Source organism: Athene noctua, chromosome 1 (assembly GCF_965140245.1).
Source record: "Athene noctua chromosome 1, bAthNoc1.hap1.1, whole genome shotgun sequence".
In the NCBI taxonomy this organism is placed as follows: domain Eukaryota; kingdom Metazoa; phylum Chordata; class Aves; order Strigiformes; family Strigidae; genus Athene; species Athene noctua.
The window spans coordinates 137,950,141-138,022,229 of record NC_134037.1 but is presented as its reverse complement, the minus strand read 5'-3'; the positions used below and the strand labels follow the sequence as shown (position 1 = coordinate 138,022,229).

The following is a 72,089-nucleotide window of genomic DNA, read 5'->3' as shown; positions in this document are numbered from 1 at the left end:
AATTCACTGTTCTTCCTGGTAGAGCATCCTGAAAGTGCTTATGCAGATCATAGGCAGCTCTTTGTATCTTATGCCTGTAATAATGACAAAATATCCTCAGTGCATGATAGCTCATTTACCCCCTGAAGTCAGCCAAAAAGGCTCCAATTTACCTTAGTGAACTTTGGCTCAGACTCTGAGCCAAAGTTGATGCACTAATGCCACACTAACAAACATAGCTTGAGTTTTGTGAAAAACAGCTGAAGGCTGTATATTTATGCTCCTTTACTTACTTTTCTCTTAAGACACACACATCCTCAGGTCAAGCCCAGTCCAAATTTACTGCTGTCCAAGAAAACCTGACAACAGTAATGTTGTGTTGAAGCAGCTACATTAAGGGAAGAATTTTTTAGCTATCGCATTGTTCTGAAACTCAGACCTGCTATTTTAATAGGTTCTTGTACATACTATTTTAACTGAAGCATATTAAATAGCTCTGTCAATTAGTACTATCCCCTCTGGACTGGCACAGCTCACCGCTTCCATGCTCTTCTTCATTAGAAGAAATATGTCTGACCTATAGTTGTACTTCTAAATATGTTTTCAGGTAGCTCCTCTGCACATTACCAGACTTAAGATACAGCCACCCATAATTCATTAGAGGACCTTTAATGATGGCAACTCAGAGCAGACAGCAATTTTAAAGAATACTTAGTCTAAGACTTAATGGGAGGGTGAAAATGTCCATATTGGTGTCAAGGGCTTTGAACTGTCTCTTTGGCAGAAAACAACAGGGGTATGTCAGAGTTTGTCTGCAGGAGCTCCCTCTAGCAATTTTGATGCTGCTGCCTGTTGTGGAAATGGTCTGTTTTACTGCCTCTGCAGGGGCACATTTCGTGACAGGTTTCAGCAGTGACATAGGGATGAGCTCTTTTCCATCCTAACTTAAAAGTGGGATTTTGTGTGCTGATCTACTTAATGAAAATGCTGTGGGTTTGTCCATGCACAGATGTAAGCGAATGAAAAGCAATTGAAAAATGTTCAAAAGCCATTCAGTTTCACTTTTATAATGTAACTCCTACAATGGTCTCTTCTAAAACATGAGGAAATACTTACTAAGCGAGACCTAATTCCAATTCAGAAGTGCACTTGACACTTGCGATCAAATGTAAGGACATTAAAAAATACTTCTAAACTAGGATGCAAACATAAGTTTCTTTTTGCAAATCAGGCTCACAGTTCTGTGATAAGATTTCCTGTTATGACTTTGTCACTTTTATGAAGAATGTTTACTGTGAATTTATGATATCATCCTAACTTAACAAAGACTGCCAAAGTTCTTTTTATAAGGAGTGAACTTGGTTTATATTCTTCTGCATATGTAGTGAATTATTTTTTTTTAAATCCCTCTTGACGTTTATCTTCCTGTCAATGTGTATTCATGAAACTCTGCTATATCAATGAGATTGTCACGGAGTTTCTGTTACAGGTATAAATCGAAGAATTTACCTCTGTCTCTAGGTGGTACCAGCACAGGGTTTTACTTATGTTATTTATATTCCTTCCTCAAGAAGAACTTTTACTGGTAGTTGGTGGCTTTAACAGAACGTGTCAGGTGCAGATGAAATACAGGGCTGTCACTCCCAATGAGACTGTGTTCTACAGCAGCATCAGGCATTTGGGTTTTGTTCACTTTGTTAAGCAGTTTCTGTAGAGGGTCTACATCCTGAATCTGACAAAATACTAAAGGGAGAAGCATAAATGTTTGTGAAGGGTTGGAATGGTGTTTCAGCTGTCTTGAGCTGAACGAAGTCCCTAACAGACGAAAAACATTTTTGTTCACTTGAGATAACTGCAAGGCAGCCAAATTATTACATTCAAACTTTCCAAAGCTTGCAAAGATTTGCTTCTGAGTCAAAGCCAAACATCAGTAACTGCTGCCCAGAAGGGATATTGTTGTTTGGAAAGAGAGAGACAGCTATAACTGATGGCAATGCTGAGCCTGGAAATTCCATCTCAACCTTATCTTCAGCATCATGCTTTTGCAGCGCTCTCACGAGCTCCACCACTGCTGAAGCAGCAAGCCAGGAGCAGCAGACCTGCCTTTATGATGCAACGAACTGCCCCAACAAAAAAATGTGTTTCATCCCTACATGAAGAAGGAGGTAGCCTGGAGAACAGAAAGCAGTCATCAGTGTTCCTTCTAAAAAACATACACATACTGCATAAAACTCAGCAACTTGTCTTACTTTTGGTTTGAAACCCTGTGTGGCCAAACGAGATGTTACGTCAAAATTAAATACAGGTTAGCCTTTAGCAAATGACTGTCAATAGTTGGGTATTAAACGAGAATTTAGGCCTTCAATTCTTGGCCTGCAGAAATTTATTTTTGTGTGTCACGTTGCTAATGAGATTTCATCTGTTCTTTTAGAAACAGTTGCTCTTGGAGTCAGAACTAAACGTTCCAGGCTGTCATAAATTAAAAAGAAACAGGTAGAATCTCTGCAGAAGCAAGTCAGCATAGGAAATGCCCTCAGAGTAGTTTAGTATTGGACTGAGAGGAGATACTGATTCCAGGATACTTGCGGAGGATCAAAAATGACAGACATGAAATATTCAGTTCTTAACCTTACTTAAGGGCAGCAACATGTCTCTACCTAATCTTCCCCAAGAAGGCTTTCCTGAGGACCAGAACATAATCTTCCCTTCTCAAGCATCCTGCCATTTTTAATCAGAGAAGGAATTAGCATTAGAAAACAGACCAAAAAACCCCACTCCCACACTGAAAACAGTGCCTTTTCTGTGGTGCTTCTAGTACATATATGGATTTCACTCACCACCAACCAAAATATTCCTCTTCTAGGAGGAGGAGGAGTGACTCTTCTAAAGGGCTAAGATGATTCTGGACATCTGGAGTCCCTCCTGGCTGCCAGCTCTTCAGTTAAATACAGTTGAAGGATCTCTGCTCTGTGTAGGGGGATAAAAAGCAGATGTCTTTCAAATCCCATGTGAAATTTCTGTAACTGTCATTTAAAAGAAAACACCTTTGACTTGTGCACCAGGCTAGCCTGAACTGAAACCACAGGGAGAGAGTAAATATGATCCTCCTGGTGTCATTTTTAGAGCCTCTTTTCCGTCCATAACTGCTCTTTAAATGTAAATAAACACTGTTCTCTTAATACGTGAATTTCTGCCCTAAGAACACTATTAGGGATTGCACAAATATTACCTCAGTGTATATTCAGACATTATTAAAACAAATTACTCTATTGCAGTACAGCTAGGGCCCATTCATTCATTCATAATGGTGGAGGGCTGTGCAATGTCCCCGAGGTATGCCAGAAACAACCACTCTGTTGTAACCTTGCACACGGAGTTATTTAAAATTGATTTATTTTGTTAATATCGTATAATGGCTCCCAGGAGGAGATGAAAACAAACAGATCAGAGCTGATTATGCCTCCAGGTTATTCCCTGAGACAAGGCAGTAACTCTTGGGTCTAGAACTCGCAGCTTACAGAAAGATACTGCTTTGTGCTTTGTGTGTTGTGTTTTTTTTTGTTTTTTTTTTCTCCCTGCATCCCTTTGAACCTCACAGTATTCATGTGCCTCAGGTCTTAAACCACCACAGGCCCGCATTGTACAGCTTGGCCCACGCTCTCCAGGCTGCCTGAACTGTACCTGGCAGAAGTCCAAGGGGTCTTGTAGACACAGCTATAGTTAGCTTTAAACCACCCCTACAGCTCCCCTGTTCTTGGGGTCCTCCAGCCTTGGGCCACCCATTGGCATGGGATAAAACTTTCCAAAGAAGAAAATCTCCAATAGCTGGGGATTCCCAGTGGAAAGAGATGACCAGTTTGTCCCTTTTTTTATATTCTGTGCATTGAATAGACAAAAGGCATGACCTAGAACACAAAGGTCTGTACTGGCTTTGGCTCAGCTTAGAGATTCATGCCAGCTAGGAAATTTGGAGCCATGCTCCAAGTTGGCTCCCAAAGGGAGTTCTTAGATCTAAATATGTTTCTCTTCCTCTCAAAATGATTGCTTATCATTGTTCCTGACCCTCCATTTGTTCCCATTTTCCTGCCAGGTGCAGGTTTCTGTAGACTTCAGTCTGCAGGTCAGTGGTATGACTATACAGGAGCTTTCTCTTGCCGCAGGAGAGGTCACTTGTAATCTTGCTGCTGTGAGGCACGGAGTAAACAGCCCATGAATTATTTTTGCAGGAACACAGCTAAATACTGGAAAGAGGATAGGAGCAGTGTGCTACGTCCTGTGCGCTCACACTCTCTGAAGCCCTGTGAATGCTCTCAAACCAGATGCTATTCAGCCAGTTGGATATGGCTCACTAGGGACAGTGGCTAAAGACGCCATTTACTGAGTAAGGCTTACACCAGCTGCTATCACCATTGCCATAGTGCCTTCTGGCTGCAGTCACAGATGAAGAACCTACTATAGTGAGAGCTGCTTTACTCATACATAAGTGCACCACAACGTGGTACGTATCATAAATAGCATTCCCCATCCCAGCAAAGCTGTAAATGAGACATCAGATCTTCACTCTAAACCTAAAATTCACACATCAGAGCTACTTGACTGCTGATTATAACACAGCCCCAAAAGAATAAATCCTTGGGATGTTGTTCCCTGGCTGTGCTTTCCTCTGGAAGCCATGTTCTAAATAGTCCCTGAGGAGTTGCCTGGCCTGAAGGATGATAGATTGTTGAAAGCAAAGTAGCCCCCTATCTAAAAGAGAATCACAGGATTTTGCTTATATTCCTGGACCCCTGAGGCTTCAGTGGATAACAGGACCTTACTTAAATCCCTTGGCAACAATCTAGGGATCTATCTCATAAACAGTTGTATTACTTCCAAATAAGATGAAGCCAGGACAAGGATACATTTCTGATTTCTTAACGCCTAGTTTAACTGTTGCTACTTTAATGATATGTTTGGACTTCAGATTTACGCCTGATTCAAATCTCTGAGGGCCAAGCTTTCAAGGCATACTTGCCCATCCATCTCTTGGGTAGCTGTATCAACCTTAGACTGGGTAAGACTGAGGTAACTGACCCTGCAGTGTACTTGTACCTGTGGCTGGCATTGGACATTGCTCTGGGAAGCTGGTAAAAAGTGTTTTTTCAACAGTTTTAGTGGCACTGGGGTTCATCATTTTATTACAGAGAGTAGGATGAAACATTCTGCAGTGCTGTCTCTTTAGAAAAGGGGCAAGCTCTAGAAGTGACTACACTCTCCACCATGAGTGTGCTGCCTACCTCGTCTATGTTGGATTTATTGCCTCCACTGTAGGATTAATACATCACATTACCACTCCAGTTGTTACCGGTAGTGATGCTAGTTTGGGGACCTCATCCTGTGCCATCAGTTCCCAGCTTCCAGTGAACCAAGGATGAATGTCACAGTATGTCCCTCATTAGACTATAGACTGCCCAAATCTTCCCATTTTTTGTGGGTTTTCATCCACCTTCTGTGATAGTCCCACTTCTTTCCTGTGGCCAGACACTAACATCCCCACTTGATTCAGAAAAATCCTCCTGTGAGTGTGTGAACTTGTAATGCTGTATTGTAAAGGTAGGCAAAATATTTTGGATGAAATCAGAACTTACTTTCTTCTGCATCCTAATATATCTGTGCTCCAAACTGGGCTGATAGAAGTGTGTTTCAAATAATTTATTTTAAGTCTACTTCTGCTTTGGAAATGGCAAGCAGTAAACTGTGATGGAAGCTGAAGACACTTCTTATTCAGAGAAGGCCCAGACAGCATCTGCACACTTAAAAGCTGCTGGAAATCTCTGCATGCTCTGAGAGCTGCCCAGCCCTAGTTAAAGCCTTACAGTTTGTTTTAATTATGATCTTTCTTGCATGGATGCAGGGACCCTGATGCACTATTGCAAACTCCCAACGCAGACATGTCTTGCTGTGCTGACAATGGCTTCATTCTTTGGGCCTGTTACAAGATGGCTTTTTTTTTTTTTTTTTTTTTTTTTTAAACTGACAGTTATAAAACTCACTGTGTTATTTAATTTGCAAGTTCCTTTCGAGATGCACAGAAAGAATGAGGTAAAAAGGATTACAAGTATATATCTGGCATGAAGACTTGAAGTTATTTTCTACCACACTGTGTCTATTTTGACTCTACAGGTTGTAAACTCTGCGAAGAAGAGGCTTTTATCCCTGGTTTTCTCTAGGATTTCTAAATTTGCCAGTAATACAGTTAAATAATAGTTACATACATACATTTATAAATACATACAATATATATACACCACAAATATGTTTTCTAAATATCAACTTTGGATTCTGTTTTGTTTTGTTTTATTTTATTCAGAGCTTTTTATCAAGGCAATCCTTTGGTAAAATTTAAAAAAATCCAATAAATGACAAAACACAGAACAATAATGGAGCAGGGATATGGACAGAAAGGATGAGCAAATAATTAAGTTTATACGTGGAGTATGGGTCAGATTTCAAAAGCAAGTGGAATAAACTTAAGCAAAACAGCATGTATTCCAAACTGGAATCAGTTATAATATTATGAGAGATCTGTGTACCTCCTATTGTAAATATTTATACTTTTGAATTCCCTTAGTATACTGCCAGATACGATTCCCCAGAGAATATTATTTACTTGTTTTAGGTTTTAGCTAATCTGCCCTTCAATCCTCCTGTGAGATCAAATTCTCACATTACTGAGACATGGGGGTTTTTGTGTTTCAGATCAAGGGGGAATACAACTTGTACATGCATTACAGCATCATCTATTAATGCCTAGCAGGCTATAGTGACTAAAATTTGCCTTCATAGAGTATTAAAATCTGAATATGATGCCAGAAAAAGTGCCATAAACCTCCCTGGAATTGAAATCCACTACTTACCCTCACAGAAGTAACTTCTGCGCAGTCTGCCCTATCCTACATTGCTGCTCTACCTCAACAAAGCTCCAGAGGGAGAACTTCATGAACCCAAAGATCGGAGGATTACTAGTAGGGCAATTATTCCATTCAAATTAACATGTAACTTCCTGTTCTGCCTCAATGTACCTGCAATTATTAGATTGCTGGCAATATGCAGTCTATTGACCAGTCTTGCTCAAGCTGATGGGACATCCCCTGAATTCTGTCCTACCAGTCTAATCCTGAGTCATTGTGTATCTGTAGTTAATTCCTTAAGGTAAGTCCTTAAATTCTTGCCTTAAATTCCATTAGCTGCCTATTTTTGCCACTCCACAGCAGGAAAATAGCAAGGCTTACGTATCTTTGACTTGACTGCCTTCATGCCTGCCCAAGAAAATTCCTCATCCCAACTTCGGTTGTTAATTTTGCTTTGAGTTTTTAAATGGAAAACACACTGTTAACTTCAATGGCATAAGATTTTAGCATTTGTTTCTACAGGATGTTGCAATGGAAATGGAAACTATCAGTGAAGAGCGTATCGGCTTGCAGAGTTAGTAATTTAAGGTGAGCTTTCTCAACGTATTCATGGATATCACACCCTTTTTGAAAATCTTAACTCTGATCCAGAAAGGTGTAACTGGACATTAAAGTACTGAACATCCTGCCGCAATTGCATGTGCTTTCCAACATCAATGGTCACATCCTGTTCTTTGTCATGTGTGGTGTGTCTGTTTAACTTGTAAGTTCTTTAGGTCAAGGACTGTCTACAGCTCCTTGTTTGTATAGAGATTACTAAATTTTTGTCCATCTTGATTAGTCCCTAGACATTACAATAATAAACAAGAGTAATAACAAAGCAGTTAGGAATCTTCAGTCACCTCAGATTTGAGCCAGCAGCATAAAGGCAAGGCCTCATTATCCCTTTTGCCATTTGTTCAGTCCTTTGAAGACAAGTTCTTTAACAGCACAAGCAATTTCCCACCTCCTCCTTCCCAGCAATCCCCACCCCCTTTTTTCTTTATGTAGTTATAAAGCAAGTGAGAGAACTACCTCAAAAGTTCTTGGGAAGAATTTGTCTCCTGAGCCCCTCCAGGTCCTGACAATGATACAGAAGCAGAAAAGTAAGAGAAAAACAAATAAATAAACAAAAAGGTGTTTCCAGTTTGGCAAAACAATGTTGATCAAAACAGCTCCAATTTGCAGGGATTAGATTTGGTCTACTGTCCTGCAGAGGTAAGAATTGGACAGTGGCTCTTTATGATTTCACAGCCCTCTGTGCAGGCTGCCAAAATAAGCATGTTTTGGATGAAAGTCTGAAAAGGGGGAAAAAAAGAGCTGGCATCCAAAAACCTTTTGGTGTCCACCTCCAGTCCTAAGAGTTTTCTTCTAATCTTTAGCCATGGCATGGGAAATACAATCCTCCTACACTAAAAGCAATCAAGTGATCATAACATTGGACTGTATGTGACTTGAGATTTGCCCCCTTTATGAGACGAATAAGGTTCATGGAATCTGGTTATAAGCTGAAAAGTCACCATGGAAATTTTTATTAACTTTCCCTCCTCTTTACCCCACAAAAGGAACCTGTTCCTTTCGAGAAATTTTTTTCATCTTTTGATGACGTGTGGAGTGAAAGGAAGGAGGGCATATATCTACCTGGAATAACATCTAAGGATTCTTCCAAGTTATCCTGCTGTATTTTAGTTCCTGAGAGCTCTTTTTCACTGTCATGTGGTCATCTAAGTGCTTTTATGTGTCCTGTTGTATGGTTACAAGCACAAATTATAGAAAAGAAAAAAGAATGTTTACTTTCAGCTGGTGCAATAGAGCTTGAAATGGTAAATGAAAGCAGATGACAGACATCCAAAGTCTCAATGCTATACATTGCTTTCACAGTTTTTTTCCCTAGTTTTTTCCAAATCCACCCTCCCACCCCTACATACACGTGGCAGCGTTTGTAGATTTTCAGCCTTGAGAGTGTTAGCAGCTGAGTCTTGCGTAACCCTTCTGCTTCAGAGCATGAACTCATCAGCTTGTCCAGCGAAATCACCGCTGGGCACTGGTCAGTGTGAAGTGAGGAGACCATGGGGAAAACAAACAAGCAAACAAAAACCAGTGTTCTGTGCAAAGCTTTACCTCATAAATGGACAAAAATAGTGATTCATTTGCTGATAGATGACATCTTAAATCAGAGACCAGATGACATTTAAATTTTGTCCCTTAAAACCTCATTATTATTCTTGGTAAGGATGTCATACACACTCTGTGACATGGTGATTTGCATGAGGGGTGAAGCTCGCCCACCTAAACTCAATTACAGTTTCAGTTGGATGTCACAGTTTTCACTTTCCATTCTCTAACTCTTAAATCAATTCACAGTTTTCACAGCTTTCTGTGTTCATGCTCAGAGGTGGCTGCGCTTTGATGATCAAAGTAATAGTTTTTACTCAGTATCTATCATAAGGAGAAGACCATGCACTTCACAGAGCAGGTCAGTAGCATTACCCTAATTTATCTAAGGGAAAAGCAATGCTCCTAAAGGTGAAGAAATTTGCCTATGTTTATTAAAGCATTGCTAGCTTTTTTTTTTTTTTAAAGGAGGATTAGAAGGTGCTAATTTTTATGGTGATTTTTTTCCTTGCTCTCACGGTTGATCTGTCCTGAATTTTGAGTAGGTAAAACGTGGGTCTTGGTGATTGCATGCAAATCACTGAATCCTTCTTTCCCTTCACATTCTTGTCTACTTAAAATGTTGACGGTATTTTGGTTTTTATTTTAAAATATTGATGATAATTCAGTGGGGATTAATAAAGCTAAATTTATAAGTAACGATGAAGTGCTGTAAGATTTTTAGCTAGGAATTCTTTACTGACAGGCAAAGCAATATTATTATTCTGCTACAGTATTCTGGACTGCTCTTGAAATACTAACAGCAAGCCCAGAGAGCCATGGCTGCCTGCTTACATCAACCTCATTGGATCAATGAGGTAAAGAGAGCTACTTTAAAAAAATAAAATAAAATAAAATAAATCACTTTTTTCTCACCTCCCATGCTGGCTGCTCACTGGCAGCTCCTATGTTTGCAACATCATTTTAGTTTGAATATTCCCTACATCAGATTCAGCTTGATAACAGATTTGTAATGTGCTGAGATGCTTTGCTGCAATGGGGATCCTGGAGCTGCAGCCATTGGTATATAATCCTAAAAATCATGTTCGTACAGTCTATAAGCCACCATCATGTAATGTCTCCTAAGATTCCTACTGCAGATCTATGTTGGTCCAACCAGCAACAGGACTAGCTAGCCCAGATGTCCCTGTTTGTTGCTGGGACCTTACACCCACCTGCTTCCCTTTCCTGAAACCAAGGAGCATGAGGGATCACACAAATCCATGCCCAGACAACTGGTTTTTTTTATGTTTGATAAACAGCTTTTCACATCATACAGCCTAGTGTGCACATCTTCAGACCCTTGCAATGTGACTTGATCCAGAAGCCTTATATTGACAGTGTTCAACATTTTCATCATCATTTCAGTATTGAGACATTTGGCTGCTTGCAGAGAAGTGGAAAGGGAAAAAAAAGTCAGAGATAGGTGGGTTGAACTGAGGAGGAGAAATGGTTGCTCACCAGAAATGTGAAGGGGATTAAGGTGTGTGGCTGTGATGGAATGCAAACTTTTAAACAGTGTTTGGTCCATGGTTCTCACTGTGAGAGAGGGAAAGGGGCAAAGGGTTGGTGAAATAAATATTCCTAACAGGTGTGTATGCCTGTGTTTCCCTGTGACCAGAAATTCTTGGCCGTGTTTTATAGGGTTTTCTCAAGAAAGAAAAGCCCCACAGAGCAGAGTGGCAATACACAGGTCCTACATTTAAAAGGCAAGGCCAGCATCAGTCCTCCTTAGTTTACAAGCCCTTCTCCAGCTTAGTCCTCTGTGGAAGCAGAAAGTGTGGCCACTGCATGCTTTCTCCATTATGTTTTCCACCAGGTTTTGATCACTCTTACCCACTGGGCTGGTATGCAATGATCTCTCACCCATTTCCCATTCCTCTCCCCAGATTGAAAGATGGAGATATTAAAACATATGTATTTATAAATATATATATACATATAAATATCGATACATATAAATATATATAATTTATATATTTTATATATATATAAATATATTATATATATATTTATATATATAAAGCTCGGTATCATCTCCCATGTAATGCTAATGGTTTTGGCAAAAGGATCCCACCGTGTCAAGAGCTGTGTGATTTTCTGGGTTACAGGTGAGTGGCATACAAGGGAGAAGAGTAGGAAATTTGGACAAAGATGACTTCTGATGTTTAATTTGCCTAGAATATAAGGGCTAATTTTCTCAACAGAGCAGCCACCGGAGCAGACAGTATTCTGCTCTGCTGCTATGTGTACTGAGGCCAAGGGTCTGTAGAAGCAAGCAGGTGAATCACTGAAGGCATGGGACCTCTCCTAAAGTTTCTATTGCAAATCTGTGGGTTTGGTCCTAACTAGCCCTCACGTCCCTGTCCTCTGCTGACTCTGCTGGGACCTCACACACACCTACTTCATGTCTTCAAACAGCAGCCCAGGAGCTATAGGAACAGTGGGGGCTGCAAGAAGGAATTATCTGCTCTGTGGACCCCAAATTTTGATTCCTATAATAAAGGGAAGAAGAATGACCCTTCCCACTGATAAGGTGGAGTGCTGGAAGAGGAACTCTTGTCCCTAACTGCAGAATTCTCATTAATCACTTCCCTATTTTCTTCTCCATAACCTCAGAACCTACTTATCATTGCACATTGGAGTGTTGCATATACCATGGAGATATCCCCAACGACTTCTGAATGAGCTTCTTTGTACACAGTTATGTTATTTTTGTTGATATTCCTTAGAATTTCCTTACTGATGATGTCCTGCATGGGAAAACACCTTTTTTTTTTTTTTTTTTTTTTTTTTTTTTGTGAGCACGTCCTGTCACAAATGAAGTTCCACATGTAAGAAAGGAAGTCACTAGAATCCCTAATGCTTCTAATCCCTAAATAATGCTTCTCCTACGGCTGTGTTCTTATAGGATGAGGTGAAACTGTCATCTAGTGGTCATAGGAGGTGTTTCTGCATTACCACTTTTATCGGGAATGTTTCTTATTTCTGGGATGTATCACCTGCAAATACTGAGCTAAATATATATATATATATATATATATATATATATATATATATTTGAAAGGCTTTGAGGCGAAGGGAAAAAACCCAGAATCTTTGATAAAGAATAAAAAAAAAATTATAACTTTGTGCAGCAGGGCTGTGAACTCCTTTTTCCCTCTCTCTCCCTCAATTTACCACAGTGACATATCACCTTCTGCCTTACTGAGCAGCTGTGGGAGGCTGACGATCGAGATAACTGCAGCTAAAATAGGGCATCAGAAAAACTTCTCTTGTTAGGTATCTTACTATAATGACTTTACAGGTCAGCCTTAATTTCAGATTTCCCCTTAAAAGTAGTAGAAACCTACTCATCCTAGAAGGTCAAGCTTTGTTACAGCATCAGTGCAATGTCAGTGTTTTCAGTTGGACAGGCACAGGTTGTAAGGAAGAACAGCCTTCAGCCTAAGGGTTTAGGTCTGTTGTGCATTGTCCTCAGCAAATTGCAGGGATATATCAAGAAACAACAGGCACCATGAATGGGCACAGCCTCAGGCTTCTAGATATTTGAGGACAGACCTTTTTATATAAAAGCTACTCTGCAGCAATTATATTGATACTGTCAGTAGAGAGCTGACTATGTGCATCTTCTCACTATGGGCTTCTTAATGTATTAGTGTTTTGCAGCTGATTGGTGAAATTAATACTAACACCTCGACAATAATGACTGGAGTTCAGCAAGTAAATGTGAAAAATTGTGTGACTGGTACACAGTGTAATAAGAATATGCTCTTACAAATAGGAAAACCGGTAGAGCCAAGTGCAGAGTGTGATGATTCAGGCTAGAATATTGCTGCATGGCATTAGCACCTGCATCTCATCTCTGTGATACTGGAGCAGGTGTGATTCTCAGCTTTTCATATGGAGAGATTAATGTGTACTGATCAGTGAGGAAGCTTTCATGCAAGCAAGATCTCCTGGAGCCGATTGGCTAATGTAAGTCATAATACTTGACAAACAAACCTCCCATCTAGCTCAGTTTGCAGATTCTATGTATTATTTGTATTTTCACAGGTGCTGGAGCCTCAGTTTTGGATGAGGATCGCTTTATTCAAGGTGTTTGCAAACTCAGAACCTCAAGATAGCATCCTTGTGATGTCTGCAGTTTTAAGTATATATTGAGGGGCAATTCTGACAGAGGCAGATGATGAAGACCATAAGGGAATCACAAGGTAATCTGATCTGTAACTAATTAGCAGTAATTCCAGTATGCCCACACCCTAAAAATTTAATTTTTATTAAACACATGTAATTTCAAAAGTGAAGCAAAGACACTGAAGAAAAATAATAAGGTACCTTTCTGGATGTTTATGCAGTTTCCTAACCAAGAAGTGTCCCATCTGAGGTAAATGGCAAAAAGCACAAGGTGAATTATTTTTAAACTTAATGTGTGGTCAAAGATAGCTGGTTTCTTTAGTCCATCAGAGAGAAAATATTTCTCAATAGCAAATGCAAGGGAGAACAGGTTAGGCTATGGAAAACTTTCTTACATATTCACTAGTAAAATATATTCAGTAGTGAAAATTCTTTGCTTAGGATTTTCTGTGTGTAGGTTTTGGTCTGACTGTGTAGCTTCTTTCTGTTCAAATATATTTTTTGAGCTTGTTTTCTAATTATGACTAAACACATTGAACACTTTTCTTTCCCTAACAAAATATGAATCAGTTTTTACTCTGCTTATAAAGATTTTAGATTGATTGTTATTTCTTCTAATAAATTTTTTTAAAAAACTATTTCTTTATCATCCCCTTGCCAATACACTAGTTGTCTGGATTTGTATAAGGAAATACACTCATTCTCTATAGATTTGTGTGAGGAAGTCCCTGCTACATCTGGAGGTAGGTGGCTATGTCAATGCTTATGTGAAAGTCATCCAGCTCTAATGTGGAAACTTAAATTTCTATTCCAGTAGGATGAAAATAGAAGATGCTGAAGCCATTTTAATTCATAATGGGAAGTAAGCTGGGCAGAACTACAGAGCAGTCACACACTGAACCAGAAGGTCTGTGATGGACAGCAGGGTTGCAAACTAGACTATAATTAGTAAACCACAAATGTAAGTGATACTGGTGGGAGAACGTAGTTGTATGTCCTGAAACCTGTTGGGCTGTAGAGACAGGGTAATATCTGAAACACAACTTTTAATGGATTCTTTTTGTTAGGAAAGCTGTTTGAAGCAGGTAAGTGGTGATATAAAGACCATTCTGCTAAAAATTGCAATTTAATAAAATCTTATGTGTTGCTGTATTGGGTGATGAAGGGCTTGGCTTTGTTCCCATGAAATAATTTCTGGTTAGAGTGGCCCAAGAACTGATGTATGTGCAGAACCTCTGTTCAGTCTCAGGATTTGTAGCATGTCCATTGTTTAGTACTGCTGGTGTCACCTCACTCTGAAGGCAGCCTGCTGCACTTCAGCTGCTTCTGTGGATGCACGCCAGCACAGAATCTGCTGCCTTGCTGTGCATGTGAGCTCAGCCCTAAGCACTCTCTATAGTCATAATATAACCATGATTATTAACTGCCTGATGAGAGCGGGAATGGCAGTTGTAAACTGTCAAGGCACTGGAATGTATGTGTGAAGATAAAATATAGCTGTAAAGGTGGGAAAGATAAATTAGCAAAATTAAATGTTGCAGCAAAGAGATAGCATTGGTAAATGTGGTTAAAGCCAAAACCTTTCTGGGAGGAGCTGAAAAGGTGCTGACATTCTTCCTGTGACTTTGCAACACACAGCACTTTTGCATGGAGGATGGCTGCAGCACAACAGCAGCACATTGCAAAGGGAAGTAGTAAGTACCCTGATGAAGAAAAAGGAGTTCAGGAAGGGACTTTCTGCTCTAGACCTTCTGCGCTGCTCAGGATGAAGAACATCTTTCTATATGTGTGTATACATAAGACTCTTAACTCATTTATCACAGTCACAAACTAAAATCCTGTTTTCTGCCCATAGGAGGCCTGAATGTGCGAAGAAGTAGGGGATGAAGGAAATAATCAGTTAGCAACTTAGCAATGTCCAGGGCTGGCACATACATGATTTAGTGCGGTGTAATAGGCCTGTAAAGGATCATAAAACCCTACAGCTAGACAGCAGGTTAGCAGATATTATAATTCTGTAAATATAATATATTACATATAAAGTGTCAAGAACTACATATAAACTTCAAGAGCTGCTGTCTCATAGGATGGACCCCACTTTATGGACAGTGAACAACATAAATTACTTTCAGTCCACAGGAAAAAAGTCTAAGAAGTGATGGCACTCTGGTTTTGGGTGGAAGGAAAGATCATAGGGCAGTATTACACCAATTTTAAGTGGGGAATTTCAGAGGATTATGATGGAGTTGACTGGCTCTCTTCCTTGGTAATTCACTGGTTCCTTTAAAACTTGTTTGTAGCTGATTGATATTCAGCTTTGATCCCTTCCATTCCAAAATGACATACAGAAACAGAAAAGCATGCAGAGAGCACCTGGAGAAAAGCTGCTGTTTCATAGCTGCTAGAATGAGAATAAATAACCATCTGTACCAGTTTACACGACTCATACATTTAGGAATTGCAATCAATTTAGGAGTCTGTTTTCCAAGCACTGGGTCATAGCCTTTGGGAGGATCTCTCAAAAGAAAGCTCTAGTGAGGTGGGGCAAAGAAATTTCTATAGTCTAAATGAAAAATCTATTTCTTCTGATCCTACAATCAGACTGAGTACCCAGCCAGTCTTTTAAAATATTGAAATAAGAGGTAGTAAACACAGGTTTACACATGGATTTCTTTACTCTTACTGTAAAGCCAGTTCATACTTTAGCTTGTAAGGCATCGATCCAAAAAGTTCAAGAACTGCTAATATATAGAGGACAATTTATTTGTTTTATTCCCAAAAGATATTTTGGGAAGGTGAGAAGTCACCTCAACATGAGCCACATGAAGATATCTAAGCTAATTTACATACAGAAAAGTGAATTTGCAAATATATTTAAAAGAATATCAATAAAACCTTTAGACATATCAATGAAAAAATCTTCAATTGTGGTAGTTAAAATAAATACGACTAGAATTAGCAAGCATTTTATCCTTTTTGGACATTATTGCACAGTGATAGAAGACATATTTGAACTTGTTTCATTGTGTGAAATACTTGATGTTTGTTTGTGTAACATAATTCTTTTACAGTATCGTAATGCTGATACTCTTAAGAAAGAGGACGATACCATATTTTGAGAGAAACTTATGGAAAAGTAATCATAACAATAATCTGAGAATGAACACATTTAGCGGAAATACTGAATATGAACCTAACAAGTAAATTCATCACGGTAGTGAAGTCTCTTTCTTAGTGGTTGACCTTCTAAAGTCATCACTCGTTTCCATTTTTAGAACTGGGGTATTAAAGGTCCTCCCTACCAGTATCTTCCACCATTTGAGCTATTCTGTGATGATCAGTACTCAGACCCTATGGTAGTAATTTGTGAATTGGAAAAAAAGTGGCTGTTAGTTGAAGAGTGTTTCATTTTAGTTCAGACATAACACTTCTCCCATCTCCCAAAGGTGTGCAACATAGTGTTAAGTGCATCAAAGTAATGCCTAGAAGTGACTGCCAAAACTAGGATCTCCAAGGCAAGAACAGCAAAGGGAAGATTGATCACAACAGCTTTTCCGGGAAAAACTATGGCATGGGGTCAGTCATGTGCTCCCAAAGGAATAACCTGTTTCCTTTCCCAAGGAAGAAGGCAAAACAGGGAAAAAAGAGAACTATACAGACTCATCAGCAAGCACAGGTGTTTGAACAGACCTAGTGAGCTATGTTGCCCCCAAATCCAAAGAAATCCTCTGAGAAGTTTCTGTCTATAACCAGTCTTTCATAAAGTGTCTCTCTCCCTCTCCAGTGTCGTTGAATCATTCAAGTTGCTGGTGACAGTCTTTGTGGAAGATTCTGCCCTGCTGTCAGATCAGACACTGAGTTGTAAATTATGTTTTCCTTCTGTACATAAGTAGTATAAGGTTCCACTTCCGCTGTGTCATCCTAGAGAAACAAAACCAAAAACTGTAAATATAAGGAGCAGTTTAGTTTGGCAAGACTCTGCAAGCCTTTTGTCTGAACTGAAGAATGTAACTGGGGAATGGTGCGCCCATATTTATTCCTCTTGGACTCAAGAAAAAAAAACCTCTATTGCTTTTTCTACCAAAGAACCTGTATTGCTGTTTCTGTCAAAGATTTGGAGGGTAAAGCTGAGGTATTGGTTCACCTGCATCCCTTTCCTTCTACCTGACTTATTTTGGGCTGAAAAAAATTTTAATATGGTCTAATTCTCTAGAAAGAGCAAATAACATGTTGGAGTCTTGACCATGATTGATTCCTCCATCAATCTACAGTTTCTGTCTACAGAGATGCCAATGAAAATTGTGTGATGTGACAGCAGGAACACTGGTACTTAACCCATTATTTTACATTAATGCAACTGTGTCTGTCAGCAACAGCTGGGAGGTAGGGCAGCAGAACAGGAGGAATAATGATAACTAGAATGGACTAAGTCTTTTCCAAACTCGAAACTGATGCACCTTTTTAAGTGGATAACAAAATCTGAGCCTAATATCTACTGTAGGTGCACAGATATTCGCAATATAGACATAACACATCTTGCCTGCATAGAAATGCTGTTATTTATACTTGGTAGCAGAGAACAGAGACACAGAGTTGATGAGTGAATCACTCAGCTATACAGGAAGATTGGAACAGCAGAGGGAATTCAAGAATATCTCCCAGCTTGCAACTCAGCACTCCCTCCATTGGTTTATAAAATCTTTTGTCTTGAGTATGGTTGGTTCTTTGATTGTGGATTGACCATACAAAATCAAGAGTGGCCTTCAACACTTGCACATTATCACTCTGGACACCAAGAGGGATAGTCTTTTTTTTCCTGTGTCTGCTAATTTTGTTGTTTAATCCTCTTGTTTACTAATAGCTTTCTTAATATTCCCCAACCCATGATACTGCCTCTCTTCCTGAGTACTGTTTGTCCAGCAGTTGTGGTCAGTGTATGTGATATGACCATAGAGATGTGGTGGGACTCAATCCTTGCTAAGATAAAGGATGGCAGTTTCTGAGCCTTTGCTGTTGGAACTTGCCTCTAATGTTTGCTCCAAATCAAAATTATGGTGATGTTTTGTCCTGAGATACAGCTAAGAGCAAACATAGAAGACACGGTAGCACCCGCTGAAAGCAGAGAGTAAAAATCTAGTTGTTTTCCTTTACTGACCATCTTTTCAGAGCTACCAGAAGATCCCTGATTTGGTGATGGTCTAATTTGTGTCATTGTCCTTACCTGTGGGGAATGTGTAGGAGCAGTTTCAGGAGGTTTGGTTTTGTGGCACAGTCTGTGAAAAAGAAAAGAAGTATTAAAGCAGACTCCTTCCTCAATCCTAGGCTTGGCTGGATCACAGACTGGTTTCTTTGATCACAAGCTTACGAAACATTTATTTTTCTTGTCAAGAGTAAAGCCAAAAGTCTTCTCATGTCTCTCCTTCCTTGACCTTTGATCCTGAAATTATGGCACCCTGACTTTCTTTAGAGGTCTTTTCTCATGTTTGTGGGAGCTTAAGCACAAAGTAGAAGCAGAAGATTAACATCAGAGTCTGCTGGAAGGATGTACAATTTGCAGTTGGTGAAGTTGTGTTAAACTAATTCTTCAACTCTGATGGAGAAGGTTTGGGAGAAAAACAGTGTTGGAATAGGGGAAGGAGGTAACATAGCTGAAATTTTCAATACAGGTGCTAGTTCAGCCTTTCTCTGCACAAATGATTTCTATAGTTTTTCCTTGGAACTGCTCTTTTGTCCAAAGTAAATCCTAAAGGGGCTAAAGTCCTGCTTCCCCCAGGGAGCTTTTTCGTAACTACAGACACAATCTGTTGTCTTGTTTGTTGCTATGGCAGGATAGCACTGGTCAGTCCTCTGGCACTTAATAGAACTTATTGGGCAGCAGAACCAAACCCCTGATCTAAACAACAGAGACACTGACAGACTCTCACAGTATCTAAAGAACAGCTTTACTCTCCCAGTTCCCTACAAGAATGAAGAGCTCCCCTTTAGCATAGCAGGCAATGCAGTGAGGATCCTTTGCCAACTTCTGCCCATTTATATTTTACTCAGGTGCATTATTCAGTGGTGATGTGTGCAATGCACTGTGCCCATAGTATAGAAATACTTGCAGTTAATTCAGATATTCATAGCAGCACAGACTGACAGAATCATATGATTTCAAGACACAAACAGTACTTAAAGATTCGTTCTAGCACCAGACAGTATTTCCTTAGCTCTCTATCATACATACCTGTTACTGTGGAGCTTAAAACAATAAATGAGAGTCATGGAGGTGATAATGCTCAGGAAACAAGGAATGATGTAGACATGCGGGTTAACGCTTTCATTCCCTAAACAGAAAGAGTTAGCCTTAGTTGTATCTTCTACCGCTCAGTTTCTTTATTATTTTAGTATAGGATTAAAGCTGCTTTAGCACATAAACACATTTTCAGCATGCTTGTAAAATAAATATAATCCCCTTCAGCAGAAGTGAAAGTCAGTAATGAAACTTGTCTGAGAAACACAGATGGTGTCTGTGTCAGAGACAAAAGCAGATCCCACAAATCCCCCAGTGGACACTCGATATTTTTTCACTAAGCCACCTGCTCCTCTCCAGGACTCAGCACATCTCAGTACTGCAACTCACATATAGTTCTCAAAAGCAACAAAAAACCCGAAAAACCAGAAACCAAATGTCATACAGTGTCAGAGATTCACAACTCAGAATGAACTGATTTATTTGTTCCCGTTGGCCCCACAAGAGTTGGTTCTCTTTCTCTCTCTCACCATGATCTGAGCAAGAGCCTTTACAGTTTAATCTAAAAAAATTTTGCTGGTATTCTGCTTCCAAGTGATTATTTTAACACTAAGATCATGACTGCTTTGTCTCTGTTTCCAACAACATTTCCACTTACTAAAAGAACGTTACGACACTTATGTATCTCCCTCTTAGGGAAGAAACCACTAGGAAATAGTGCCTAGAACACAAACAAGCTGGTAATGCTTCTGGGCAAAGGCAGTAGGGGATGGTACTCTTGTCTATAAAAGACTTCATTGAAGGATCCTATAGCTCTACAGATTTTCCTTCCTGGAAGGAACAAGAGTGTACACACAAGGCTAAATGGGGTTTTGAACTCCAAACACACAGAGGGAAGCTTACCCGGGGGACGACAGGCTATGGACTTGCTCTGGTTCCCAGCTGGGTGGGACACAATGCAGGTCGTATTAGTCCTGTTGGTGCTGTGTGCTGTGAACTTGCTGAGAACAGTCACTGTCCCGTTGTCGTGGGCTTCTTCCCTGGGGGTGGAGGTGCTCTCCAGGACCCACGAGATCTGAGCAGGCGGCTTCCCTGCCGCTGCCTGGCACACAGGGACCCCGTGGTCATCGCAGTACAGGGTCAGCCTCGGGGGGGCTGCAAAGCATCAGGAAGGGGACATGCATGGAGTTAGTTTGCCTCAGCTGGGGCAGGATCTTCTTGTTCTCTACCCGCAACCAACACAGTGAAAAGAGGAGAAGAAGGTTGGAGGTGCCGTCCCGTTACAGTGACATGGGCCAGAGTCACAGGACACAAAGACTGAGCCTCTTTTCTCCTTTTGGACAACTGTCCCCCTTTCAGGTGAGTTACCACAGCCATGTGCTGTTAGAGGAGGATTCCCTGGACACTGCAGTAGGGAATTATCCCAAATACAGGGCTGAATCACACTTTTGTCCTAAGCAGCCGTCATACATGTGGGTTAAAATGTACTTGAATGCCAGCATAAGAGGAAATGGGTCCGTTCTTACTGTCTGGATAAGAACATCCCGTGTTTGACAGAACATCTCAGCACTTGGAAGTGTTACTCTCCCAGGCTTTAGTTCTCTTAAATTAGTGTAGTGATGATTGAGTCTACAGAGTAACCAGAAGCATACACAGAATCCTCTGTTAGTATATTGGAAATTGCTTGACACCTCTCATTTCTAACTCGATAGTGGGAAAGGGGGCAGCAGAAGGGAGAGGAGTTTTAGGAGATAAAGAGAAAGGAGAAACAGAGCTCCTATCAATGAAAGGCATGATGGTTTATCCCAGGCAGAAAGCTCTTCTTTCTTACTGCATGCTTCCCCTGGTGCATGGGGTGAGGAGCTTTGTATGTCCAGGCCCAGACATTGTCCTTTGGAGAACTGTAAAATGAGGAAGAAGCCCCTTACCCAGCACGGTCAGGTGGTACGTCTTGTGGAAATTCCCTTCTGTTTTTACTAGTTCGCAGATGTAATCTCCCTCATGAGCTATTTCCACTTGTCGTATCTCAAGGGTGGGATCTCGATCTGGTCTGAATTTCCAGTTGATTCTGTCACTGCAGTTTGTTCTGTCTGTCTTGTTCTGATCAGCCCTGTACCCCAAGGCGCAGTGCCCTCCAACCTTGGGCATTATTTTCCATGTTACCATAGTTGCATTTGTTTTTGGAGAGCAGGTGAGCACACAGCTGCTACCTACTGTCGCTGTCACTGTCACTCTGTTGTTCCCTGAAGGAGAGAAAGAAGAAGAAGGACGTGTGAGAAGGTGCCCAGGGATGTCACTCACAGCCTTGGAGTTCTGGTCTGTGCTTCACAGAGACATGTCTGCACTTTACACACCAGCATTAGGCCCTGTCTGTGCTAATCTATAAGTGTCTGACATTTTGTATTACAGCTGTGGTTTATGCACCCAGTGGCCTATCACAGCCTGCTCCCTTAACATTCACAACAAATTTCCCACTGGGGCTCATCTCAGTGGATAAGACAGGTATTGGAGGAAGACCCTACTTCTGCCCATTGTCTTAAGCAGTTCAGCATCTGAATTATGTGTCTCTGTTGGCAAATCCTCCAGTGTTTGCTCACAGGGTTATTATTACTTACAGGCTGAAATGATGGAAATTTGACTGTTGGATTTGGCCACGTGACTTTTCTCTGGAACTGTTGCTACCAACAAAGTAAACAACATTGACTTCTGCATTCATACGAAATCCAACCCTGTGGGCAAAGGCCTTGTCTACACCTCTCAGACATGACCACAGTGTAGATAATAATGGTGGAGCTTTGTGTAGAAGGAAAGGTTTTTTGCCTCATGTCTTAGGGCAGTCTTTTCATTATCGAATCTTTGTGAACATTCACACAATGAATATACACAATGTGTACATGTACATAGGCATTAACACTGTGAATGCACTTTTTTTTACTGCAATGGTCCCCACAGGACATGCATGGAAGTCCTACCCATCTTTGTGCCAGGCACGCAGTTACAAAGGTGTAAAATATGCCCATACTCATGTGCATGTTCCTTGCAAGGCTAGGATTGCAAAGAAATTTTATTCAGTTGATGTATCAGCTGTGTTGACGCTCTAATAGTGAGCATGTCTTGTTCTTGAATTCCAGTTTGCATTTGCTTGGAAACGTTCTTTTTTTTTTCTTTTTTTTTTTTTTTTTTTCTTTCTATGACAGTGACTCTTCTTTTGGGTTTTAAAAGATGACTCTTGCTTGGAGTCAGGCACCATACCTCCTCTCTTTATCTTTTCATGATCCATGAACAATGTCCTTGAAGCTAGATATCTGTATAGAAAAGCTTGGACCTAGTCCTCTTGTCCTTTTTGGAAGTTATCACATTGGCCATTGAAGGGTGGAGAGCCAAACTAATATTACGGCTCCTCTGTGTGTTGTGTTTGTTGAAAACAATTTACACCCTCAGGATTGCCTTTAATTTCTTTTAATTTGGTTTGGTTTTGTTTATGGGCCTCTGAATTTCTTATTAGCAAAGAAACTAATTTGCCCATGTTTTCTTTTTCCACAACCTTTCAGGACTAATTCTTTTTTGCACATATTGAACATGAGCCATGCTTTCTTTCTTTATATTGACCAGATTTGGGACCCTTCATCTGCCTGTGTTTTCAGCTGACACATCCAAGGGGTCAAGTTTCTAACCCTGAGATTCATTTCACTATCTCCTTGACCATTGAAGCCCCTCGACATGATGCCACCTTTGGGACAGTTGGCTCTTTTGCTTTGTTTCTGTCATATTGGGACCTCATCCTTAATAAAGTGTTCTGTGATGGGGTTTGTTCGCAGTAAAGGTACATGTGGGCAAGCACTCAGAGGTGAATGAAAGGTCAACTGTAACTTATATGTGCATTAGCATTGCCTACGCTTACATATGCAGCCCACCTTCCTTCATAAGGCACTTTTGAAACTGAGAGAAAACAAGAGTTTCTGAGGTACAGGTTGTAAAACATTGTGAAGAGTAGGTGAGGGAATGGGAATTTTGTGTCATTTGGGTCCTACTGAAATTAAAAGCAAACAATCCCCCAAATCCACAATGTATGTACATGTATAAATAGCCAACTGAAGAATCACAGAATCATCTTGGTTGGAAAAGACCTTGAAGCTCCTCCAGCCCAACCATGAACCTCACCCTGACCGTTCCCAACTCCACCAGATCCCTCAGCGCTGGGTCAACCCGACTCTTCAACCCTTCCAGGAATGAGGACACCCCCTCCCTGCCCTGGGCAGCCCATTCCAACGCCCAACAACCCCTTCTGCAAAGAAATACTTCCAAAGAGCCAGTCTGACCCTGCCCTGGTGCAGCTTGAGGCCATTCCCTCTTGGCCTGGTGCTGGTTCCTTGGTTCAAGAGACTCATCCCCCGTCTCTGCACCCTCCTTTTCAGGGAGCTGTAGAGGGCCAGGAGATCTCCCCTCAGCCTCCTCTTCTCCAGACTAAACCCCCCCAGTTCCCTCAGCCTCTCCCCATCAGACCTGTGCTCCAGACCCTGCACCAGCTCCGTTGCCCTTCTCTGGACACGCTTGAGTCATTCAATGGCCTTTTTGGGGTGAGGGGCCAAAACTGAACCCACTCATCAGGGGGCAGCCTCACCAGTGCCGAGTACAGGGGCAAGATCCCTTCCCTGTCCCTGCTGGCCACACTACTGCTGACACAAGCCAGGATGCCATTGGCCTTCTTGGCCCCCTGGGCACACTGCTGGCTCATTATCAATCCCCCCCAGGTCCCTCTCTGACTGGCAGCTCTCCAGCCACTCCTCCCCAAGCCTGTAGCGCTGCTGGGGGTTGTTGTGGCCCAAGGGCAGCCCCCGGCATTTGCCCTTAGTGAAACTCCTCCAGTTGGCCTCAGCCCATGGCTCCAGCCTGTCCAGGTCTCTCTGCAGAGCCTCCCTACCCTCGAGCACATCAACACTCCCACCCAACTTGGTGTCATCTGCAAACTGACTGAGGGTGCACTCGATCCCCTCATGTAGATCATCAATAAAGATGTTAAACAGGAGTGGCTCCAAAAGCGAGCCCTGGGGGACACCACTCGTGACCAGCCTCCAACTGGTTTTAACTCCGTTTACCACAACTCTCTGGGCCAGGTCGTCCAGCCAGTTTTTTATCCAGCAAAGTGTGCGATTGTCCAAGCCTCGAGCAGCCATTTTTGCCAGGAGAATGCTGTGGGAAACGGTATCAAAATCCTTGCTAAAGTCAAGGTAAATTACATCCACAGCCCTTCCCTCATCCAATAAGCAGGTCGCTCCGTCGTAGAAGGAGATCAGGTTTGTCAGGCAGGACCTGCCTTTCATAAACCCGTGCTGACTGGGCCTGAGCATCTGATTGTCCCTCATGTGTTGCATGATGGTGTTTAGGATGAGCTGCTCCATCAGCTTCCCGGGCTGACAGGCCTGTAATTTCCCGGATCACCCTTCCGACCTTATAGATAGGCGTCACATTGGCCAATTTCCAATCATTCAGGACCTCCCCGGTCAGCCAGGACTGCTGGGAAATGATGGAAAGCAGCTTGACGAGCACCCAGTCAGCTCCTTCAGCACCCTCGGGTGTATGCCATCCAGCCCAATAGACATAGTCACTGACTGCCTCCTGGATTGCAGGGGGGTCGTTCTCCCAGTCTCTGTCTTCTGGCTGAGGAGACTGGATTCCCTCAATACAACTAGTCTTGTTATTAAGACTGAGGCAAAGAAGGCATTAAGTACCTCAGCCTTCTCCTCATCTCTTGTTACCATGTTTCCTCCTGCATCTAGCAGGGGATGGAGTCTCTCCCTGGACTTTCTTTTGTGACTGACATACTTATAGAAATATTTCTTGTTATCCTTGATTGCTGAGGCCAAATTAATTTCTAGCTGGGCTTTAGCCCTCCTGTTTTCCACCCTGCATAGCCTCACAGTGTGTTTGTAATCACTGTGTGTGGCTAGCCCCTTCTTCCAAAGGCTGTAAACTCTCCTTTTCTCCCTGAGTTGCAGCCAAAGCTCCCTGTTCAGCCAGGGTGGTCTTCTCTGCCACCGGCCTCTTTTACAGCACCTGGGAACTGCCTGCTCCTGTGTTATTAAGGTTTCCTTCTTAAAGAGCACCCAGCCTTCCTGGACCCCTGTACCCTTCAGGACCATCTCGCAAGCGATCCTGTCAAGAAGGTGCCTAAACAAGACAAAGTCAGCCCTTCTGAAGTCCAGAATGTCAGTTCTGCTTCTCCCTCTCCTGGCCTCTCTAAGAATAGAGAACTCTATTAATTCACGATAGTTGTGCCCAAGTCGGCCTCCAACTGCCACATCATCCACCAGCCCTTCTCTGTTCACAAAGAGGAGGTCCAGCAGGGCACCTTCTCTGGTCGGTTCTCTCACCAGCTGCATCAGGAAGTTCTCTGCCACACATTCCAGGGATCTCCGGGACTGGTCTCTCTCTGCTGTGTTGTATTTCCAGCCGATCTGGGAAGTTAAAGTCTCCCACAAGTACAAGGGCAAGAAGACCTGTTACAGATAAATAACATTTTTCAAAATCTCCTAGGTGCAACAATTAATGAGTTAATAGGAATAATAGCCATAATTGTAGTGCAAGCCAGCCTCCGTTTACAACCTCACTCATTTCCTCTTGACCATTAAACTTTGGGGCTCTAAATCTCTGAGTGCTCTGTGTCTCTGGTGGAACCCCAAGTTGCTCTTTTTTTGGGCTGTGTAATGGTTTTAGTGGCATTCTGAGAGCTGTGAGGAGAAAATCAAAGTACTGCTTTCAAACTAATCTGGAAGGACAACTGAAGTTAACCAACCTGATTTATACTGACAGATGAGTTTTTCACAAACTATTCCAAATACATTCAACCCCTCCCCAAACCTTTCAAGCAGATATACTAAAGAGGCTTTTGAAAGTTCAGCTGGAGCATCCAAAGAACTAGAAAACCTACGTTTTGTGTAATTAACTTTGTGAAGTTGTGTAAAAACTTTGTCAAAGTCTTCCTCAGAGGCACCAGACCTGACTTTGTTGTGTTTCTCTATCCCCTTATGCAGAGCTGGAATTCTATAACCTCGGCTGGCCTTTGCCCAGTTCCTGAACATTCACAACATTATAAGAAATAGTCTTAATGAGCATCAACTTCAAATTATTAGTCAAAGCATTACTATTAGCCTCTTTGAGAAAAATACAGTTGGTTTTACCTTAATAATATTGTCTGAAATCTCACTGTATTCTGGAATCTAGGTGAATGAACCATTCCGGCTTAACCACTTTTCCTTCTACTTAACTGTGGTCTTGGGAAATGTTTTTGAACTTGCAAAATGAACACAGTTCACTGCATTTTAATTACTTAAGGATTCCTTTAAAACTTTTTGCTTTTTCATTTTGATGATTAAGTATCCTTTGGGTGAAGACATTTCCAAACCTAGACCTAGCTCCTGCAGGCTGATAGGAGGTGTAGCTGCAATATTGCCCACACTACACTACACCGTACAGTGCTGTAATGTATTAGTTAATCCAGCTGTATAACATGGAAATTAGAGTGTAATTCTGAAATTTTTTTCTGCTGGTAGAAGAGGAAAATTAGGTGGGGATAGTATTTCACTGAAGCCATCTACTTCCCATTTTTATTAACTAAAGGAAATAATCCTTAGCTTCCTGCTGCTCGGTACTGCCAGGATTCAACAATTAATGTTTCCAAGCATGGCTGAAGAAGAAAAGTGCTATCTATTCACACCATTTGCTGATACACAAATTACCCACCAGCCCCACAAATACTTGTTTCCTTAATTCAATTGTCAGCAGTATTCTGTGATACACTGGACACTGGAAGTGTTTTTAAATGACGAGGTTTTTTCTGCCTACTGTAATTTCAAGGAAATATGAGGTGTGTGTTTCAAACTCAAATGATTTTACCAAGAGAGGAACTGAAAGAAGCCTTTTGTCTCATGATGGCTTTTGGATGTATGTTCTATGAATGTCTCTGAAAATTGGAGAACAAAGTGTTTCGTCTCCCAGCTTAACACTGTCTAGAGCCTCAGAGCTCCTAGTCATGTCACCAGTATGGCTGACCTCATCTAAAAATGACTAAGCAAACCTAAGCATTCAAACAGCCTCTGTGCTGGGGCCTGGGGTTTCCTTGGATAATGTTAACCAAGGTTGTACAGGCATGACAATGTGCATATTTAACCATTTACACTTTCACTTATCTATTAAAGCAGTATCATTTTACTTGTCTTTCAACTCTACATCTCCTAAGCAGCCCATTGCAATGTACAAGTTCCCCAAACCAATGGCTTGTGTACTTCAAGACTGGAAAGAAAGAGGGAGTGGAAGTGGTGCTTTCTGCTATGCCTTTCTGTCATATTCTGAATGAATCAGGTACAATTCACTTAAAATTATGAGCCACATCCGTCAGCTTAAAATCTGCTGAATTACGTTTAAGTACAATTTTAGCTTTACGATAAATTCGCAGAAGGATTCTCAATTCCCCTGTATCTTGTTTTTAATTTAGAAGGCTTTCAGCAAGGCAGGAGGTTTTTTTTCCCCAAGTGGTAGATTAATAAATTAAAAAATCTTCTTGTTTATCCTATCCTTACATACACTTTCCTAGTATTGTAAAGAAGCCTTATAAACCTAACAAACTGCTTTCATTTTACTGTTCTCTTTCATTGCTACAGTGTAGGTAAGTGGCATCAGTGTAAATATGAATTGTGTACTTTCTTCCTTGCTTTGCTTCTTTTCCATACATGCTGCTAGAAACCTGATCTTTAACTTCTTTTACAGAGGAAGAATGCGTATGCCAAAAATCCTGAAAGGTTTGATTAATTTGTATTTCTGAAATGACTTTGAAGACCTGCTCTTAAGGTGGAGCAGAGAATATGTTTCTATCTCTGTAGAACAGACATATATCATTAGAGGAAGTTTTATCCTATATAATGACCCTGTTAGCCTGTTTGCCTTCTCCCAAGAACTGTCTAAAACTCTGACTGTCTGTCTTTGTGTTGAAGGCAGAGAAAGAAAAAAAAAAAAAAATGGTAAGGGAGCATGGTGTAACTGCAGAGCCTGCACCTATTTTGATCCTTTTCTGGTTCGGTGTGGCATGGAAGCATGTTGTGATGGCAGAGTGCTGTGGACACCTCCTAGACTGAGCCCCAACACCAGCATAGCCAGGCTGATAGTTCTGCTGGGCATTTTCTCACCAGCCCTGTTTGTCAGCCGTGTGGATGATTATGTGCTTCCATTTCTGTAGATGCTCACTCACATTACCATGTGGTGCAGAAATCTTCCAGCATGCTTGCTATTCTCCCAAGAAAGCCCATGCTAAAAGAGAGCTCTGCTTCATTTTACCACAGAGCATAGTGCTAAGTTCAGATAATTTAAGGTTCTGACTGTGTGAGCTAAAATCTTGTCACTCACAGCAAAATAGGACTGGGCCTGGGTAATACTTGATAAGAAGCTTCCAAACCACAAAGAATAGTGTTAGCCACTTCATAACAGTTTCTGATGAAAAGGTGATTTACCTTTCTTTCTATTTAAACCTAAAATATAGTTTATTAAATGTCAAGACTTGATGGTTTTTACCTTTATTTAAAAGCAGTCCAAAATGTATATTCTCAGAAATTAATCTGTAAATAGCTATGGGAACCACTGGCACAATGGTAGTTCTTTAAATAGAAACTATCCTCATCTCTATCCTGTCCTTCCTGGTCAGTGATACCATTTCATTTAATTTGGAGGTGCTGATGGGACCTCATGTTGGGCTGAAGTTGGACGTGCTCTGCTTTCTCTTTCTAGTGAGCACACCAAAAGCCATCTAGTCTCTACAAGTACCTTTTAGTAGAACAGAAACCAATATGCTAGAAAGTGATAGCTCTTTGGGGAACACAGAATTGCTGCCTATATTAATGAAAAAAAAAAAAAGGCCTAAAAATAAATCTCCCCTGCTCTCTGTACCCCAGTAGCTTTTGGTGACTTGTCAGGCTGCACAGATTCCACATGATCTCTCCTGAGCTAATTTTTCCATCACTTCCATGACTTCTTGTGGGACTGCTCCAACCAAGCCCTTTGCCAGGGTCTCCCCCTCTGCTTTCTTTGCCCTCCTTATGCTGCCTGCCAGAGTCTGCACTCCTGGGTATGTACTCAGGCACTCTGAGGGAAGGCACAACCTCCCCTTCCCTCTGGGAATTTCACTAAACCTAAAGAGTATGTGTCTGCTCTACAGGATAAATAAGCAAACAAAACTATTCCCTTCTGTTAAAGAGGAAATGTTCAGTGCTGCCGGTGTTTTAATTCAGACCTGTCACTGCACCACAATTTTCTGGAATGGTGCTTTCATGCTGTATGTAACATGGCTAAAAGTCACTCGCTAAAATTTCCTCTGTGGTAGCTGACTGGCTTATGACCAGTGCATTAGGGCATATATGCCATACACATCAGCATTTATCTGTTCAACCAAAGGTTTGGAAACAAGCCAGTGTGTTGTACTGCTGCTTCTCTTAAGGTGAAATCCTGTGTTATAGCTGAGCTGAACTGACAGCTTGCTGTAGCTGAAAAAGGGGATAACCAGTGCAGTGAAGGCCTCACTCTCTGTGGACCTGCAGAGGACAAGACATTTGAAGAGGTGTGAGCTATCAAGCTCATCGTAGTGCAGAGATAACTGTAGGATGATAATTAAATATCAGTACTGGTAACTGCTTCACTGCACACACAAGAGATGACGCGAAGGATCGTATATCTACACATGTATTGTAAATAACTTCTCATTTTCAGGCTTATTCTTCACAAATGAGTGGACTCTGAAAATACAGCCATCATTTTTTCTGTTAGCCAGAAGCAGAGGAGTTCAGGGGCCTAGGAGCACATGCTGTCTGTCATACTGACATAGAAAATAGGCAAGTCAGGTTCCAGAAGTTCTGTACAGCTCCAGGCTGACCATTCTATTTTGATTGTGGATGCAACTCCATCATGAGCAGGTTTCACCTTGGAGACTCACCTGAGAGGTGGGTACAGTAGGAAGCCTTTAGACTGAGGTCCTCCAATTTGACTCTGGCCACTAAAGTTCATTTAATTGTAATGCAAATAATATTATGCCATCCCTCATTGTCTCTCCTTGATGTTGAAGAAGATTTTAAGCCATGTCTGAGGAGGTTCTCAAGCTCTATTCCAGTTCATTGAGTGCACATTCCAATGCACTGACAGATCGCACTTTTATGTTTGAAAATGGACATATCCTCTCTCAGGAAAAAACAAACTCACTTGAGGAGTTCGCATTTGTGTTACAAAAATGTCCTGATTACTGTTGTCATGCTAAGATTACTGCAACAGAAAAAAAGAATGGGGAAAGACTTTGCTCTGTTTTTTTAACACGGTTGATGTAGTGTGTTTTACAGCTTCTGTGGATGACGAGTTGCACCAGTTCTTTTGCAGTGTCACTGATGAGAGGAAAATCCTCTCCCAGACTCCCTCACCCTCCATGGTGCCCCTTCACAATAGATTCCGGGCCCGGTAACTTTTGAACAAAGAAGAGAAGGAGAAAGAAAATGACACAAATGAAGATGACCAAGGTCCACCAAGGCCAGGTCATTTCAGACCAGGTATTAAAACCAGCTCTGAAAAGAATCCCAGAAGAGTCATTGTAGTGGGTGACTCCACTCTAAGGGGTGTCGAAGGCCCCACATGCAGACCAGACCCGCTTCATAGGGAAGTCTGCTGCCTCCCTGGGGCCCATGTCAAGGACCTCACAGCAACACTCCCCACCCTAGTGAGACCCAAGGATTACTACCTTCTCCTGGTTTTTCAGGTAGGTAGTGATGACATCACCAGGAGAAGGCTTAAAGCAATGAAGAGAGACTTCAGGTCCTTGGGAAAACTGCTTAAGGGGTCGGGGGCACAAACTGTTTTCTCCTCCATCCCTTCGACTGGGCGGATGGATGAGGAAGATTACAGGAGAATTCAGCAGATGAACAGGTGGCTCCAAGGCTGGTGTCACTGTCAGGGCTTTGGATTCTTCAATCATGGGTTGGTATACAGGGCACCTGACCTTTTGACATTAGATGGAATGCACCTGTCCCGGAGAGGGAAGAGGATCTTGGGGCAGGAGTTAGCTGGGCTCATTGACAGAGCTTAAAACTAGATTTGAAGGGGGGAGGGGGCAAAACATCAGCCCATCTGAAGTGCATGTATACCAATGCAGACAGCATGGGTAACAAACAGGAGAAGCTTGAAGCTGTGATGAAACAGGAAAATTATGATGTTGTTGCTATTACAGAAACATGGTGGGATGTCTCCCATGACTGGAGTGTGCCAAATGATGGGTGCAAGCTCTTCAGGAGGGACAGACAAGGCAGGAGAGGTGGTGGGGTGGCTCTGTTAGGGACTGTTATGATCGCTTTGAGCACAGGTGTAGTGAAGACAGGGTGGAGTGTCTTTGCATTAGAAACAGGAGGAAGACCAACAGGGCAGATGTTATAGTAGGAGTCTACTATAGGCCACCCAACCAGGACAGAGACATGGACGAGATATTTTATAGGCATTTAGGTGAAATCTCAGGATCGCTTGCCCTTGTTCTTGTGGGTGACTTTAACTTCCCAGACATCTGATGGAAATACAACACGGCAGAACGAGACCAGTCCTGGAGACTCCTGGAATGTGTGGGAGACAACATCCTGACACAGCTGGTGAGAGAACCGACCAGAGAAGGTGCCCTGCTGGATCTCCTCTTTGTGAACAGAGAAGGACTGGTGGATGATGTGGCAGTTGGAGGATGACTAGGGCAAAGCGATCATGAAATAATAGAGTTTTCTATTTTAGAGAGGCCAGGAGGGGAGGGGGGGGCAGAGAGGGGGAAGCAGAACTGACATGCTGCTTTCCATCATTTCCCAGCAGTCCTGGCTGACCAGGGAGTTCCTGAATGATTGGAAATTGGCCAATGTGACGCCTATCTATAAGAAGGTCGGAAGGGTGATCCGGGAAATTACAGGCCTGTCAGCTTGACTTTGGTGCCCGGGAAGCTGATGGAGCAGCTCATCCTAAACACAATCATGCAACACATGAGGGACAACCAGATGCTCAGGCCCAGTCAGCACGGGTTTATGAAAGGCAGGTCCTGCCTGACAAACCTGATCTCCTTCTACGACAGAGCGACCTGTTTATTGGATGAGGGAAAGGCTGTGGATGTTGTTTACCTTGACTTTAGCAAGGATTTTGATACCGTTTCCCACAGCATTCTCCTGGCAAAAATGGCTGCTCGAGGCTTGGACAATCGCACACTTTGCTGGATAAAAAACTGGCTGGACGACCTGGCCCAGAGAGTTGTGGTAAACGGAGTTAAACCCAGTTGGCAGCCGGTCATGAGTGGTGTCCCCCAGGGCTCGGTTTTGGAGCCACTCCTGTTTAACATCTTTATTGATGTTCTACATGAGGGGATCGAGTGCACCCTCAGACAGTTTGCAGATGACACCAAGTTGGGTGGGAGTGTTGATGTGCTCGAGGGTAGGGAGGCTCTGCAGAGAGACCTGGACAGGCTGGAGCCATGGGCTGAGGCCAACTGGGGGAGTTTCACTAAGGGCAAATGCCGGGGGCTGCCCTTGGGCCACAACAACCCCCAGCAGCGCTACAGGCTTGGGGAGGAGTGGCTGGAGAGCTGCCAGTCAGAGAGGGACCTGGGGGGGGTGACTGACAGCCGGCTGAATATGAGCCAGCAGTGTGCCCAGGTGGCCAAGAAGCCAATGGCATCCTGGCTTGTGTCAGCAGTAGCGTGGCCAGCAGGGACAGGGAAGGGATCTTGCCCCTGTACTCGGCACTGGTGAGGCCGCCCCCCGATGAGTGGGTTCAGTTTTGGCCCCTCACCCCAACAACGCCATTGAATGACTTGATCGTGTCCAGAGAAGGGCAACGGAGCTGGTGCAGGGTCTGGAGCACAGGTCTGACGGGGAGCGGCTGAGGGAACTGGGGGGGTTTAGTCTGGAGAAGAGGAGGCTGAGGGGAGACCTCCTGGCCCTCTACAGCTCCCTGAAAGGAGGGTGCAGAGGCCTGGGTTTGAGCCTCTTTAGCCTAGTTGTAAGCGATAGGACAAGAGGGAATGGCCTCAAGTTGCACCAGGGAAATTTTAGACCAGATGTCAGGAAGTGTTTCTTTACAGAACGGGTTGTTAGGCGTTGGAAAGGGCTGCCCAGGGAGGTGGTGGAGTCCCCATCCCTGGAGGTGTTTAAGAGTCGGGTCAATTTAGAGCTTAAGGATATGCTGTAGGTGGGAACTGTGCTAGGTGAATGGTTGGACTAGATGATCTCCAAGGTCCTTTCCAACCTAGATAATTCTGTGTGATTCTGTGTGATTCTGATTTAGTCATTTCTCCTGTTTCTGAGTCTTTCTCACAGTAAAAGGAGAACAAAAGACTTTAAACCCAGGAAAATTTTATTCTGTAGCCATTAAAATTTTCAGGGGAATAACTGCAAAACAGCTACGCAGCTTGAAAGTGCTTTTGGTTGCTTTCAAATAGGAAAGTTTTCCAGGTTCTGTTATCCTTTATAGCAGGTTTTAACCCACAGTAGAACTTCCCCTTGCCCCCCAAATGACCCAAGTTCCATGACAGCCTCTTCAGAACTTCAGCTGTTAAAAGAGTTTTTCACACTGTAAAGCGACTGCTTGACTTTCTTAGGCATAATCCTGTTGTGTCTTTACTTCTTACAGTAACAATCTACCACAACATCTCCCCCACCACACTGCAGATTGCAACATATAGAACTTACAGGGGTATAATGAACTGAAACAATGGTCATACCACAAGCAAATGACTAACTGTATCTTGGAATGGATATATTATGTGAGCCATGGCAAGTCATAATCAAAAAGGCAGTACCGGACACTTGGAAGAGGCCACATAGAACAGGCTGAGCTCTGCATCTGTTTTCCCCTTCTTCCTGCCACAGAGTGCCTGTGACACTTAGCAAGGCTTGTCTGGAATGAACTCAAAGACAAACAAATAGAAGTGCTTTGTACTAGGGTAGAGATTGCTGTGACTCTGAAAATGTAGCCACAACAGCACAAGGCAGAGTATTAAGTAGTCAGACTAATTTTCATTATAGAAATACATGAACTAGCTGGCCTGAGGTCATCTGACTCTGTTTCTTGAAGCTGCAATCACAGTTCTATCAGCATGGACATATCTTTAAAAGGACACAAGAAGAGACATCCTTTATTGTTAGTTTCCCACTCACACTCTTTTATCCATACTCATCATTATTCCTTGAAAAGATCTCCTATTCCCATTTCATTCTATTTAGGCTTTTTTCCTATCTTGAGAAATTCCTCTCTTTGTCATACTCAAATTCTTTTGTTCTCCTTTTAACACATTTTTTGCTGCCACTGTTACTGTATCACTTGCAGTATAAACCTCTTTCCTGCTGTCGCATACAAGCTGAAATAGCAACCTTAAAACACAGCCACAAAAATACACTTTGTTATTGTAGATGGCTGTTTTTCCAGTATGAAGTGTCTGCAGTGTGGCTGAAATTTTTTTAGACTGCAAACTGTAGTATGACTTTGTACGTTGTGGAGAGGTGAGTGCACTGACAGAACTTAATAATGAAACAAAGGTTTCAGTCTTCAAAGGAATATACCTTTGCAGTTGCCAGCTCCTAGTTTTTAATTTTTCCTATGATCTTTTCATTCTCTTTAGCTTTCTCCAGTACTCTTTCACGCAGTCATTCAAGGCAGCTGACTTTGAAGGCAGAGGAAGGATGTTAAATCTCACCTAGTTAGAGATACTGTTCGTCCTCTTGAAAATCATAAATTAAGCTGAAGAACAGAGGGGCGATGAGGTAAACATGACGGACAAAGAAGAGAAAGCAAAAGGCAGTGTTAAAAGGAGGTGTCGGGTTCAAGGTAGCTTGATAATGATGTTTCTTAGCAGCCGATTTTTGCAGTAATTCTGTTTAACGATTTTACTAATGACATTGGCATTTGTATCAGGAGTGTGTGAGGAGATTTGTTGAAATCAGGAAGAATATAACATTATTAATACACAGAATGAAAATGTCACACAGAAAGAACCTTGATGAGCAGAAAGGTAGATGTGTGCTGAAATTAAACAGCTCAAAATGTCATAGCAATAATAATAGGTAATACAACAAATTTAGGCTGAAAAGTAGTATAGAAAATCTTGCCTCAGTCAGGATTAAAACTAGCCTTTCGATAAGATGGGTTCTTTTTTTGGTGCCTAGATTGTTTATGAAAAAGTGTTTCATGATACAATGCATTAAAAATAAAAGGAGATTTGATGCAGTGATGTAGGGATTCTCTCCGAGGTTTTGTTTCTACCTTCACATATATGGGCTGTGTGTCCAAGATTTCATAGAAAAAAGGATGCGGACACTTCTTTAATGAAGGAATTATTGTTTAAATGTTGTATTAGAGTCATGCAGCTTGCAGAACAAACACCATCAGCCAAAACCTCAACTGATACTAAATCGTCACCAAATTTAACACGCTGTCACATATTGTCAGTCAGGCTATAAAATTTGTGTATTACATTTATTATAGCAGCTTCTGTGTGCAAAGTAATTAGATCTTTGTCCTTGCAGAATGTGAGCTGGAATGGATGAGGGGAAAAGGGAATTACACTGGATGCCAAAGTGCCTTGGGTAGTAGTTCTTTCAGAGCAGCACTGGGACACCATGTGTAATGAAGAGTAAAAGCCCCCCACTTCTCAGTATAGAGACAGCTACAGAATGTTTTATATTCTGTTCTGCGTGTTGCACTTGCCTTTTACTCTCTTCCTCATGAGAAGAAAACAAGTTGTACCCTTTGTTTATGCTCAAGTGGTGTTTTCCTCCTATTCTAGATAAAAATAGTTAATTGACTGCAAACTGTAGGTTGTATGCCCACTTCTTCATGCTTTGCAGAAAGCAGACAAGGGACTGCTATTAAAACACCTTACAACCTCACTTTTATATGGTTAAAGTCTCAGTCATACCTTGTTTAGTGCTCAGATTTAGCATAATACTTCTCTTCCTACCATTTTCTTACTCAATACAAAGATAAGGCAGCATAAGATGATCCACTACACTTTTTTCTTATGAACAATTGTACCTCTAAATACAAATTATATCAACTGTGAGTTTAAGTAGTATGTACTTCTACAAGTGCATTACCAATTAAAGGAAAGCTGCTTTCTGGTCATAGAGTATGTGGTCAAATTGCAAGACTGAACTTCTTCGTTTCTATGATTTTGAAACTAGACACATCCAGACATTGTGTTTGGACCACAGCAAAGTAAAATGTTAATGTCACAAGGACATGCTTTGAAGATTGTACTAGAGCAATTTAGGTGTGTAAGAAAAATTGTCCTTAATTTCATAGTGCAGAATTCTGTTTAAGAATTTGGGGAAGAAAAACAGGATGTTTGGATACAGCTGGTTTTATGGTCAAAGAAGTCAGAATGATTCCAGCATATAGACCCAAAGAAATAGTGAAATGGAGACACATATAAGTTTACCAGAATAGTTTATTAGGCTATGATTTTTTGTATCTGGAGCAAGATTCCACAGTAAACTAGAATAGGAGGCAGCAAAGACAGGAGCACTTGAGCCCCCTAGGACACAGAAGGTAAGAAGGCAATAAAACACTAGTACACTAGTGAAAGAGAATTTGCAAGTTATATTAAGGAAAGAAAACAAATGAAAGCAGTAGCTTTTGAGAAAGTTCTGTATGCAGGTAAACTTGAACTCTAGCCAGGTTGCTCTGCAAATCTACTTCATTTTTATTCACCTCATACACTCTAATTCCAGCAGTGATGCAATGCCACTGAGTTCAATTTTTTACTTTTGACAAAACTGAACAACCATAGAGAATCACATCTAATTACTGCCTGGATTTCTTGCATCTTCCTCTGAAACACTCGGTCATATCTATTGTCACAGGATACAACTGCAGATGCAGGACTTACACAGTCCAACGTTCCAAGTGTTAATTCAATAAATAGAGATTTGTTGCATTCCTTTTCCCCTTTCCTTTGTAGTATGTCCACAACCACCTGAAGTGTCCTGTCTGCTTAGTTAAACTAGAGAAGTCTTCAAAGTGTTACCAAAAAGATTTTGAGTCTTTTCCACTGTCACAGAAGGATTGTTAGTACAGATCATATACTGGCAGCTTCAGTAGCATATTATCCAACTCTGCTTGGGGGCAGATCTAGATACAACAACCCTGAAATGACCTCAGCCTTGCTTCTGAGCTGCCCCTTCTGCTGTTGTAAAAACTAACCAAACCACACAAAACAACATGCTAAGGAAATGTTAAGGAAAATGCTAATGCAGATAAAGCCTGCTTACACACAGCTGTTTTTGCATGACCTTTTTTCATTCAGAGTGGCTTGCTCTGGTCTTCAGAAGGGGGGGACACATTGGATCAGCTTGACCTATTTAGCCTGTGATCTCTGAAGAAAAAAACCTAGTCACTATATCTTGAGCAGAACAAGCCACCCTGGTCTTGAAGGAAAGAAGTTTAAGGGCGCTAAAAACTTACCATCAAATGTGTGCTGACAGGGTTGCCAGTAGGATTCCCTTTTATCTCCCCCATTTTCTTCAAGGTTTTGTGACAGGTTTTGTGACTCCTTTACTTTTTGAGCAGCTGTATTCAAAAAAGTAGACTGTCTCTGATGCTACCACAATCTCTCTGTATGACCCTGAGCAGGTTCCTCAGTATTTTTCTGAGATGATAGTTCTTTAACTAGAGAATAGAGACAAGTTCTTTACCTCCAGTGTGCCTGTTGTGAGGTTACTGATGCAAAGTTTAATCATGTTTCCATTTTTTCCAATAGGTAGCACCGAGCTAACCATTTTGGATCCCTCATTTCATCAGCTAAACACACAGGCAGGTGTTCCCTCACTGCCAACAATGACTGCATCCATTATGTTTTAAAATATCACCAAGAAGCCATTTTTATCTTCTGGTCAAGTGAAATGGAATAATTCATGTCCATGCAGTTTAGTTCTACCTGTCCATAATATGGACACATGCACATTACATATTATTCAGAGATATCCCATTTAATTTGGATCTCGCAGACCTATCTGCCTTCTCTCTCTATATACAGACAGTTTAAGTTTCTGGAACTGCTGCTCAAATTCCTAGTTCCATTAACAAGTCCCCAGACTGCTGCATGGTGTCTGGAAGAGCACAAGCTGTAGAAATGCAAATGAACAAACAGTATGTGGGAGATGTTAACTGCTGTAGCTAAATATATTAAAACTAAGTCAACTACACTAAAAGACGGGGTTAGAAAGTCTTAGGAGTGCCACTGTCTTTGATAAAAAAGCCTTTCCCACTCTTGATATGGACCATGACCGTCAGGCTCAGAATGAAATTCCAGAAACTGCTCCCTGCTGTCAGTGCACCAGTGATCTTCCACAACTCCTCAGAAAGACTAAGAGATCCCTGCCCTATTTCAGAGTATCTGCAGCCTCTCTTCAGCAGAAACCACATGGCAAAAAGTTTCAAGCTCACAGACACTTCCCCAGGCATATTTTTAATATGTTAAATGGATCAGTTTCTCAGATTATGTGGATTTAGAGATCTGAGTAAAAAGGCTGTCTGTGACAAATGGTACATTCCCAGTTAAGGGTCACTAAATAACTGCTTACATGGAAGTCACGGGGATAATGCCTGGCAGCCTTCTGACCACTGTGAAAAGAAGAGCAGGAGCGGATATTGGGGAAACACGTTTTAGTTGTGCTCCATAATTTTTAGCAATTAAAGAAAATCAGAGCATGATGAATAGCTTTTATACAAAGAAAATATCTGTGCACATTTCACTTTTTTTTCCATCCCAACAGCTGATTGGCCCCAGTTAGACTCACCTACTGTTCTCGTGACCTTGGTGATGGTGAGCAGCACAAAAACACACACAGTCTTCCCAGCAATCTTCATGTCGGCTCCTGCTTTCATGGCTCAGGCAGCTCCCTCACTCCATCCATCCCGTCACCAACCTAGCTGTGGTCACGGGGAGTATTTCTCGCCTGCCAGTGCATCCTCAGCACCCACCGTCAGTGTTTTTCCTCCCCTTTCCCACTCCTCTCCTCTAGCTGTGAGTTCTCCTGATCGACTGGCTCCTCAAAGCTGGAGAGGTTCCTCCTTCTGACTTTTGAGAGCACTAGGCTTCCTGTGCTGAGAGCCCAGGCGAACGCTGAGGAAACCGACTGAACAACTCTGCCTTCCGTTCATTGGCTCTCCTCAGGAGGCTGATGAGTGGAGATAAACCCTGCAGCAGAGCTCAGAGGGGGTAAAAGTGGAGGAGATTATTGAAGGCTGAGTTTAATATCAAAAAGGAAATCTTAGTCTTGGGAAGCTAGAGAGAAACTTTTTCATATTTGTCGCTACTACTACAACTACAACTACTACTGCTACTTCTTTGTCACTTCTTTGACACTGCCTCCAAGAAAATTGCTCCTCATGTCTCCCTCAAAAAAACCCAAACAGTCTCAAGTCTTCTCTGTAAGTGGCATTCTTAATGATTTCTCCCTTCAGTAGCTACTGGCAGCATAGTTCTCATCTTGAACAAGAAGGCTTTCCAGGCCCTGGGGGAAAAAAATGAGTTGTGAGGGGGAAGAAAAGCCTATTTTACATACTTTTCAACAGAAATAATAAAGAAATTGAAGCTGGCTCATATCTTTCATTGGAAAAGTGTTTTTTTTCAGGATGCTGGTTTGTGGGGTTCTTTTAAATAATACTATACCTGTTTCCCCACTTCCTCACTGATCTAGTAATTTCAGATTCAGGGTTTCTTTTCCTTTCTTAAGACACAGCACTTCCCTAACACAGTTCTGTGGGCCAGCAACAGAGAAAAGACCTCATCTCTTGAAAGCTACAAGTCAGAATATTTACCACTGAGGACAGAGACATAAGAGGTAAAGACAGAAAACAGATCAAAGTTGGCAGGAAATCGAACTGCTCAGGAGCTAGGACTGCACACCATGTTTAAGCATCGGCAAGCTTTACTGATGACTGTAGTCTGATGTTCTGGTAATTTGGTTCAAAAATGGTCTGCATTGATGTTAACTGGAACAGAGCAGTGTGAATTAAGGTCCTGTGCAAAATTAGTAAAAACAGACTAACCATGATCATATAAAGAAAATCAAGCGAGACGGAAATTCAGCTGGATCATCTCGGTCCCAGGATTATTTTATTAACTAGAGTTTTGTGTGGGAAGATGTTCTGTACATTTTTCCCCACTTGATTTTTTAAACGGAATTCAACATTTTGAACCTCCTCCACACTGTTCTGAGGTTTTTGGTATGTTATTCACAATAACACTGTTTTATTTTCTGAGTATTTACTATTGATCTAAGAATTAGTAACACTTGTGAATAGATATCGTAGCTATGTTTTAGGCAAAGGCATGGGAGAGGAAGAAGAGATATTTATGCAAGTAGAGATTAAGATACAAGTCTGGAAAGAGAAGTAGGCAACATATAAGCAGTATGAGGCCTCAAATGGAAAAGAAATAGCCCTCAAATTTGATGCAAAGACAAGAGAAAACTAAGGTGGTGTAAATGTGCAGACATGTGGTGTATTGCAGAGATGATTGCTGCATGAATGGAAAAAAAATGAAAAGATGTAATGGGACAGAGGAGATTTTGGGAGAGAGCAAACTATCTTCTAGATAAGTCCTTTAAGTTTCATAATGAAAGGTCTCTGGCATTCCTACAGGAATTCATTCAGAATCAGAAGTTAGACAGCTGGATTCTTTTGGTAGGCAAATATTATTTAAGATGTCATTAAGATGCTTTGAGAGAAACTTTTTGATTGAAGACTGGGTTTCTAGGAATTAGTGAGGGGCTCATATGAGAAGGTGTGGTGGGTTGACCTTGGCTGGGATGTCAGGTGCCCACCAAGCCACTCTATCACTCTATCTCCTCAACTGGACAGGGGGAGATAAATAGGATGAAAGGCTCATGGGTCAAGATAAGGACAGGGAGATCACTGAACAATTACTGTCATGGGCAAAACAAGATGGTCTTTTGGGCAGTCGCATGGTTTACAGGGTATATTTCTAGCCAGCCAGTAGTTGCTTCCACCATAGTGAGCACACAGTGCTTGCCTTGGTGTGTTGGTGGCAGTGGTCCAATATAGTCAATTTGCCAGGCCTCACCATATCACAAAACCAGCCTCTGCCCTCTGCTCCAGGGAGACTTCACTCATGTGGGCCGCTTGTTTGCAGCACGTTTCACATTTATGAGTGACCTGTGTGATAACCTCCATGGTCAGGTCCACCCTTTGATCATGAGCCCATCTGTATTTATTGTTTTTATGTTCTTTGGTGGCGTGGCTTTTGGGAATGTGAACATCTACATGATGTACCTTTAGAGTGATGTTTTCTACCCAGGCAGATGTGTCTTGCCACAATGCAGCAGCCCAGATGGGTTTACTTCTGTGCAGCTATTTGGTCTTCCACTGCTGTAGCCACCCCCATAGGGCATTAGCCACCGTCCACGAGTCAGTATAGAGAGAGGATACTGGCCACTTTTCTTGTTCAGCAATCTCTAGGGCTAGTTGGATGGCTTTCACTTCTGCAAACTGACTTGACACACCTTCTCCTTCAGTGGCTTCAGTAACTTACCATGTGGGACTTCACACATCAGCTTTCCACTTCTGATAGTTTCCTACAACATGACAGGATCCATCAGTAATGTCCTGGTTCAGCTAGGATAGGGTTAAGTTTCCCCAGCAGCGAGGGGGAAGGGATCTCCAGCCGGGTTATTCATACCATAATGATGTCAGGTCCAGCGCGGCAGCACGGGAAGCTTTTTCCTTTGTGGCTTTGGTGGCAGGGACCACACGGCGGGCTGTCTGTAACCATTGCGGTATTTCTCTGTATATCTTTTGTCTTGTTTACTATTATTACTGTTTATTGTTGTTATCATTGCTACTGTTGTTGTTCAGATTGTTTATTACACTGTTGTATTAAATTTCTTCTTATTTTAACCCCGGGGTTTGTGCCCTACTTGTGTCTGAGGGTGGGGGAGGGAAAACGGCAATGTGGTCTCTGGTCCCGGCAGGGCCTAAACCACCACAGGTAAACAGAGCATAATGCCTTTCATCTTCTGATAACTCATTACATGGTTGTGCCTCTTGGGCATGAGCCACCGTCTCAGGCAGTGCTCCAAAATCTCTGCCTCCTGACAAGTCCGTGATGTCTTCCAGGATTCCTGGGTGGTTGGGTTTCCCCAGTCGAGCCCACTGCATGATCAACACTATCCACTTACTCCATGTAGTGCTGGTTGCCCTATGTATAGAGGGAATGTTTCTTTGAACACCCAGTGCAGCATGGGCAATCGTGGTGCCTAGAGGAGATGTGCTTCTGTACCAACAACTTCTGAAGTGGCTTGAACCCCCTTCTACGCTGCTAGAATCTCTTTTTCAGTCGGGCTGTAGTGGGCTTCTGATCCTTGATACCCTGGCTCCAAAACACTAGTGGTAAGCCTCAGGTTTCTCCTGAAGTTTTCTGCCAGAGGCTGCAGGTGAGCCCATTCTCCCTGGAGGCAGTAGAGTACCTTCTGCATAGCTGGTCGTGTGCAGACAGGCCCAAGAGCTACCCCATGAGTCATCTCCTCTTTGATCTGCTCAAAGGCTTGTTGTTGCTCAAGGCCCCACACAAAATAGCTCTTCTTTTGGGTTACTTGATAGAGAGGGCTCACAAGCTGACTATAACATGGAATATATATTCTCCAGAATCCCGCGAGGCCTAGGAAAGCTCATGTTTCTTTCTTGTTAACTGGTGGAGATATACTTGCTGTCTTGTTGATCACATCCACAGGGACATGACAACATCTAGAAATCTGAGGAGGACTGTGTCTGGGAGGTACCACAACAGTTCCTTCTTCTACCTTGTAAAAATTCTGCTACAGACAACAGAACTTGGGAAGTGAGATTTGAGAAGTCTGTGGCAGGACATGACTAAATTTACCACAAAAAGTGACGAGTACTTTGTTTTTTATTCACTGGAACCTGTCCTCTGAGTTATGCATTGAGAGCCAGAGGAACTGACCCTGAGAAAGGCCAGACTGGGACAGAGGATGAGCTAGATGGAGAAATAATCACAGAACCACAGAATCATTCAGGCTGGAAAAGCCCCTTGGGATCATCGAGTCCAACCCTCAGCCCAGCTCTACAAAGTTCTCCCCTACCCCACATCCCCCCACAGCTCATCCCAACGGCCCTTAAACACACCCAGGGATGGGGGACTCCCCCCGCTCCCTGGGCAGCCTGTTCCACTCTCTGACCACTCTTTCTGGGAAACATTTTCTCCTCATGTCCAGTCTGACCCTCCCCTGTTGCAGTTTAAAGCTGTTCCCTCCTGTTCTATTGCTAATTACCTGTGAGGGAAAGTTGTCAAAATTTGCTGGCTGCATTAGCCAGAAATGTAGTGTGCATTTGATGGAAAGGAGGAGAAGAAGAGGGATAAACTGTGATAGTTGAAGCTGAAGCCTGAGATGTAGTTGAGGATGAGGAAGTTGCCAACAAGGTGCAATTAAGGATACCCTTTTAGTAAGTGCATGTTTCCACACGGCAGCAGAGAAAACTCAAGTACTGTTTGTTTAAGGTGTAATGCAGAGCCATCACAGCCTTCCTGGAGACTGAACTTTCCCTGTCTTCTGTGTTCTGAGAGCACAGATCTGGGCTCTGCCTGTGGTTTTCAGTGTGGGTTATTGTAGACCCATTTTATGTTAATTATCTTAATGTCATCAGACGTTATTTGACAAAGGCAGAGTCTGTGATCTGCTCTGTTTGAAGTGGTTTTGCTCAGCCTTAAAGTCCTGACTGACAGCAGATTCCATGCTAATAACTCATTCAAAAAGAAGTGCAGGAGCTGTAAAGCCGGATTTACTTATCAAGGTGCAGACAGAAATTAAATTATTTCCAGAAAATTCATTTCCAGTGATGACATGAATATCAGAGTGCTGGAACCTCAGCTGGTATAAAATTTTAAGCTGGTTAGGTTCTGCTGACTTCTCATGGAGCTACCATGACTTTCTCCATGTGAGAATTGTCCCTGCTGTCTCTTTCTAGGTCAGCTGATGATCCTAAAATCTTGGGACCATAAAGATAGCTCAACAGGCTGCACATAAATGAGTGAATCCAATTATCTCTGAAGTTGGGAATGGTTCTGGAAAAGCATCGCGATTCTTTGTGTACTGACAGATCTGTTTTACTCACTGAGCAAGTGCTTACCCCAGCAATGAAATACAAGGGTTTTGTCTAGCTATTTGGCAAGGAGGTGAAAATAAGGCTGGATTACATTACGCAATGGCCTTGTCCCATGTATAGGGCATTAAAACTACTTTAATTTGTTCAGAGATAGCAATGTGTGTCACACTTGTCAGTGAATTTCCTGCCTTTTGATGACCTGTCTTAGAGCCTAGAACTTGTTACCTTTATAATGAAGGAAAAATAATTTCACAAGTTTTATTTGCATACTCTGTAACAAAATACATTAATTTTGCCTATGGGGGTATGTGAAAGAGAAAGCAAAAATATTGAATAGTATCACTTCTCGTGTGGGCAGTTGCAAGACTTCTCCTGTATCTACCTTGCTGATGCACTTTGACTGCCTGTTCTCTGACTATTCCAGTTCTTAACTCTTAACAGAGTTCATCCAGTGTGAGAGACGAGAAACCAGGCCTGTGAGAAACTAAGACAAACAACCTGGGAAAGCAAAAGTTGAGGCTGATTGAAGAAATGCCTCAAACACTCGCAAGACAAAACTATGAGTCACAGGGTGCATTCTGTGGAGGCCCAAGCTGATAACGCTGCCCGATGTAGCTGGGGGAGAGAGCCCTGTGGAGACAGGACGGCTCTCCTCTGGGGCACCTGGGCAAATTTCAAGGGCCATGTGTCCGGTGAATGAACTTTGCTTCATTATCCACAAAATGCATATTAAAGTTGACACCCCTCAATATGCTAATGAGGGCTGTCATGATCATGCTAATGACATCATCCCATGAAACACCTTACCCCTCCCTGTACATGGGATACGTAGCTATGTGGGTCGACCTAGGGGACGGACCCAAGGAAAATGGGTATAAATCAAAGGGGGGAAGAAAGGGCTCTCTCTCTCTCTGCCCCTCTCCCTGCCCCCCCCCGACCGTCTGGAGAAAGCAGTGAAGCGAAGAAGACGAATGCCAGCGAAGTAGACGGCCGCCTCCTGGAACCCTCGCCGGCGGGATCAGCGCAGGAACCCAGACCGGTGATCTGTATTCCCCCATTCCCTCTATCTCCCTCTTTTCCTTTTTCTATTAAGAAATGCAAAGCATATTATATTGCTCACCACAACTTGCTCTGTACTTGGCCAATTATCATGTGTTGAATTAGTGCATTGTAGGTAGTTAATAAATGCTTGAACTTGGAGACTTGTTGTCCGCTCCAATTGGGGATTTGCGAATCTGAGTCACTTGCCCCCCTCATCGGAGCGGGACGTGACATCCAGTCTACCTGAAATATGATTGACAGGTTTACCCAAAACATGATTATCTAAATGGTTGCAATTGCAGAATCTGTCATTTTAGCTCTTGCTTCCAGCATGCCATGAAGGACAGCATGCCGTGGTCATTTCCTAGCCCATTGGCCCCACCACATGGCAAGTGCCCTGGTAGAATGGCATAATGCAGTAGGCTGGCTATGGAGATAAAACTTATACACTTTGTGGCAGTGAAGTGACATAGTATGCTTATAAAGCCGCTTCCTGGTTGTTCTGTGGTTGGGTATTGTTTATTCCTGGAAACACCCACACACCTGAAAGTCCTGATGAGAATATGGTTTCTTTTACACAACTCCTACTGGAGGATAGGTAGGGCTGAGGTGAAGCCCCCATTCCCAGAGTCCCTCTCCCTTCAGGGAAGCTTGCAGTTCAAGGCTGAAATTAGAGAACCAGACTTTGAATTCAGAGCTGTTGTGCACTCTTTTATACACATGTGTAGGTAAATGAAATATTACTCATGTTTCAAAGTACTTGTGGGGATGGTGGGTAGAAGGGCTAAATGTACTAAACACCTCCCTGCAGGCTAGTCTGAAGTTCTGCTCCTCAGATTCCTGTCTCAACAGCTTCTGCTGTGCGGTTGCTGACAGTGCAGAGCTCCCTGAGCTGGCTTTGAGCTCGCTTCAGAAATAGAAACAATACAGCCAAGTCAGCACAGAGCTGCACCTAGCCAAGGCACCGCGACTTGTTTGTGCAACTAACTGCTACACAGTGGGGATGAAGGACCCAGCGCAGGGCAGGGATGTATCGGTTGGCTTGGAGCTAGTTCTGGGGTCACTGACGTACGCAGAAGGTGGCACGGTTCCTGCTGCTATGAAATGCTGTGGTTCTCTTGAGATCAGCATAAAGGTCACTCAAAGGCATCATGTTCACCTGCCCTGAAGTCCTGCACAGGCCACAAATGCCTAGGAGCCTTGCTCTGTGAGTACGTTGTGGTTACATTCTAGCCTCCCAGAAAGGCTTCCCTTGAACCCTGAGCCAGACTGGGCAACGGCTGGGCTTACTTGAAGAAGTGCACTGAGAGCAGGTGATTGAGAAGTGGGGAGGAAGAGACTCAGAGGACCGGATGAATGACAAAGATGTTTGATGAGAGAAAAGAAACAGGAACCTCCAGATAAATTCTAGCTCCCCTCCATGCTGGAGGTCCAAAGCGTTTGAGTCAGCCCCTCTTTTCTTTGGTCAGGAGGTTGCACAGATATAAGTAATTGTTAAGGCTCTGCTTGAACAATAGGAAGAAGATGGTTCACTTCTCTAATTCTTTAAAATGCTGAAATCCTTGGCTTGAGGAATGACCAGGATATCTCCACTTGACAGCAAAGCCTGAGGCTAATTTTTTTCCCCAATGGAGATGCTTCCTAGCAATCCCCCAGTCAAGAGTGAGCAAGCTAAGGACATGGAAAAGGAAGTTCTGCATTTGAACACCACTTGCAGCATTTCCAATGATGTGGCCTAGAAATCCACAGGATTCTAGGACTAACCTCTGCACTATCCTGCATGTCACGCTGTGTCTATTATCTCCAGTGTGGCTGCAGGGAATACTGTATGTGATATGTCCTCGACTATTTCAAGTAGCTGGAGTAAGGAAACATGAGAAATCTGTGGGAAATTCTTTCCTGGCATAAAATCAACAGAGGTTGGTGGATAGGAGCTGCTATATGGAGACATTTGCAGGGTGTAGAAGCATTTCTTTAATTTTCTGCAATGGATGCTACACATGTAAGCAGAAGCAGGAGATTCTTCTGCCTGATTTGGGGTTTAGACAGTTATTTCTGTCTTAATTAGCTTAGTAAACATCAGTAAGGCTGCGAGAAGATGATTTTAATAGAAGGGACATTTCTAGTGAAGAAATTAAAGTCCAGCATCAGATCATTCACAGAAAGGTGCAAGACACTTTCTAATCTTCAGGAGATAGGGTATTGGTTTAAATGACAGTACATAAAGCTTAATATCTGTTTCAGTACTCCACCTGCATTGTTCTAATTTCTAATGTTTCTGCAATTCATGATTATCTAATGTTTCACAGAGTCTTGCTTTCTTACTTCAGCAATATCTGGTGATAAGGATGTATGCAGCCCATTGATGCAGTGAATTAAAAGTTACTTCCTTTTCTTGCCCTGAAGTTGGTATGATGTGAGGTATGAGGTGAGGCATCCTGCTGTTCTTGCATTGAGGGGATCTAGACACAACAATAATAATAATAATAACAATAATATTTAGCTATCCAATCTTGAATCCTAATCTCTCTGCCTTTTTTCTAAAAACTCTGTTTTTTTTCCCTTTCTATTCAGACTGCATTTAACACCATCTGAAGAAAAAACAGAAGGCAGTAAAGAGAAGCACATGATTCAAGTCTGAAATATCTGATGGTCATAAGATCTGCTAATATATGACCAGGTTTTTAAGGCCACTCTGAAATGACAGACTGCAGTTTAGGAGGGATTTCTGTGCAAAAGATATTCCCTACTACACTTGGAGAAATATATGGCACTGAATGTGTTGCCAGGTCTGAATGTTTCCTGTAACTTAGAAAAGTTGCGGCCTTTTCAAACTGTGGTCAAGGCATGCAGTAATAAGCCTTGTATGTGTGGGAGGGTGTATTGCTCTTGTTAGAGTCTGTAAATAATTTCAGTCAATCATGTAGCATTTACATGAAGGAAGGTCACAATATTGATTAAAAAATGTATGCTAGGTTCACTGTAATTTTCTGCACCTGCATCAAAAAGAGTTCTCAAAGACAGCTATAATTCCACAGAGAATTAGCAAAACCTCAAGCTGGCCATCTAAAATTACTATCTTCAGCATCTTACTTTAAGCCACTAGAGAGGAAACCTCTTTCAGCTCCTCTGGTTTATTAGCACAGCCTGTCTTCTCTGTGGAGTCCAGCTTACAGCAAGACATCCATCCACAGGAATCTCACAGCTTAAAATTATTCTTAAAATATATAAATTACATTGAGATCCACCATGACATTCATCTGTTGTCAGGAGCACAGCAGTCATGGAGGCTTGAAATTAGTCTTCTTTTCATAAAGCAAAAAGCCATCGGCATTGTGTTAAAACATTTGGACAGAGGTAAGTGGAACGTCCAGGAGATGGAGGCAGACACGTTTCCCCCAGCCTCACTAACCCTTCCCCATTTTCCAGGTGATCTGATCTCACAAGTAGGATATGGGTGTTGCACGTTTTTTTCCTAGGGCACTCATCTCCACAGTCGAAGCAAGTAGTGTAGAAGTTGCTGTGACTCCCTTCTTCTCTGTGACACCCTCTCTTGGCAAAACCCCACTCCTGCTCCCCATTACCCCTCTGACCCACTGACACGACAGCTCCATTCTCCTGCATTGCTAGGAAGGTGCCAGCAGCTGGGATACAGGAGCCTTTACCTTCCTTTGCACTGATGGGGCAGAGAAGGCATGAGAGAGATGGCATCTCATTTCACAGGATGGGATGTTGAGATGAAAGGAGAGACAAGAGAGGCTGAGTGGAGCACACAGGGAGGCACCATATGCAGAGCAGGGCCCTGAGACAATACTGTGCTACTGCAGTAGTGGCTAATAGCTGCAACCAGGGCATGGCTGTACTCTGTGCCTCTTTCCCAACAGTATTCAGTGTAGCTTTGTCTAATCTGGTTGAGTGGTGGGGCTAGAAATGGGCCCTAGAAATCTTGCCCTGAAAAGGCCAAACTTTTCAAGCTAAATGGGGACAAATTCATTAGTTTCAGTGAAATTTTGCCTCAAGGTTTGAAGCACCTTCTGTGAAATAAACTGACAAGGTTATCCTGATTTGCACAGGCTCATTTGCTCAACCATATCTAGAAATGCCTTTTGGGAAGCTCTAATCCTTTGATTAGATAGCTATAATAGTATATAAACAAACAAATGAATGGAAATATGGGAGATTAAAAATGTGATCTGATCACCACATGCAAATACACAGGGGAAAAGTGCAGGTGGTAAAGGACTTTTTCACTCAATGAAAAAGGCGCAACACCCACCAAGCTACAGCCAGTTAAATTCAAACTATAAATCAGGCATGTATTTTTAACAGTGAGCATGACTAATCGTGGAACAAACTAGTGTAGGGAGTGATGATTCCCATGCCTCGTTTCCTTTAGGTAAAGACTAGCTGCATTCTTAGAAAAAGTCTTCTATTGGAGCCTGGGTTATCTCACCACAGAGAATGAGTACTATTAGTGCCTCTACTGAAATGAAGAACAGGATACACATGAAATCTGAAACACCCTTTATTTATACCTATTCACTTCTCCCAGGACAGATCTTAAACATCTTAGTGAACTGTGTAGCAGGGATGAACCTTATCTGTGAGTGATTAACAGACATTACGGGTTGTCAGCTTTAGGTTTTTACCCTGCATTACTCTTGATTTTTCCAGTGAAAGAAAGATAGTTATACTGGGGAGATTAAACTGAAAAATAATATGAAATTTAAAATTTCCTCAAGATCATGAAAAATCTGGATGAGGACATAATCTCTGGATCTTGTACCATGTTTTGCCTTATCTCATTTCTGTGTATCTCCTTCTGAAGCACACTGATAAAAGCTTCAGCAGCCTCTAGAATCTGAAATGAGGGACAGGTTCTGTTGTCTCCATTCCAACAGCACATATCTTATTTTCTGAGGAAAATGTTTTTCCTTGAAGGAGGGCTGTCCTAGCAAAGGATCTATGTTGTGACTCAGATAACACTGAAAATATTATCTCCAGATTGGGCTGTCAGCCATAAAGTTGGAAGGTTTGGAAATATTCCATATTATTCAGATAAATTCTGTGCTGCATTGACCTCCAATATGATCAACTCCTGTGCCACTAACTTTCAAAAAAAAGACACAATATATATTTAAGAGGAGAAAATCCTGATCCAGTTGAAAAATATTTAGCATCCGAGGAGCTCCCCACAATGGAACTGGGCGTATGTGGCAAGGTTTGGTAGTGGGGTAGTGGACCCACCATAGACACAGCTGAGCCCATCAGCAAAGCTGGTGGTGCCTCTGTGAAAGCACATTTTTAAAAAGGCAGAAAACAGCCATCAGAAACAAAAAGAGTGAGAAACAGCAGAGAAAGCCTCCAGGTCAGAAGAGGAGGAGGAGGAGGGGTGTTGCATGGTGCCAGAGCAGATATTTCACTGCAGCCCTTGGAGAACTGGCACAGAGCAGAGGAAAGGTGTGAGGAGGAAGAAGCATCAGAGAGGAACTGCCTTGTACTGACTGTAACTCTGCCACCCCCTGCATCCCCCCTGTGCCTCTGGGGAGGGTAGAGGAGCTGGGAATGCAGTTGAGCATAGAAAAGGGAAGAGGAAATTGTTTTAATGTTTGTCTTCTTGTTTCCCACTACCCAAATCAGTAATTAAATGCTTACTTTAACTTGCAATATATTAATTTTCCCCAAGTCAAATCTGTTTTGCCCATGAGGGTAACTGATAAGCAATCTCCTTTTTTTCATCTTGACACATGAGTTTTCTCATTCCTGTTCTTCCCATTTCCTTCTCCTCTACTGCTGAGGGTGTGGGTAATAAGTGGGCAGCTGGGAGGGCATTTGGTTGTTAGCCAAGTCTAGTCCATCACAGTTGCGTTAGGCATAGAACAAAGACTTCAGTTATAATTGGTTTAATTGAGATGTGTAAAATCCAAAAGAGTCTCTACTATAGCTTCAGAAAGGTCAGTTTATTCATCAAGCCTTAACTTTTCCTTATAGTCTCACTGTTTTTAATGTATAGGATGGAATTCCCTGATCCATAGTGCTGTTCTTGCCACTTTCTGAGGAAGGCAGGAGACTTGATCTGGGGAGTTCGGGATAGGCCAGAGGTGAAGATCTCTTCCAGTTTTGCTACTGGCTCATTCTGTCACCTTCGGTTTTTATAAGTGAATTGTAAAAACTGCTTCTGTCCCAGGGAAGCTCAACTCCCAAGGCTACATATATTATATACATACAATGTTTAATTTATGATGGGGATGCAGGTATTAGAAATGGAACAAATGGGCTTCTCCCACGTAAGCAGACTTGTTAACCTAAACAGCATTTTTTCTGATTTTAATACATGACTAGGAATCAGGCCTGCTTGCTACACCAGAACAAATGAAGTCTGTCTGGCACAGGACAATATCAGCCTACAGTTGTTAGTGGTGTATGACTAAGAATAGCATGTGAGCATATGGCATCTATATGATCTGGAAAATAGAGCCTTGCCAGCCCTGAAGACTGAAAAATAATTTCTCAACTTGCTGTCCAAATCATGTGACTGCAAAAGAAATGCATTTGCATTTCTCTCTGTAACAATGGCTAAAATATGAGATCTCAGGACTATATATTGGGGCAGAAGAACTCTAAGTATCACTTAATTTGGGAACTTGGCAATACTGAAGACAGTTCATGATGGTAAAATTCTGGTAGTTACAATAAATTTGGGGTTTAATCGTGTTCTAAAAATGTTTTAATCGGGTCAGAATTTCTAAACTAGATGTTGGTGAACACAAGTGATGACATTTGAAATTTGCATCTCTCCAGTGCTTGCCAAGCTTGACTGAGCACAATAAAGAGGCAGTGAGTCAGAAGCTCAAAAACCGTAACTTGGGGACTAGCAATGACATGCTGCCTCACACTGCTCTGTTCTTTATTTAGAAACTGCTGTAGCTGCTCTTTGGCTGAAAAGGCTGAAAGTAGAATGAAATAGCACTAAAACCCAGGAAATACTGCAGCTTGAATTTTGATGAGACATAAGGGTGGTGTTGGGCATTCTAAGCTTCCTACTTTGAGATTACTTTCTGAACCTTGTGCCCTTTGGTTATGATGGCAACTTACTTGTGCTCTGTGAGGAGCAACTGTCTGCCATGATAAGCTATAAATACCAGCAGCAGCTTACTAATGAGTTTGGCACTGTTGTTGGTGAGTGTGCAGCAGGAGTACAGCAGCTTTTCTTCTCCCCAAATCACTCTGTCAACAGATTGTTGCAAACCCAATAACTGCCTAAACTGCGTACAACTTCAGATTAAATCTTCTGAGATTAAATATTCTGCTTGCTTTCAAGATAGGTTGGAATACATATATTGTTTATGGCATCATCTAGACCAGCGGAAGTTTCCCAACTTTTCCCTGCCAAGGCTTGGTTCAGTAATACCATCTAGAAGATAGCATGACTGTATATAAAAAACATATTAATGTTTGATTTCTGTGAGAATCAAGATCTAAATCGAAGTCTGAAAGGATCAGAACAAACAGAATGGAGAACACTTTGCAATGTGGAGTTCAGCCCAGGCTCTGCAGCTGACAGATACTGCAAATCTTTTCACAGGTACTGTCTTGATGAGTAAAAATAACAATCTGAGAACTCAAATCATGTGACCGCCTTACAAATAACTGTCCTTCAGACAGTTGAAGTAACTAAGATCTCTTGCATTGCTGTTCACATGCCACATGGACTTTCTACCTGATAGAGTAGGCCATCTGTACCATCTGTGAGAAGAATTCTGCAGTGTTACCAGCCACTTTTTCTCCCTTTTGGGTTTCTCTGCTGATGAGTGTCACAAGGTCCTGTTTTACCAGCAGTAATGAAAGATCAGAAATTACTTGAGAAGCAACATGTCATCTATGTTGCATGGTTCTCACATTGTATCTACTTACAGTCCACCTGACTTTTCAGATATCCTAGCAGTAGGATCTAAGAGATGGGTGCTATATTTCTTCTAAAGGAGAAAACTACCCCTTTTTCTCCATTCTATTCCATGGGTTTTGCTAGAATTCACAGTGAACCAAAATGGTTTTTAATCTCTTCCCCATCTGTTTCAAAATATTGTGTCTGATAATCATTATTTTTCTCATTGTCAAGTGCATAAGACTAGGTAGTTGTGATAAAGTGCATTTGACTTGTGAGTGACTCCAGTAGATTATAAAAACCCACTCTAGTTGCCCGTTCGTCTCCACCTTGTGGTCAAACCAGGTGATGCTGCCCTCTTTCAGAAATACATTTTAGGATGGAATGAAATACTTTATTCAACCCAAAGCAAAAGATTTTATTTGTTTGAAGGAGTGGGATTTGTGGGGGATGTTAAAGTATTTTTGAAGGTCTACTTTCTGTGAAGAGTTAGGAGAAATCATGTACTACTGTATGATTTTTACCTATCATAAATGCTTGGATATGGCTTAATAATTGGTCATTGTATGTGGGTTGATTTTAAAACATTTACATCTAAAAGTTTTATTAGATTTTTTTTTTATCCATCCTGACATTCACCTGTATTTATACTCCTGTGAAGATTCATCTATGTCTAAGAAAGGTAAGTTCATTCACCTGAGATTAAGAAAAATCAGAAAAAAATGATTTAATGAGATTTTCTCATTAAATCTAAAATTCTAAGATTTTAAGCATCAAAAGAATTGCTGTTTGAACCCTACGGCATAAAACCCAAAATAAGAAGAAATGAATTTGCTATGAGGAACGTTGCCTGTGATGTACCTGATAGCTGTGATTAAAGTCATTGTTTTCAAATACAAGATTGAGTTTACAGTTGTCTCTCAACGCAGTGTATATGAATGGGACAGTTCTACAGAATACAGGCACAGTTTTTACTGTGACATGGTACATATAGGAAGGAGTTCCATAATTAAATATTTTTCCTGGTGGTGCAAAAGCTGGGACTCGCTGGTTTAGGGGGTTGCCTGTGCTTCCCTGTCTCATCAGATGTTGTGTTTTAATGACATGATCAGGCAACACATGAAATGAATAAACTGTTTGATGCAATATCTGATAACCTCCTGATGTACAGATGATAAGCAAATTACTTAATAGGAAAAGGTTTATATGCATGAGTGGAAATACCACATGCAGTGAAAATAAACAAGTGCAGATCAGCCTACTGATGGAAAGACAGATAGCAATAAGTGAAAATTAGGCAGGGTCTACTTATTTTTGCATAGTTACACTATGCAAAAATCATACTACCTACTACTGCTACTACTATCTACTACATACATATTGTATTGTATGGACTTTTGTTGGACTAGATGATCTTCAAGGTCCTTTCCAACCTAGATGATTCTGTGATTCCGTGATTGTATGCACATACATGCTGAATTGTAAACATTTGCAATCTTACCTTGAAGATTTGGTACTGGGCTGCTGCCCATCACTGAGATCATCCCAGATAAAAGATCCTTTTGCGCTGTTGGTCAAACTAGAACTTGTAGGTCTTGGACTCCTTTTGCACAGAAACAAGTAGGACTCCTCTCTCCAGGCTGATAATTATCTGAGCAATGAAGAAACTGAAGCAAGAATCAATTTTGTTTGTGAATAAGAGTCTGGATGCTGTCAAAGCCTATGTGAAGCCCTAGCATTATGTTGAGTTTAAGCACAGCCCTCTGGACCAAGCCTCTCCTGTTCATTGGTAGCTATGAGTGACACACAGCTTATTTCACAATCCTGCAAGAAGCAATCCATTTTGTGGCTCCTACACTGATGCAGAATTCACAGTAACTAGTCTCCCCCAGTTCTGTATCTGTATCTACCCTACAGTCCTCAAGACTACTGTGTTCTGCCGCTCCATGTACGGACAGCGAGGAGTTTGTACCTTGTACTAGACAAAAGATCAGTAAAGCAGAGCCCTTGCTTTAGTTCAACTTAAGTCTTAGACTGGTATAGATGGAGTAGGATGATTTTTTTTTTTTACTTATTAGAAAGATACTAGCTATGTAAATGTCATCCTGAATTATGCTGGCAAGAATAGTCAATTGCTTATTAACTCCTTGTTATTGCACATATTCCTGTAGTTGAAATTGTGTCCTTTTACTCTGTGGTAAATAGGAAATAACTGACTCCTGTGGTGTTACTAGGTTTGCAATCTCATTAATCTCATTACTGAGAGAAATCTGTCTGTAAACTATGATAGATACCTCATCACCTTATGTTTCTCTTGCTAAGCTGGGCACTATAAAAATCTTTTTTAATGCTGCTAAAATCTTCACTGATGATGGCATAAGAGACAGTGATCTCTACTGCATTCGTATGTCATGATTTCTTTAGTATATATTTTTAATTCTAAAGAAAAAAATATCTAAATCACTGATAATAAGAATAGAAAAGTTTCCATCAGCTCTTATGTCTGAATGAGATGTTAAACCTCCCATACAATGGTGCTATGAGCCAAAATCATCAATGAGTGGTGACACTATTTGCCTTTAAATATTATGTTCAGAAAAATTTGTAATATTTTCAGCACTGAGCAGAAGAGACATTACAAAGGGATGCAGTTCTTAGAACTACTTTTTAAGCACCCACGGAAAAACTGTGTGTATACTTTGAGTCTTCAATGATATTTATTTGTTATTTAGCATTCATAAGATAGGTTGTAAGTTTTATAGGTTGAACACTCACTTCTTATAAGTTGGTTTTTTCCTCCTGAAAGTCTGTTGTCCTAACGCCAGCATGAGGATGGTTAAATTCCAGAGGAACTGAGTCTCTGGCCAGATGTTTTTGGTATCATCTAATCTTCCTGGAGCATGTTTATCTTTGGAAGAGTGGTTCTGCATTGTGACTTCTACTGATACATGGAGTTAATACAACACTTACTCCCTGGTCAGTTGGGATAGACATTTGGCCTACATGCCACTTCAGGAAACAGTGTGACCCTTCTTCAACTGGCCTCCACAACTTCTCTTTTCCATACCCCATGAACACCTGGGGTTCTGACCTGGTCTCTGATGTGATCTCCCTGTCTGGCTAGGACTGTGACAAAGTTAGAAAGAAACAGCCTGGACACAGAGCCCTGGCCCTGGTGTGTAACAGTGCTGTGTTTCAGGGAACAGTCTGACCCACCCGTTGTGCTTGTGGTCCCCTCACATAAGGCACAAGCAGTTTTCAAGCCTGCTCTTGTCTCTGTCTCAGGTGGGTCTTCCATTCCTTTGGTTTGTGCCGGAATCCTATTTGCCAGCACATCTTTAGCAACAAGAGTTTCATTACTGCGCTGTGATTCCCCATTATTTTGGCAGACTGGGTACTTGAAGATGGGGAGCTTCCACCCCCTGTCTTTTTGCAGAGCTGGGCTTCCTGTACCTTCCTTGCCTTGCTTCTCATCACAGGGCTGATTTGTGGCTGATAAACCCCACAGCAGAGCTCAAATGGGGTAAGAGTCTCTTCTTGTCTGTGTTTCATATCAGAGAGAGTTTTCTTATTCTGAGCTAATGGAAGAAACACATTCTTCCTTTAGCATTGAAAATGCTAAAATTATCCAGTCCCTCGCCAACCCTTCCGCAAAGCGATAACAATATTTGTCTTTTTACACTTGTATTGTTGGTGCTTCTTCCAGTGAAGAAGTTCTCGGGCATTAACTGGAGTGAAATTCTAAGCCCATGTCCAAAGAGGCCTCTCAGGTACTTGCAGAGAACATGAGGAATGGGACAGAGATGATGGACACCTGGCATATTCTTCTCAGGCTTGGGAACTGGTACCAATCCTGCTCCATGTGCCTGTTCTAGTGTTTACTTTCTATTGGTAAAAAATTTAGCACGATCAGAAGCAAAACCATATAGCCTGGGGGAACTTTGAGGCCTATTTGTTCATTGGATCCTTGCCTAAGTGAGAAGTTGCCCTGGAAAGAACTCTGTATATTTTTTTAAGTTGCTACTGCCCCTTGTGTGACTTGGCAACTCTTCCTAGGCCTCACAGGATATCTTATGCTTCTGTCCTTTGCTCACTAGCTTCAAAATACTAATGAAATCACCTGCTTACTTCAGTGGTAGAGAGTGACTTGCTTAGATAACAGATTAAACATAACTTCTGACCTATACAGGCCTTGATCAGCAGAAAATTTGTCTCTGAGGGCCTCCCCCATGTTATGATGTTTCTGTGTAATCCTCTGGGACAAACTGGCAAGCAACAATGCATTGGAGCCTGTAGTCAGATCTTTGCTATTTCCTAGGTACGGCTTTTTGTGTTTGCTTCAGTCTTGAAGGTTGTTGACTGGACATTTTTTGGTAGGGGAAAACTGAAGGCAACTTCTGGACCTCTGGGGAAAAGTCTGCTATTTCTTTCTCTTACAATTTATCTAGACAGCATCTAACCCCTTGGAGAAAACTGTAAAGAGAGAACAGAACAAATATAAAAGATAAAACAAGGCTACTGGTGGGAATCAAACCAAACAGGTACTTGGAGGACGTTGCTGACAAAGTGTCTCTCTAATAGCATCAGAAATCATGACAAGGCCTGCAGTCTCATAAGCCACGACACTGAAGACTGATACCCATACAATCTACTGAGTACACTTGGCCAGTAACTTCTCAGAGAGGCCTAAGTAGGTCTTGAAGTAGAAACTTTCCTTGTGCCTGGGCAATACCAGGTATGTGACTTCTGCGTGACCGCATGTCAACTCACAGGTTCTGCTGCTGCTGTAAAAAAGGATTTATAAAAACTAAGCTCCCTGTCAGCTGCAGCAGGCTCACTTTCACTGTGTCAACTTGATCTTCGTGTTAATTTGAAATATATTCAGGCCAGTGTAGCTTTCTGCTACTGAATTATTTGTGGCTTTCAGTCATGTAGTTACTTTACCACAAAGAAATAATAGCAACCCCAGTTTAGCCCTGTGAAGTGCTTATTGTGCTGCTTCTCAATGCAAAAGGAAAATGTTCTCTTTGCTCTGATAGCTGATTTATGCACCACACTTTGTATGGTTCAGGCTGCTTAGAAACTGTACTGCCTACACAGGCACACACATATATCTGTGTGCCCAGGTAGTACCTCTGAGTAGGTTTAACTTTTCTTCAAAATACTTGATAAAACATGGATGTGGCTGTGCAGAAGCCTCTTTTAACTAACAGTCAAAATAAAGAGTGTATCCAGTGGAAATCTGGCTCATGCCTGTGTCCTCTAGCTATACTGCTGATGAGAGTGGCTGTGAGGGAAAAAACATGAGAAATGTTGGGGGGACAGGGACTATCAAGACCTTCAAAATCAGACCTTAACAGGTTTGTCTCGGCCTCTGCCTCTTGCTGTACCTAGTCATCTACATGGTCATTCTCCTGCTCTTAAGAGCTTGGTGTGTCAGCGCATGTGACCATGTTGGACAAAAAGAACAAAACAAAGATGCTTTTATCCAACACAATCATATTATGTCTTCTGTGGAAATTCCCAACACTGGCTGTAACTTCTTGTGTCTCAGTGATGCAGGACAGAATAAAAATTGAAAAAACCCTATCCATAACACCTGCTTGTTTCCAAGGAATAGTCTGATTTATTTATGTCCCAGAAGAAAGAACAACTGTAGAATTTCTCTATAGAAAGCATCTTCACAATTTCACCCTTCTGGAGGGTCTGACTTACTGATGGATTCAAGGCCTCCCAGATGCTGAGGGAGTTACTAAATACTCAATAAAATGGAGACTTTTATACTTTGGACAGAGGTAATTCCAGTAGTGAACCTGTGCAGTGCTCTCCCTCATCCATGGCTAGCTCTGTGCTGACGGGCTAGAATATGGGGCTAGCTAAAAGCAGTTGCCACTGGTAATGGTGTTGACACAGCTGGATCCAAAAAGCAGAAAGGCTGGTGCATGACACTCTGCTTCAGCCATTGGCTCCGCTGGTTTTGGCCCAATTTCTAAGACAAGTGTCTCTATGTGGATTACTTCTGTAAATGGAACCCAAGGATGTCTCTGCCACAGACCCCCTGGATGGTTACTGACCCACACAGGGCAGCCAGAAGTTACTTTATTTTCCCAGGGCTTCACTTTTGTGATCTTTCTGGTAGACAGTCTTATTTTTCAGAGTAACGTGACGTACAAAGAAACAGACTTGTCAGGCAAGCTCCTTCTACCACACAGCATGGGGCACAGAGACTAAAGCCGGAGTACTTACTTGCCACTCTCCTCAGTTTCCTTGATGCTCTTCAGCAGTATTTGGGATTTGGATTGATGGTCATGGTTATAGGTTTATTCTTTAGATCACTTCTGCTGGACTTTGCCTCTGAACCCTAGAGACTCATTCGGTTTTTCTGCCATGGCAAATGTAACAATCCTAAATCCCACTGACTTTGGAAATACAAGAAGTGGTTTTCTTTGTCCAGGGCTGTGTCACTCTCACTCCTTTTCCCTTTTCCGAAACAGCAGGCCTAGTCCTTTGCTTTTATTTTGTTCCTACTCATAGGCTTAGAATTAGTTTGAACTTGAATTTATACAGATACCTTCCTATCTTCAGAAATCCTTCTGTTTCAAAATTACATAATTGCTCTTGCAAAGACTCTTAGGGTCTGAGTCTACATTCACATTTCTGCATATAAAGTCTTACAGCAACACTGGACTATACCTGTGCTCTCATTCTCTGGAACTCATGCGTGGTTCCTTTGGGAAGAAAGATTCAGTGAACAGTGCAGTGCATGTATGAAATTTACACTTTGAAAGTCTTGTCCCTTGATTAATTTTGGCCAGGTCTTTATGGGAATCAGCACAGCATATCACTAACAAGAAGGTAAACACAGCCAAACATTAACCACCTGATTTAAGATATGTCACTGCTACAGGTTTTCAAGTGAAAGATTGTCCACACTTTCTGGTATGAGTAAAACTTTATTGAATTATTGATCTCCACTAAAATGTAAAGGGAAAAAAATAAAATCTCAGGCTGAGGCAGACACCTACCATAGATAATTCCAGTCTGATCTCATAACATTTGTCAATACTATAAACTGTAGAAAACAGACTCTTCTAATGGGAACTGTCACACATTCTTAAGAGCTGACTGTAACAGTCCCACCTACGAGCACCCACCTGTGCTTCTGCACGGTACTTGCATAAAGCCTACTTGTGAAAAAACACAGTATAGTTTGGTCAGAACAAAAGGCTTTTCCTCCTACTCATGGTTCAGGGGGTTCCTTTCTAGATTAAAGATTTTTCGCCTCTCCTTTTTACCTAATCCCTTTCCAAAGTGACAAGTTCCATTTAGCAGAAGGTCCTGAAGTCACTCCTACAACTTCCATTAGTCATAGTGCATGAAAGAAAAGGGTCTATGGATTAAGTGTAGTGTAACTGGACTAAGGTGCCACCCTGTCTGTAGTGTAACCTAAAATCAACTTTGTTCCAGATTTCAGACTTCCTGTTTCCTGTTGAGCAGGTAATTGCATGTAGTTTTTTAACTATAATCACATGTGTATTAGAAGTGTCACAGTGTGAGTAAATATACTGGAGATTAAGAGGTGCTTACCTAGCAAGGTGCTTACCTAGCTCGAGATAGGTAGAACGGAGGATACTGGGGAGCTCACATGCTGAGAAGATGTGGGTGGATTTTTTCATAATCCTCTGATGGACAGATATGCTGAGTGAAATATAAAGAACCTGTGGTCACAGATTTGCTGTCTTGCAAGTAAGCATGTGTGGCAGAGGAAGACTTGAAACTTACTGATCTCGGTTTGTTTTGGTAATGGAAAGTTAGAACTTAATGGCTGGTTTTCTCACAAGAAGCTCCACCTAATTCTTGCTCATTTTGTACCATTAGTGTAAATATATTACATCAAGATTATAGGAAAAAAAAAGGCAAAGAAAAATCACATATTAAATGCACATTATTAAAAGCTTGAAAATTAAGCAGTCAGAAGAAAGAAAAGGCCCAAAGATTGCATAGCATACATGCATTGTTCTAGTCTGTCATTGCTCACACTGTGACAGTGTACACAGACCACTGGGAAAGATGTCCAAAAAGAATTAATGAGGGATTTCATTATTTTGCCCAGTTGTGGCTGAGAATTTGCTGGAATGGCCTGCAGCTGGGGCAAACTGGGACTGCAGGAGAAAAGAAACTGCAGGGAAAATAGCTTTGTTAGAAGCTTAACTTTGTTAGAAGCTTATTAAGCCAGGTGATAGCTTAATAGAGTTGGTTTTCACTTGCTTGACACAGACACCATGCTGGAATTGAGAGTTAGTGTCTTCTGCTGATCTGGGTTGTGCTCTCTTTCCTGCTCCAAGGGAGTTCAAAACCAGATTAACCTGCAAATTGTGGAGGATCTCCCGTTTGCCTGTGATCCTGTGGTGTCCAGAGTGCAATGCTGAGCCTTGCTGTCCCCAAGAGAAGTGAAACCTGTGGCTGTGTACGTAGAAAGGAGTTGTTAAAAAAAGGTCCTAGCTCTTTCTTTTCTCTTGTGCTCTGGCTGAATACCTCCAACTATGCAATAAGGTTACTGCTTCAATTGAAGCCTGATGGGTCCTAATGGGAAATGACCAGTGCAACTTTTCTGTGGCACTTGCAAAATTCTGACCCAGCCTAGCAGTGGCACCTGGCTGTAGCACGTTGCTTGGACTCAAAGTTGAATGAAATGTAAGTATGCTTGTTGGTGAGGTGTGTCCTGACAAGTGCGTGCAAAGCTCAACTGATTCAAATCAGTTGAGTGCCTTCCATTGGGGGAGGTTTGTTTTACTGTGGAAGCTCACTCACAGGTGTATGAATGTGAACTGGGTCAGTGTGGTTTGCTGTGTCTAGACTTCTTGTGGCTTTCAATAAGACAGATTGCTTATTGTACTGGGTTTGTGTGGCCAGGTTTTGTTAGCAGGCAGGCTACAGGGGTGGCTTCTGTGAGAAGCTGCTAGAAGCTTCCCCCATGTCCGATGGAGCCAATACCAGCTGGCTCCAAGATGGACCCACTGCTGGCCGAGGCTGAGCCCATCAGCCATGGTGGTAGCACCTCTGGGATAATGTATTTAAAAAGAGGGAAAACTTGCTGTGCAACAGCAGCCAGAGAGAGGAGTGAGAATATGTGAGAGAACAACCCTGCAGACACCAAGGTCAGTGAAGAAGGAGGGCAGGAGGTGCTCCAGGTGCCCGAGCAGAGATTCCCCTGCAGCCTGTGGTGCAGCCCATGGCGAGGCAGCTGTGCCCTGTACCCATGGAGGTTAATGGTGAAGCAGAAGCCACCTGCAGTCAGTGGAGGGCCCCACGCCGGAGCAGGGGGATGTGCCCATAGGAGTCTGTGACCCCATGGGAAGCCCACGCTGGAGCAGGCTCCTGGCAGGACCCTTGGAGAGAGGAGCCCACGCTGGAGGAGGTTTGCTGGCAGGACTTGTGACCCCATGGGGGACCCATGCGGGAGCAGTTCATGAAGAACTGAAGCCCATAGGAAAGACCCATGTGGGAGAAGTGGAGGACTGTCTCCTGTGGGAGAGATCCCACACTGGAGCAGGGGGAGAGTGTGAGGAGTCCTCCCCTGAGGAAGAAGGAATGACAGAGACAACAGGTGATGAACTGACCACAACCCTCATTCCCCATCCCCCTGCGCTGCTGGGGGGATGGAGGTAGAGAACTTGGGAGTAAAGTTGAGCCTGGGAAGAAGGGAGAGGTGGGGGGAAGGTGTTTTAAGATTTAATTTTTATTTCTCATTTTTCTGCTCTGATTTGATTGGTAATAAATTAAGCCAGTTTCCCCAAGTTGAGTCTGTTTTGCCCATGATGGTAATTGCTGAGTGATGTCCCCATCCTTACCTTGACCCACAAGTCTTTTGTGATATTCTCTCTCCCCTGTCCAGCTGAGGAGGGGAGTGACAGAGCAGCTTTGGTGGGCATCTGGCGTCCAGCCAGGGTCAACCCACTACACTTATCATAACGCAGTAACAGCCACCCTAAAAGAGGTATTTGAAATGAAGTCCTTTCTTATGCGTATGATTTATTTGCATATCATCCCTGCCCTGTAGGATTGAAATGCTATGGTGACTCAACTAACTCCACAAATACCCTTGCACAGAAAACCACGTCTTAAGTTGTATGAGTTTAACAAGATGTCTTTTCTGGTGGTATATACAGCAAGCTTTTATAGAGACCAATAGATTTATGGGATAGAGAAATGTCCTTCCCCTAACGACTGCTTTCAGCTCAACCCATATCAGAAACTGAGCCACTTGCAGACAAACTTTCTGCTGATGTGAATGAGAGAATGTGTTCACCCCAGTGGAAGGGGGACTCATTAGAAAAACTTTGGTCCAGAAATCTTGAAGGTCTGTTTATTAATAAAAAGATGCATGTCTTCTCCAGTCTTCCAGGGAACAAAAGTTTGCCTCCCACTGACTTTCTTCATGGCTAGGCACTAGTTTATTTCCATAGATCTGTTGAAAAACTCTTGTTTGAAAACCAGTTCTTTTGACAAATAAATAACCTACCAAAGGCACCCAAGAAGATGCAGTAGATGTTAAAGGATCCTGTCTTCTGTGTGGCAGGTATACTGTCCATCAATGGCTGGAAGGCATCGCCAAACAAATTCAAGCAGGAAAGCAGGCACACATTTTTCTCTTTAATTCTACAGTGAGGCTAAAGCTAGTTCTAGTAGCAGTGTTTTCCAACAGTCCTGATGGTGAGGACTGTTTCCACAGACTTTTTGAAGAGGACAGGTTTGGTCTCTTCTGTCATGAAGGTAAATATCTACCACCCCTACTCCAGGAGGATCTGTGGCAAAATCCCTACTTTTCTTTCAGGAAAATGTTTATAAAAGACATGCTAACAAAGAATTGTAGCTAAAATACATTGAACTAGGGGAACTTCACTTGCTTTCTAGAATATGAGCCATTGTTTCTTTTATTTCTACAAATAAGGGTGAGGTAAAACCTGCATTTTTGTTTGAAGAAGAAGAAGAAACAAAAGCAAAGATCCAATTAAAATAAACTCCCAGATTCTAGAGTTACATGGCAATTTCAGTTGCCTCCGATCTCAGAGGCTGTACTGTTCTTCAGAGAAGTATTGGGAATGACTGTAAACATAGAGAAGTAATTCACCCAGGACTGCATTCACCAGCATAATGCCAAATGCTACATTAATACAATATTTTGCTGCTGTGGCATGAGCAGAAGCAAAGAATAATTAAGCACCTAGGTGAATGTGGGGGGAGAACTGCTCTTCTCTTCACCTCCAGCCTTTGCTGTGGTTCAAATGTGGACTGAAAATGCTATGTCTCACACGTTTGCATGGAAATACATTTATTGATATGCCTCCAGATACTTTTAAATCTGGTTATTCATATCTTAGTGCATGAGACCACATAGACTTGCTAATGTTCTTTCTGATGTTGTGTATAAAACCAAGGTAACAGTTCTGAAATACTCTCTGTTCTTCAATCTCTATCTTATGTGTCAAGCAAGTAATAACACCTTTTAGGGTGGAATGAGTTTTACCTGAGCCAAAACAGCACTTGATTCATTGTAGGGATTTTCTGTGCATTTTTATTGTTCTTAAGACTTCAGGAAAGACTTAAAGGTTTCTAGATGTTGAATCTGAATGTTTAATTCTAAGGCTTTTTTTGGCTGAAGGAAATCGAGGCATTCAGAAATTCAAGATCCATCATAAATATATTCCCAGCTCTGCCTTTGATACAGGATTCTTTACTGGTCTCTGCACTGTGTTTTCAGTTGTAACCCTGAAGGGGTTTGAAGTGGGTGACTATCTGCTTTATCTGGTACCCTGAGATTTTGTGCAAGGGTGGAGCATTGCAACCCATGTATAAGCATCGCTGTGGAAAGCACAGAGCACACCAGCCAGTCTCCTTAAAACACAGGAACAATCCAGCTCATAAATATCCGGGGTTTGGAGGTGGATTCTTCTGGTTTGTCGTTGTTTGGAACTCATGGCAACAAGTAGTGTTTTAAGTGCTTCAAGGAAGCTAATGGGTCCTTTTCTGGACCTTTGGGGTTAGCTGTTCCAAAGGGTAAAGCAGAATTATGGCAGAAGGCATACATTTAGCTGCTGTGAAAGGCAGTGGTGACTGGCATCCTCAGCTGATTGAAGGTAAAATGCAGCTTGTTTTCAGTGAACCAGAGAAGTGCTACAAAAATGACCCATAAAGGCCTTTGCTTTCCAAATGCTTTCCAAAATACTCTGTTCAGTGCTTTCAGGTAGCTGTTCTTGTTCTGAAAACATGGAATGCTACTGTACATCCTATTAGTAGTGCTATTAAAAGAATATCAGGTAGAATTTCTTCTCCTCCTTTGCCAGTTGAGCATAATGCTTCGATTCAGGCTTCTCTGTGCACACAAGGTAAGGTGCTCATATCAGTAGTATCCAGAGTTCTTATGCTGTGTCAAACTTGACAAGACAAGAAAAAGTATCTGGTTTCTTGATCTGCTGTTGCTGACTTTTCTGCCTTCTCGTTATAAACTAGGCCTGGATGAGCTCACTAACCTTGTCCCCACTGAGCCTTCTCTTCTCTAGGCTGAACAATGCCAGCTCTCTCAGCCTCTCATCACATGACAGATGCTCTGATCCCTAAATCATCTTTGTGGCCCTCTGCTAGACTCCCTCCAGTAAGTCCATATCTTCCTTGGACTGGGGAGCTCAACACTGGACTCAGCACTGCAGATGTGGCCTCACCAGGGCTGCGCAAAGAGGAAGGATCACATCCCTCCACCTTTTGGCAACATTCTTCCTAATGCAGCCCAGGAGGCTGTTGGCATTCTTTGTCCTGTGGGTGCATTGCTGGCTCATGGTCAGCCTGGCATCCACCAGGATCCCAAGGTCCTCTGTAGAGCTGGTGGGCTCCCAGCCTCTACTGGTGCCCGAAGTCATTGCTACCCAGATGCAGGACTTTGCATTTTCCCTTGAACTTCATGAGATTTCCCTCATCCTAATTCTCCAGCCTGTCCAGGACCTCCTGAATGGCAGCACAACCCTCTAGTGTATCAGCCACTCCGCCCAGTTTTGCATTGTCTGGGAATGGGCTGAGGATGCACTCTGTCCCCGTGTCAAGGCCATCAATGAAGAGGTAACAACCACTGGGGCACACAGCTAGAGATTTACCTCTAACTGGCTTCTGTGCCACTGATCACCCCCTCCTGGGACCGGCTGTTCAGGCAGTTTTAAATCAATGTCACTGTGCACTTATCTGGCCCATACTTTTTCAGCTTATCTACCAGAAAGTTGTAGGAGACCATGCCAATAGTCTTGAAGTCGAGGTACAATGTCCACTGCTCTCCCTGCCTCACAGAGAAGGTCTAGTCACTATCTGGGTTACACAGACCCTGCTAAAGCTTATGTTATCACTAGTGGATGTGCTGTAGCCACAGCATAAAACACCAAAAAAAGCTCATAGAAATCAACTCCGTTAAACTTCTGGAGTGCACAACTGTCCTCTCTTAAAATGTGCTCTCTTAAAATGTTCCCTAAAATCTTTTTATTTAAAATCTTTTTTGGGTTTTTTGTTTTGGTCTTTTTTGTTTTTTTGGAATATATTTTGACCAGTGCCTGAACACAGGGAAAATATCAGTTTACATCAAACACCAAAAAGCCCCACAAAAACAACTGGCACATGTCGATGTGTAGTTGGAAACCTCTAGTTTGGGGCTTGTCATTTTCCTAACAAAAGCTGAATATTTTCCTAAGCTGCTCCCTGCCACCTCTCTCCCACACATTCCTACCCCACAAAAACACACTCCCCACAACATTCACTTATTTTTCTCTCTTTCCACCCAGAAGAGGACCAGAAAGGGTCATTCTGATGCCTTCTCTACTTCAAGTTTGCTGTTTAGACTCATGACAAAGAAATCTGGGGAGCTACCACCTGCCTGGTCCTGTTTTTTAGGAAGATTTCCAACTCTTGGGGAAGGCAGGCTAATGCAATTATGTTGTAGCTCCTGCAGTGAATTTTCTTCCTTCATTTTTCCATCCAGCTGCTGATTAGCACCCTGTTCCTGATGTGAGCGTGCTACCTAGCCATGGGTACAACAAAGCTAAGAAGTGTGTCGTGCATGTTGCCCTGACTTCCACCTTCAACAGCTACTTGCTCCTAAACCATAGTCTGTCTTGGTCATTGCTCCAGTAGCATGAAGGCTCATGCAATCCTTCCAACAAAAGTCTTGCCAACAACACTTGTTTTTAGTGCTCACGTGGCTGTCTTGCTCAGCTGAGTAGGGAGGACCTTGTCGCTGTGGTCTCAGGAGTCAGCACTGCTATTTGCTGTGCTGGTTCACCCGGAGCTGCCTGCTCCTGATTAGCGTGGAGCTGGAGATCCCTCTCAACAGCATCAAGCTTCCTGTGCTGTCAGTCTGGGAAAGCATGTGGAAAGAGATAGAGCAACAACGCCTTCTGTTTTTCACTTCTCACACAGCTGGGTGAAGATAAACTTTACATGAGATGGTGGGGAACAGGAAGAAACACGTTCTACCTCCAGTACCGACAGGGTGTTAGCACTGTGTGGGCATGACCCCAGCGTTCCCAAAAAACCCCTAATAACCTGAGATCTTTTCTTTAAAGGCCAATGCCTGAACACATCCCAGGATGGAAAAGTAACAACAGGGGCTCTAAACCTGCTTTTGCAGAAAGCTGCTGTGCCAGCATGGGGGAGCTGTGGTTTAAGTAGAAATATCTATTATTTATTCATCTTTAGATACAAGAGGAGCCTTTAAAATTGAGTATCTTTGTCTTCCCTTGTAGTCTGCTCTGCAGCTTCTCTCCCACCACAAAGAGAGATTGCCTCTAACCGGAACACAACTTTACTCCCGCACCAGACCACCACCAGTGCTTGGGAAAACTAAGCAGGTATTGCTGTTTAAGCAGATGTCCTCACCCACCCTGTCCCTGGCCATTACTTTCCACTCCCTGTGGCAGTCTGGTGATAAATCAGACCACAAAGTTCTTATTTAGGGGTGGAGGTGGGGGCAAAAAGTTAGTGCAGTCTCTGAATTTGTTAGAACTTTTTCACCCTACTAGGAGTTAGTTGGTTTTTTTCTTTCTTTAAACAATAGTTTTAAAGTGGTATATTAAACAAAGAAAAAAAAAAAAAAAACAAAAAAACCCAAAACCCCACCCAACAAAACCCTCCAATAAAAAAGCAAGCGATCTTTTCTTGCTGTCATGGTTTAACCCTGGCCAGCAACTAAGCCCCCCAAGCCGCTCGCTCGCTCCCCCTGGTGGGATGAGGGAGAGAATTGGGAGGGTAAAGTGAGAAAGAACACTCAGGGGTTGAGATAAATACAGTTCAACAGGTAAAGCAAAAGCTGTGCACATAAGGGAAGCAAAATAAGGAATTAATTTGCTAATTCCCCTGGCAAGCAGGTGTTCAACCATCTCCGGGAAAGCAGGGGTCCATCGAGTGTAACGGTGACTTGGGAAGACAAATGCCATAACTCAGAACATCCCCTTCTCCCCCAGATTTTATTGCTGACCATGATGCTGCATAGCATAGAATATCCCTTGGGGCAGTTGGGGGCAGCTGTCCTGGCTGTGTCCCCTCTCAACTTCTGGTGCACCCTCAGCCTGCTCACTGGTGAGGCAGGGTGAGAAACAGAAAAGGCCTTGACTCTGTGTAAGCCCTGCTCAGAAATAACAAGAAACTTTCCTGTGTTTTAACAGTATTTTCAGCACAAATCCAAAACATAGCCACATACCAGCTACTGTGAAGAAAATTAACTCTACCCCAGCCTAAATGAGCCCATTCTCCACCCCTCATTCCCCTACCATTTACGTCATGCTTATGTCACATGCTCTCCAATACCTCCTCATTAACCACCACTCCTTTTCCCATCCTTTGATACATACACACAGTTATCATTCCCTTAGTTTGTTGAGCACCCCCCTGTAAAACGTCCATAAAATCTTCACTGAGTTCATTTAGCCTATGACTTTGGGCTCCATCTGTTATAGCTGGTCACCCAGGGCAGGAGAGGTTGTGTGTTGCATGGAGTTACTGGGTGCCAAAGCCAGCTCAGGTGGGGTTACTGCTGCACTTGCTCTGCTTCTTGTAAGGAGGAGTATCCTCCATGGGTTTGGGTGGCTCCTGCTATAGTACTTCCTATAACATGCAACTCAGATCTTGGGTTAGAACAATTTAAAGGTATATGCATTACAATCTTGACCCCTGGTCTCTTTGGACCAGACCAGAACTCCTTCCCATTACCCTGTTCTGCTTGGACTTATCCATGGACCACAGTCCCCTAGGGGTGTACCTGCACCAAGATGGTCCTACCCACAGCCATGGTTCCTTCAGAGATGTACCTGATCCAGCGTGGCCTTACCCACAGCCACAGTCCTTTCAGGAGCACATCTGCACCAAGATGGCCCTACTCATGGCCATGGTCCCTTCAGGGCTGTACCTGCCGTGTTGTGGACTTATCCACATCCACAGAGACTTTGGGGTTCCAGCATGGTGTCATGCACAGCTTCAAGCTGGACCTGCTGCAGCCTGGACATACCCACAGCCACAGATGCTTGGGGTGTACCTTCTCCATGTGTACCTATCCTTAGGCTACAATCCCTTCAGAGGTACTGCTGCAGCATGGACCTAACCATGGCCACAGATGCTTTGAGGAATACCTGCTCTGGCATGGGCTTATGTACAGTCAGAGATGCTTCAGGGTGTCCTGCTCCCACATGGATTCACCAGTAGGTCACAGTCCCTTCAACTCGAGTTCACACCGGAGTTCCAGTAGTACAGAAAGAGCAGAGATGCCCTGGCCATCTGCCAGCCCAGGCACATCACCATTGCTGTTATCAAAATATTCCCAGCACAGTAGAGTAAGATGATAAGCAGTGCAGCAAGCAGCAGAAGCAACCACTAATGAGCAACAGACTCTAATATACAGTAAAATATAGCAAGCCCCCTGGCAAGCACAGAAGCCTGCCAATTAATTCCTGAACAGCTATAACAGCTATAAATTCAATCAACCAAACTGTTATTATCACGTGGTGAACACACCAGTAAGAAGAGGGGTGTCCTGTGAGAGAATTGAAGAAATGTTCTTAGTTGCTCTGGCAGTTGCCCAAGAGACTGGGCTGAAACTCTGACTGCAGAAAGCTTAGGCTGACTTATTCTCCCTCCTGCAGAAGGATTTGTGATGGCTTTGAGAGTTACAGAACTTAGTGGACTCTGGTTTGTGAGTCTGATCTCTTTTATCCCTGATGGAAGATAGAGAGACTCTGAACTGTTTGAATGGAAACTGCAACAAAAGGATGCGAGATATTTTTCTTTCTGTCTGGAGACCTGACCAATCTGGAGAAAAGAAAAAGCAATGTAGTAAGTAGAGTTTAACAAGCACACGTCCACTGCAGCACTGGTGGGCCGTTGGTAACTTAGGGCTGTTGGCAACTTAGGGCACATCCTTCTTCGTATCTCTGAAATTTTGACTTGATCTGCACTTTGTTGAAGAGAGAAAAGGAAGATGAATCTTCTCTGTGTACTCCCTTTGTCTGTAATACACTTAGTAAGAGCTAAGCAGAGTTGCAGCTTTGTGGATGGTTTTAAGATAAAATGAGGCCGCTGGTGGACAAGCTGCATGGAGGTTTGTATGTGTAGGTGCTCAGTGCTTGCTCAACTGCTGCAGAGATGAGATTTAGGTGAGTATGACTTGTGTGCTGTCAGTTGATGTGCACTGTGGAAACTCAGTTACCAGAATAATAAAACTATCAGCTAAAGTCAGTGTGGTTTTCTGCTTGCTGACCCTTTGATAGAGCAGCTAGGTTACCACAAAGAATTAGCAGTACTTTTGTTAGTTAGCCTCTGAATTGTTTATTCTTCTCTTGTCTCCGTTGTCAGCTCATGTCTTCATGTTGTCAGTTCTGCAGAGCTCAGACTCTGTTGTGACCCAACAACTGTATGTGACAACACATGGAGGGAATGGGGCTGGGTCTGTAAACATGAAAGGGGCAATTTCACAGAGCTGTGCCAGCAGAATCATTGTCTACATCCTGCAGAAACCACACCAGGCAGGGATTTACACCAGTTTATCGGCTGCACCAGGAAAGGGTAAGGGGCAGCAAGGTAGTGGTAGGAAAGCTGCACAAGGGAGGGAGTGTAGCCACATGGCATTTCCTTTTCTGTATAAAGATATGTAAATATTCTATATGTTAGTGTGCTGAGATTAAAAAGCGCTTTTTTTTTTTTTTTTTTAATTACTGAAGTTTAGGTGAGGTTTTGGCCCTAGCTCCTTCTGTAGCTGGTTCAGATGTGAAATGAGGCTCACAGAGCTTAAGATGTGGTCAGTCATAGCCATGAAGCAGTGAATGAACAGCAAAGATCAGGATCATGTTCCAGCTTTGTGGAAGCCGTGGAGTTTCCTTTCCTGCAATGCTATCTAACTCAGCCTTATAGAGGTATTTTTCTGGCCGGCCTGGGGGTCTGGGCGACTGCCCTATGTCGTCAGCCTTAAACCTGGTCTGGGTGCTCAAGGCACTACAAGAAAGTTAATAAATATGGCTGAGATTCACCGATGCCC

The 72,089-nt window shown here is 42.4% G+C and overlaps 1 protein-coding gene across 1 annotated transcript; it reads right to left on the bottom strand.

The window, feature by feature from the left end:
* Positions 1-16,997: 16,997 nt before the first annotated feature.
* Positions 16,998-39,351, bottom strand: LOC141971083 (cell surface glycoprotein CD200 receptor 1-A-like). Its single transcript, XM_074928186.1, has 6 exons — positions 39,264-39,351; positions 21,360-21,674; positions 20,335-20,586; positions 19,426-19,525; positions 18,421-18,472; positions 16,998-17,120 (listed from the first exon to the last, which is right to left on the bottom strand). The coding sequence occupies exons 1-6, from the start codon at positions 39,349-39,351 to the stop codon at positions 16,998-17,000; spliced, it is 930 nt and encodes a 309-aa protein (XP_074784287.1).
* Positions 39,352-72,089: the final 32,738 nt, after the last annotated feature.

Coding starts and splice junctions, on each gene's coding strand:
- LOC141971083 (XM_074928186.1), bottom strand. CDS start 39,351: ATGAAAGCAGGAGCCGACATGAAGATTGCTGGGAAGACTGTGTGTGTT. Junction 20,587..21,359: donor GTACCACCTGACCGTGCTGG/GTAAGGGGCTTC, acceptor GATGCTTTGCAG/CCCCCCCGAGGCTGACCCTG. Junction 18,473..19,425: donor TTTAAGCTCCACAGTAACAG/GTATGTATGATA, acceptor TCTTTTTCACAG/ACTGTGCCACAAAACCAAAC.